Raw genomic sequence first — 55,116 nt, 5'->3', positions numbered from 1 at the left:
CTTAAGGGAGCGGAAGCGCTTCCCAGACCTCAACAGTGAGAAGAGTCCATTGTTGGGATGGGAGAGGTCCATCATAATCTTCCTAGCTTTGGACTTGCACCGCTTGGTGTAGATGGACAGCAGGTCAGGGAGCTCTGATTGAATGATGCGTTCTGCCGAGCGCACCACCCTTTGCAGATCTCGTCTGTCCTGCTTGGTGCTGTTCCCAAACCAGGTGCAGATGTTTGACGTCAGGACGCTCTCGATGGTGCAGGAGTAGAAGTTCTTGAGCACAAGATGGCAACATAGTCACAGATCATGAAAAAATCAATGAAGTGTTCAGGGATTTTTACTCACAGCTTTACACCTCAGAGTCCCAAACTGACTGTAATGCAATTAATGAGTTTTTAGCTAAACTTAACATTCCTGAAATTCCAACAGAACTTAAAACAAGGCTGGATGAACCCATCTCCCAGTTAGAAGTTTCCTTGGCTATAGCTTCGATGCATTCTGGTAAGTGTCCAGGTCCGGATGGCTTTCCGTCAGAATTTTTCAAACACTTCTCTTCATTACTGTCCACGCAGCTTAGTGCAACCCTCACAAGGATCTCTTCCTCGATCATTCTATGAAGCCTGTATTACACTTATTAAAAAGAAAGGAAAAGATCCGTTGGAATGTGCCTCCTATAGACCCATTTCTCTACTGAACACAGACGCTAAAATATTAGCCAAGATACTTGCCCATAGACTAGAAATAGTTCTTCCAAAAATTATTTCGAAAGACCAGACAGGCTTCATTAAAGGTCGTCATTCATATTTTAACATAAGGAGGCTATTTAACATAGTCTACTCCAGCTCTACAGACTCTGATGAATGTGTGGTCTCTCTTGACGCTGAAAAGGCCTTTGATCGAGTTGAGTTTGATTATCTCTTTGCAGTCCTTGATAGATTTGGCTTTGGAGCGAAATTTACTTCATGGATCAAATTACTCTATTCTCAACCATCTGCTACAATACGAACTAACCTCCAATTGTCAAAACCCTTCAAACTTCACAGAGGCACACGCCAGGGATGTCCTCTCAGCCCCCTGCTTTTTGATCTGGCCATAGAACCCCTTGCCATTGCATTCCGCAGTTGCAAAGAGGTACACGGCATTTGGAGAAACAATACAGAACATAAGGTCTCGCTCTATGCAGATGATCTCCTGCTCTTTATTTCTAAGCCCTTAGCCTCACTACCATCTGCATTGAATCTGCTTAGTCAATTTGGTCAGATTTCAGGGTATAAACTGAACCTTAATAAAAGTGAGCTCTTCCCGCTAAGTAGCAAAGCAAGTATGTTAGACTTCACCTGCTTGCCCTTCAGAGTTGAAAGGACAAAAATTACATATTTGGGAATCACAGTGACAAAAAAACATAAAAACCTTTTCACAGAAAATGTGAGTGCATTGCTGAACCAAGTGAAGCGGTCCCTTACCCACTGGACACCACTCTCTATGTCTCTGGTAGGACGTATCAATTCAATTAAAATGACCATTCTACCCAAATTTCTATACCTTTTCCAGGCCATACCCATTTTCATTCCCAACACTTTTTTCAATAAGCTGGACTCTGTCATCTCATCTTATCTATGGCAGGGTAAACGCCCAAGGCTCAATAAGATGCATCTTCAAAAATCTAAAATTGAGGGTGGGTTTGCACTTCCCAACTTTCGTTTTTATTATTGGGCTGCTAACATACGATGTTTGGTGTTTTGGTATTTTTACCATAATCGGAGTGGTTGTCCTGACTGGGTCACTATGGAATTGCATAGTGACAACAGTATATCCTTACTAGCTGCACTTTGTTCTCCACTCCCATCCTCTTCATTCAACTTCATTCCCAACCCTGTAGTGGTGCACTCATTAAAAATATGGGGCCAGTTTAGGAAATATTTTAAACTTTGTGACTTCTCCCTCCTCAGTCCCATTGCATCTAACCATTTCTTTAAACCTTCTACCCAGGACGGTGGGTTTGCGGAGTGGCACAGAAGTGGAATAACTTGCTTTAAGGACCTATTCATAGCCAACAAACTAGCATCATTTGAACAACTTGCTAATAAATATATTCTTCCACCATCACACTTTTTCAGATACTTGCAAGTCAGGCACTTTATTTGTTCCCAGATTTCAGGCTCAAGCCCTCCACCAGAGCCTACACTACTAGAAACTATTCTACAACTCAATCCAACCAATAGAGGGCTGATTTCCTTGCTTTACAATAAAATGTTAAATTTGACACATACCTCTTCATCCAAGCTCAAGACACTGTGGGAAGAAGACTTAAACATGACAACCTCTGATGAAACATGGGCCTCTATACTCAAACATGTCAACACTACATCACTATGTGCCCGCCATTGTTTAATCCAGTTCAAAGTGGTGCATAGAGCCCATTTCTCAAAATCCAGATTATCCCGTATCTACCCTGAAATCACTCCATACTGTGACAGATGCAAAACTGCTGAAGCCTCACTGGTCCACATGTACTGGTCTTGTCCCAATCTCACTCAGTTCTGGTCAGAGGTTTTTCGTACCCTGTCCAGAATTCTCAGTGTGACGCTGGCCCCCGGCCCCCTTCTTGCTCTGTTTGGCATCAGTGGGAATGAGGTGCTTCTACCGGCCTCTAAAAAACAGGCATTATCATTCTGTTCCCTGTTGGCCAGAAGGGCAATCCTACTGAGGTGGCGGGACGCTGCCCCTCCCACTCACAAACAGTGGTTATATGACCTCATGGCCTGTCTAAAACTGGAAAAGATAAGACACTCACTTCAGAACTCCACTGGGAAATTTCAAGACATGTGGGGACCCTTCCTTGATGCTTTTCAAAATCTATAAGAATTTTTCAGCGAACTCTCTTAAGTCAGGTGTGGAAATACAGTGTGCGGGTGCAGGCAGTGACCTGGGTGGGAATGAATGGGATTGTTTTGCAGGGATTATGTTACTTTGGGATATATTATACATTTGTTTATATTCTTTTTTTTTCTCTTTCTTTCCCTTTTTTCTTTTTCTTTTTTTTTCTTTTATTTCACAGCCGAAGATACATTTTTGGACTCATTTCACAGCTTAAATGTACTACTTAACCTTAATGTACAGACCACCTGGGTCTGGGTGCAGTTCCCCCCTCCAGGGGCAAGGGTACCTAGACCCGGTTCGTAGAGTACGCTTGGGGAGTGTGATCGTGTGTACAGCGTCTCTTTATGTCTGTCTCCACGTTGGTTGAGTGTGGAGTAAGTGCATATGAGAGCATGAGGGTGGGAATGGATGTTTGTGTCTATATGTCAGGTTGGGTATCAGACGCCACCTCTCTGGGGACATCTCAGGCCCTCCAAGGTTTGGAGGCCTATCTCCACCCACCACCACTTCCCCTGCCAGTGGCGGACTCCCTCAGGTGTCAGTGCGTTGGTGGTTCTTTGTGTCTGGGGGTGGGCGTCCGGGTACACACCGGCTCACTCCTTGGCGGCCGCTTATCGGGGCCTGGAGCCTGGGGCTCGCTCGGGCCACTTCGGAGGTGGGGTGCCCCCGGCCTCTCGGCCTGGGGCTCGGTCACTCAGGCACAGCTGGCTGCCGGCGGAGCTCACGGGCGCGTCACTGCAACTCCCCCTGGCTTCTGCTCCGTGGCTGCTGAGTGAGCCCTCATCTGGGACTCTCCTCAGCTCTTACTGGGACAGTGGCGCGGCTGCCCCTCTGTTGGTCTTCCTTGGTCTGTTGTGTTCTGGGGGCCTCTGGATGTCTGGAGTTTTGTTCTCCTCCATACCTGCTTCATGCCCTGGTGGACGGGGCTGTGGCCCCCCCACACCCTCTAGCAGATCATTACATGGAGAAACCTTTGGAATGCAAGCATGCTGATCCACACAGGTATGCACACAGGTGTACAAACGGATATTCACAGACGCGGACTACAGCTTTCTTGGCTGCTGCCTCAAAGCACATTGTGCGCTGTCTATCTTGCGTGCTGCACAATATCGTTTATTATTTAGTATCTACTGCTAGCTAGTTTATTGTGATGGTGCCTTTTTTTATTTTTGTTGCTCTTTGTTGTTTGCTTTCTCTTCTGGGTTTTTTCTCCATACAGGTGACCCAGGTGTTTTTTTGTTTTTTTTTTGTTTGTTTTTTTTCTTTCTTCCCCCCCTTCTCACCGTCTCTTCTCCCCTTTGGTTTTCTTTCTCTCCCTCTCTTTCTTTCATTCTTTCTCCCTGTCCTATCCCCCAGTCATGTCTGTCCCGTTTGTAGCAACTGTAAATAAAATAAATTCATAATTATAATAAAGGTCAATCAAATGGACCAATATCGCAAGGCCATGATGATCCACTTGGTAAAATAAATCCGCTTGGCATCTTTCTTGGCCTTAAGACAACAATTCTGATGGCTATAGATCCAAATGGGACACAAAAAAAAAAAAAAACCCTTAATGTACAGATCATCTGTAATCCTTCTCTTTTCTTTCTGTCTATATGTATAATATATATGTTGATGTTTATGTGTACAAAAGGAAACCTCTTAATAAAAAAGACATTGTTTAAAAAAAAAGTGGGATACTTAGATGTCGGTTAAGTGGAGCTTCCTGTTAAGCTGCGGGAAGCGCTTATAAATTAACATAAGACTTAGAAATCGGGCCGCTGTCCTGGACAGAGAACGGTCAATTGAACAGCAAGGTGGGCAAACCTGGGCTTAGAGGCTTTTAAATCTGTCGAAAAGGTAGGATGACCGATATCGGAGGCAGAGGAAGTGACGTTGAAAATGTTTGTTTTCTCTTTGATCTTTTAGTAGAATAAGCGGTTATAATGCACACTTTCTTACACATACTGAAAAAGTGCTCATGAAGAGATGATCTGTTGTGAAAGGTGACTTAGAGTGCAGTAAAAGGTCAATGCATGCACGCTTATGGTCACAGATATTACGTAGATTTATTTCTAGGGTAGAGGTGAAACATTTTGCTTTGTCTTTGCTTAGCAAGTAGTGATGCAGAAGGTGTTAAAGATATTCATGCCATGAATAAGTCGACAGGAAACATATGGAGAGTGAGACACCTACAGTGGGGCAAAAAAGTATTTAGTCAGCCACCGATTGTGCAAGTTCCCCCACCTAAAATGATGACAGAGGTCAGTAATTTGCACCAGAGGTACACTTCAACTGTGAGAGACAGAATGTGAAAAAAAAAATCCATGAATCCACATGGTAGGATTTGTAAAGAATTTATTCGTAAATCAGGGTGGAAAATAAGTATTTGGTCAATAACAAAAATACAACTCAATACTTTGTAACATAACCTTTGTTGGCAATAACAGAGGTCAAACGTTTACTATAGGTCTTTACCAGGTTTGCACACACAGTAGCTGGTATTTTGGCCCATTCCTCCATGCAGATCTTCTCGAGAGCAGTGATGTTTTGGGGCTGTCGCCGAGCAACACGGACTTTCAACTCCCGCCACAGATTTTCTATGGGGTTGAGGTCTGGAGACTGGCTAGGCCACTCCAGGACTTTCAAATGCTTCTTACGGAGCCACTCCTTTGTTGCCCGTGCGGTGTGTTTTGGATCATTGTCATGTTGGAAGACCCAGCCTCGTTTCATCTTCAAAGTTCTCACTGATGGAAGGAGGTTTTGGCTCAAAATCTCACGATACATGGCCCCATTCATTCTGTCCTTAACACGGATCAGTCGTCCTGTCCCCTTGGCAGAAAAACAGCCCCATAGCATGATGTTTCCACCCCCATGCTTCACAGTAGGTATGGTGTTCTTGGGATGCAACTCAGTATTCTTCTTCCTCCAAACACGACGAGTTGAGTTTATACCAAAAAGTTCTACTTTGGTTTCATCTGACCACATGACATTCTCCCAATCCTCTGCTGTATCATCCATGTGCTCTCTGGCAAACTTCAGACGGGCCTGGACATGCACTGGCTTCAGCAGCGGAACACGTCTGGCACTGCGGGATTTGATTCCCTGCCGTTGTAGTGTGTTACTGATGGTGACCTTTGTTACTTTGGTCCCAGCTCTCTGCAGGTCATTCACCAGGTCCCCCCGTGTGGTTCTGGGATCTTTGCTCACCGTTCTCATGATCATTTTGACCCCACGGGATGAGATCTTGCGTGGAGCCCCAGATCGAGGGAGATTATCAGTGGTCTTGTATGTCTTCCATTTTCTGATGATTGCTCCCACAGTTGATTTTTTCACACCAAGCTGCTTGCCTATTGTAGATTCACTCTTCCCAGTCTGGTGCAGGTCTACAATACTTTTCCTGGTGTCCTTCGAAAGCTCTTTGGTCTTGGCCATGGCGGAGTTTGGAGTCTGACTGTTTGAGGCTGTGGACAGGTGTCTTTTATACAGATGATGAGTTCAAACAGGTGCCATTCATACAGGTAACGAGTGGGGGACAGAAAAGCTTCTTACAGAAGACGTTACAGGTCTGTGAGAGCCAGAGATTTTCCATGTTTGAGGTGACCAAATACTTATTTTCCACCCTGATTTACGAATAAATTCTTTACAAATCCTACCATGTGGATTCATGGATTTTTTTTTCACATTCTGTCTCTCACAGTTGAAGTGTACCTCTGGTGCAAATTACTGACCTCTGTCATCATTTTAGGTGGGGGAACTTGCACAATCGGTGGCTGACTAAATACTTTTTTGCCCCACTGTATATAGGGCAAAATGTGGTTGAGCTTGTAACTGAATGTGTGCCTGCAAAAGTAACAGTGTTGTACAAGACGTGCTCGAGATGATCAGATAAGAGAAGAAGAGAGCGAGCAACAGGAAACAGCTGGAGGGAAGACGGTGAAAGCGGCTCTTTAAGTGTGTTAAAGGTTGTCAAAAATATCGCTTACACAAATAAATAAAATTGAAGATTAAATACATAAAGGATAGAACCCAGAACATGATAAGTTGAACCAACTTTGAATAATTAAGAGAACAATTGATGAATACATTAGATTACTGAGGCGTAGCAGGGGGAGGAGGTTTTTTTTATACTTTACAGCAGCGGTCCCCAACCTTTTTTGCGCCACGGACCGGTTTATGCCCAACAATATTTTCACGGACCGGCCTTTAAGGTGTTGCGGATAAATTCAACAAAATAAAACTAGTACCGATACCGAAAAAAAGAAGATTTATTCATAACACACGTGAAAAGACCCAGGAAAACCGAGTTAACGATAAAAACACTAACAAAATAACACTGAAAACCGATAAAAACCCTGAAAACCATACATTTCACACCTGAGCCTCAACTCTCGCGGCCCGGTACCAAACGACTCACGGACCGGTACCGGTCATGTTAAAAGAATGTTGGAAATTTGATCAGAATACGGTGAAAATGAGAGAAACAGACATTTTTCTCAGATCATTGTGTTAAATTGTCAAAATCCCCGTGTTCTCTTTAAGACTATCAGCTCTACTCTAAACAACCCTGAAAGCCTCTGCTGACACATGTCATCAGTTCCTTTCTTTCTTTGTAAACAAGGTCGAGTCTGTCAGGTCAGCAATAGTACTTCCTACAGATGACCCATCAGTGTTTATTCCATGACTGTAAACATGTTTCCATTCGTCACTTCAGTCTTTACTCTGAAATACAGGAAATGACATCATGGCTCAAAATCTTTGTCGTTCAAACAATTCTTTATTTAACATTTTTTTAACTTTATTTAACAAAATACATTCAATAAAAACTTCAACTGAAACTGATTTTTAATCCAACCACTGAAAAAAAAGGTAACGACTGAACACAAACACTACAGAAGAACAATTTATAAAGATTAACATTGAACTATAGGAACAGTTTGATTCACAGCCTCATTAGAACTTTAACTTAAACTTAAGGAGAGCCGACCTGAGCTCTGTGGAGCCTGATCTCCAGGGTTTTAAGTTGGACTCTGAAACCAGAAGAGGATGTTTCTCTCTCTTCAGATTCGCTGTCGTCCTGTGATGGGAACGGTTTCAGCCCTGCGTGATCGCGCTGATGTTTGCACAGAGCAGATGATGAAGTGAATGTTTTGGCACAGTGGTAACAGTGAAACAGTTTATTAGTAACGTGGGATCGTTTGTGTGCAGAGTATGAACTGAGATTACTGAAGCTCTTGTCACACTGCTCACAGCTGTAGTTTCCTTCCATGTGTGTACGTTCATGGTTGCTACGATGACCTGACTGTGAGAAGCTTTTGTCACAGTGTCTGCACTTGTATGGTTTCGCTCCTGTGTGGACTCGTTTGTGTGTTTTAAGCTGACCTGCAGTGGTGAAGGATGACCCACACTGATCACAGAGGTGCTTTTTGACCCCACTGTGAAAGAGTTCATGTTGTTTTAACTCAGCTGATGTGGGGAAGCTTCTCCCACATTCTTTGCAGTATTTCAGTTTGTCTCCAGTGTGTTTATGTTGATGTATTTTTAGGCTGGCTTGCTGACTGAAAGTTTTTCCACAGATGTCACAACGAAAGTCTTTCCCACCACCACAGCGATGACAGGGTTGAGAAGTGGATCCATCTGTGTCGCTCTGCTTCTAAACAAAGACACAAAGACCGTGTAAGTCAGTCCTTCAACACTTTTATCCTGAAAGTCGCCTGAAATAAAGAGCATCTCTGCAGACGTCCAATTACATTTTACTGTTTCGATTAACACACTCAGTTTACTGGGCTACAATAACTACAATACTACCACCATAATACTACAGCAATACTTATTTAATATTACAGTAACATCTGACTTACACTTAAATGAAATGAAAACCTGAATAATGGCTCAGAGCTACTCTTCGGTGCAGCAGAAGTGCTAACATGCTAACACAATTTAATGAGCAGACTTGTTCCAAACAGTCAGACTGAACTTACAAGAATAAAATAAAAATACAAACCTCACAGTAACTGCACTTGTAGAGTCTCTTTCTGGTGTGGATCTGTTGGTGTTCTCTCAGGTACTGTGGAGTTTTAAAAGTCTTCTCACACAGGTCACATTGATAAGGTCTCTCCTCAGTGTGGGTAAACATGTGGCGTTGTAACTGTGTGTCTGTTGTAAAGTATTTGCCACACTGATCACACCAGTACACATCTTCTCCGGTGTGAATGCGTAGGTGTATATTTCGGTACCCTAGCTGGCTGAACGTTTTTCCACAGATGTCACAGCTGTATGCCTTAATTCCAGAGTGGGTAACTAGATGTCTCTGTAAGTGGCTACTGTGAATAAAAGCTCTGCCACACTGATCACAGCTGTAAGCTTTAACTCCACTGTGGATGACTTGGTGTGTTTTCAGGGAATTCTTCCAGGAAAACGACTTTCCACACAAGTCACAGCTGAACGGTCTCTCTCCAGTGTGGATGAGCTGATGTTGTTTTAGTTTAAACTTCCAGGTAAAATCCTTCCCACACTCGTCACAGGTGTTTTTTTTCTCTCTCTTTCTTCTGTGAGGTTTGTCGGCCTCCTGAGAGCGCTGACTTCTCGGTCCACGTTGGTCCTGCAGTGACAGAGATACAAACAGAGGCAGTGAGTGAAATGCAGTCATTAAACAAACTGAAGCTTCAAACTCCCTCCATTAACACTAGTTTTAAACCTGAAGGTGGAGTGTGGCACCAAACACCTTAAAGGTCTCTTATCCCCACCTACTGGTAGTAGTAACACATTACATCCAACCTGCTGTTAAAGATAATTAATCATTGTTCAAACACTCTAAAATCATGCCCATCCCTCCTGCTTGTACACAAATATTAACGCTAACACACTCAGAATAGTAATAAATGTTTACCAGGTCTGTACTTTTTTATATTTCCTGTTTGTTTCCTATTATATATTTCTATAATTGTATAATTTATTCGATAATAATAAATCATATGTAACAGTTACTAGCTTGGTTCAGTGAAGGATGATGTCAGAGTCTGACTGTAACCTGACGTTTTTTTTTTACTTTTACTCGCTACATTTAAAAAAAAAAAAAAAATCTGTATTTTCTACTCCTTACATTTTCAACACAGGCTTGTTACTTTTGGTTTAAGTCATTTGAGGGGAGTTATTTCATCACTGCGGGCATCAAAGATCAAATTGATTTGAGCCTAAACAGTAACACATGAAATCCAATCCTGCATCATACACCAGGCTGTGTGGTAAAGTCCTATAAATGGAGCATGTAACGATCACTGTAACACAAACCGTAAATCTTATCTGAGTTTAAAGGTTTAAATCACCGTCAATTTCATCCTTCTATGATTCAGAGTTTGGTGACATCCTTATCATACAGAGTTCCGTTGGCTGAGTTGGGAAAAAGTTCTCAATAGAGTTTTTGAGCTCAGCAAAGAAATCTGTCAGTTCATGGTGTGAGATTATTATATTATCTTATGCCACGTTATACCCCTAATTAAAGATAGTGAAATTATTATGTAGTTTTAGTTTGCATTATTCTCCTGACTTTGAAGAAGGTGACAACTATTACAGTTATTAAACTGATTTGTATTACATTAGACTGCTGATTTATTGTGAATGAGTGATATTGTTTTATGATGCATTATACTGCTGAGGTATAAGAAATACTGTTTTCAGAGAGTCATGGCCTTATTTGTCTGATTAGAAGAGAACAGAGCATACCGGAGAGGTTTTCTGCCCCATCTCATCAGGAGGAGATAAAACAGGGAGCCAAGGCCGTCACTTAGGCGCCGTAAGAGAGAAAGAATGTGAATGTTTAGGTTTTATGACTAGGTGGAGGGGGGCTGAAGCTATAAGAATGTGAGAAACACTCAGACGCTTCGAGATCAGGCGGACACCCTCCCGCGCTCATCTCCCCTCCGGATGGTTTATGCTCAAAAGTGTTGAATTGTATGGAATAAAAGATTGTTGATTGAGCATTTATACACCGAGTATTGTCCTTCCTTCAGCCCAAAGATCAAAAGAATTGGGAGATTTAACAATGGACATGGCATGTATGATGCAGTGAAGGCATTTCAAGTGAAGCTGTCACAAATGCACCAGTGCAACCTGTCTCACTTTCCCTGTTGCCAAGTAATGTTGAACCAAGTCGGCGCACTTTGCTGATAAACTGAGCGCACTGAGTTCGCGGCGCTTTGGTGACTGTGAAGCACAAAAAGAGAATTTCAAGCTTCTTCTTTACGTGGAAACTGCACCTGTGCAGATTCAGATGGAGCTGCAGTGTAATGGTACACTCAAGGCAAAGTACGACACTGAATGGCCTGCACAGTTTATTAGTTCCATTCCTGCAGCAATGCCCCAGCTCCGTCTACATGCAGCTCCAACCTTGTGTATGTTTTCATTTATTTTTTCTGGGGTTTTTGCAGCATGTTCATATTTCTAACTTGCATAATTTTGACAGGATATATTTTTATGAAGATCAAAACATTTAAAGTTAAAGTTGATTTTTTAAGTTTATTTATTCTGGAATAAAATTCCTGTCTGTTTTTATTCATATTTCTGTTTAAAAAACATGGTTTTAGTGTGTTCAATAAATGTTTATCTTGTTTGGCACGCAACCTAAAGTGTGCCTTGAGTTTTGCTCCCTGTGCAGTTGAGTTTGACACCCCTGGTGTAGAGGATGGAAATCAGCCAGGACAACTCATGAAACATCTGCAGACATCTGGTTGAATTCAGTTGTGTACATCCACAGAGAGCAGCAGGTCAGCTGATCACAGCCTGTACATTAAGAACATCGACTGGAGCTCTCAATAGAAATGATTGTGAGCTGTGACTCTTTTCCCCACACTGAGCCACTACAGCTGATTTTAGGGTTGAATCCTGCTGAATCCCACTTTAACCTCTTCCCTGCCCATTTTCCTCTTTAGAGGCAAAGTCACCCTCTACAATGTAGGCATTGTATTATTACATGAATATTACATTACATTAATATAGCACAAGGTTCAGTTAGTTTTGCATAATATATATATCAGTACTTCATCTTTTACCCCTTTAAGACCTACCATAGAACCAAGAGCTTATGTTTATATTTTTACTAGAGATGGCACGATACCACTTTTTTATGTCCGATACCATAAATTTGGATATCTGCCGATACCTATATGAATCCGTATTTTTTAATCAACAGAACTGTTTTTTTTTTAATATCTTGCTGTTTTTGTATAAGTTCATACTCAAGTTAAAAAACAAAACACTAAAGCTATTCTGTTATACCTGTATGCAAAAAATACACAGCACCCAAATATTTCATAGTTCAGTAATAGTGATCAATCTAATACACTTAATCCTACTCCATCCTCCCTATTCTGGTATTTTAAGGAGTAAGTAACCTAAATAATAGGGCTCTAAAACTCCCAGCAAAAAAAAAAATAGATAGGGAATCACCCACCCTCCACTTCATGATGCTTAATCAACATAATCAACTTTAATTTGATGCAGTGTGAAAAAAGATTCACAGAAATCAATTATTTTTCAAGAATAATTAAATAGATTCAACATCTTTCTTCAACAGAATTGCAGACTGCACAGATGGTACCTTCCCAAAGGAAAAAGTAGTAAAGCTTACTAGGGTATATTAGGCTTAGTTACTATATACAGTCATGGACTTCTATACATTTTACATCAGATTAAAACTTTGGGTGTAAGATTCAGATAATTATTTATTAAAATCTAGACATTTTAAATGAGAATAAGAAAGAAAAGGATGTCTTTGTGCCCCCTTTTCCCTGTTAATGCCCTATCGGCCACCCTGGCTAAACTTTGCTAGATCCGCCCCTGCACAGTTACCAGCCGTCAGCTAGAAAAGGATCCTGGTGTAGAAAGTAATATTAAATAAATTCTAACAACAGCTTATCAAGGTTAAACGTGCTGCTGTTGTTCAGCTGCTGGTTTCCTCTTTCTGGCGCGAAGTGGGCAATAAACAAACAAGAGAGACGGACTCGCAACAGAAAAGCCGATCAGCTGATCATGATTTCATGACTGAAGTAGCAGCAGGAGAGGGAGGGGGAGAGAAGAGGCAGTCGCTCCATATATGTTCCATCGCAGGAATGCTTTACAAACATTCAGAGACGAACTTACACACTTGCTTTACTTCTCTCTGGGATAACTTCCTCGGAGATGAAATGCCGGATTGGTAGCGAGGCTACAAATACACACAGCCGCTCTATCACGTGAGCACACTGCTCCGACGTGCTACGGTTATGAGTCGAGTTACGCCATGTCGCAAGTTTTGTGAGGTGCTTTTTTGAAATTTAATGGATCGGATTACATTTTTTATTTCTCTCCGATATCAGATCCAGTAATTTACGTCAGTATCAAACCGATACCGATACGTGATATCGGATCGGTCCATCTCTAATTTTTACATGCCCTTAATGCAGGGCTCTAGAGTGCGACCAATTTGGTCGCAAATGCGACCAAATTTTTCAGTGGTGCGACTAAAAAATATATTTGCTTGCACCTGTGCGACCAAATGTTCGGGTAGCAAAAAAAAAAAAAAAAAAAAAAATCTGCAACCTTCCCTGTGGTCAACAACAGACACACATTATGCCCCTATCGTGGACTAAACCAATCAGAGATAGTAAGGGGCGGGACCTCTCTGATTGGCCGTGGTCCAGTTGAAAGTGCAGGTGGAAGTGGGAGGTGAGTAGCTTGAATAAAGCGATATCAATTCATTAAATCCTGAATCGACTTTTAACACTAGGAAGGCCCAGAGCCCAGCCATTTGGCTTTTCTACCTTTAAAACCCGGAGAGCAGCCAAATGGCTGGTAGGCTTTTAGCTAAGCTTTAGCTTCAGGCAAGTGGAAGCTAAATTGGCTAGTCATTCATATGTAAATTGGGTTGTTACCTGGGAATTCTGGAGGGAGGGGAGTGGGGGTGTGTGGATGAGGGGGGGGGGGAGCTGCTAAAAGCGGTGAGCTTCCTTTTGTTTCATCTTGATGCATTCTCAATCATCCAGGGAAACAAATCTCCAAAAGTCACCAACTTGGAGTGTTTCAGTTTGCCATCTTAGGGAGAAATCAACACACATGGGTGTATGTCCTTTGTTGCTGAGATTTATTGATAAAAACAGTACAAAAAATCAACCATTTGTACACATTTTTACAAATAATTATAAAAAGTGAGTGAGTACATTTCAACATTTTCAGCAATCACTCACAATCCTGGCACTGCCATGGTATCTGTAGTCTGCATTTACCACATGTGTATCTGTTGCAGTGAACACATCGCTGGCCAGTTGCCGTGTTTTATAACATGATTGACATGGCAGCACTGAATGCACATGTGCTGTATCAAGCATGCTCCGGGACGAAGGAAAGACGGGTGGACTTCCTGGTGGAGCTTGCAAGGGAGTTAGCTCACTCTCATGTAGCTGCGAAGAAGGCAAGAAAAGAACAGTTGCCTTTGACACAACCCTCCACACCGAGCCCTGGAAAAAGAGCCATGTGTCAGGTCAAACACAATTGCAAGAACAATCATGCCACTGTGCGATGTGTTCACTGCAACAGATACACATGTGGTAAATGCAGACTACAGATACCATGGCAGTGCCAGGATTGTGAGTGATTGCTGAAAATGTTGAAATGTACTCACTCACTTTTTATAATTATTTGTAAAAATGTGTACAAATGGTTGATTTTTTGTACTGTTTTTATCAATAAATCTCAGCAACAAAGGACATACACCCATGTGTGTTGATTTCTCCCTAAGATGGCAAACTGAAACACTCCAAGTTGGTGACTTTTGGAGATTTGTTTCCCTGGATGATTGAGAATGCATCAAGATGAAACAAAAGGAAGCTCACCGCTTTTAGCAGCTCCCCCACCCCCTCATCCACACACCCCCACTCCCCTCCCTCCAGAATTCCCAGGTAACAACCCAATTTACATATGAATGACTAGCCAATTTAGCTTCCACTTGCCTGAAGCTAAAGCTTAGCTAAAAGCCTACCAGCCATTTGGCTGGTGGCGGGTTTTAAAGGTAGAAAGGTAGAAGCCTGGGACTGCCAGTGTTAAATATAACTGTGTTTTGCCAGAAACGCCAGATTCTCAGATTAAAGCTCACAAAACCATTTCAACAACAACCAAACAGCAAATGAGAGCAGGTACACGGACTCCACACAAAGACGTAAACACAGAGCCAACGCATCAGAATCAGCTTTGTCTTTCTCGGCTTTCTCAGCTTAGCGATCCTGATGCGTCCGGTCCACGCTGTGATTACGTCTTTTTGCGCTGATTCTGAGCTGCAGGTTTTGTCTCTCTCCAACCAAAATTCACCGAGCCAGCAGCAAAAGAAGCAGCAAACTGCGCTTCACATTTGATCAATGTCGTAATGAATTTTGCTGTTTTGCTTCCACGACTATTAAAATCACACTTCATGCACAGCTAGCTCTCTCTCTCTCTCTCTGTACTTCAAGAACAGTTTCCCGTCTCCAATCTCTGTTTTCTGTATTATTCATTCGCTTATTACCCACCAGTCTACCGTTGTTTACAGCGCTGTCGGCTGCTGTCTTTTTCTATTCTTTTTTTCACTTAAATGACATCGGACAAGAAAGCCTATTTTTTCTGTTGTTCAATACTGAAGAAATTTAAACTTTATATGCAGAACATTGTAGAATATTTTGAAGGTTATCTGCTATAAAAAGCCAGACAAGGAAAATCTCCTTCATGTTTTTCTGTGTTTTATTCTCAGTTACTTTCACACAAAGGCATCTGCTGTGATGTTCACAATTCTGAAGAAGTCAGTACTGATAAATGATCAGAATTATAATATTTCTGACTGTCTGAGGCTAAGTTGAATCGAATCGGGACTTTGAAAACCGGAATCGAATGGATTATAGAAATCAGTGATGATACCCAGCCCTAGTGAGCAGCCTGGGCACGACAGAAGTGGATGTAGCTGTAATAGGAAAAGAACTATTGCTAACTTTTCTGTTAAGTTAAGGCCTGATCCTTCTGAAATTCATAGCCAGTGCTCTGACACGGTGTCATCAATCTTTGAATGCTGAAAAAGCACAGTGTATCCAGAAAAACACATTATATTATATAAATTATTATAAAATTTGTGTGCGCCTAACTTTTGTGCTGGTACACCTAACTTTTTAAAGTTAGGCGTACCGGCAAAAAGTTAGTCTAGAGCCCTGCCTTAATGCCATTTTGGGGAGCATTTCAAGTTGCTATACATCAATATGACCATTATATCCCAAATGTTAATAATATCTATGCATTAAGTCCATAGTAACTACATAAAGTGCAAAAAAACTGCAATAAAATACAAAAAAATTTAAATTGTTTTTGTTTTGTTTTTTACACATATTTGTAGTTAGAAAATTGTATCCCTCAAAACTGTAAATTTAAAAAAGTTGCACATTGTTTCCAACCACAGGAAATTTGTTTTTGAGCATTTTTGAGGAAAAACAAAAATAAATATTATAATGCAAATTTGCAAACAAACAGCATGTGCATCAAAATAAACTATTACCAACAGTGCAGTTTGAGTTCTAAGCATCCCAGAAACAATACAGAAAAGAATAAAGTCAAACATGACTTTTAAAAACACCAGTATAGGTGTCGCTGAAGGCAGGTTTTGGCAGGTAAAGTCGGACATGTGATAGTTCGCGCTGGCATCTATTCCAACATAGGAAGTGCTATGAACAGCAAAGCGTGTTTCTGGTATATTATGTTTTTTTGCTGCAAGTGCTTTTTATGCAATTTCTGCAAATACATATGTGGAAGGAAACGTGACCTAGGGCAAGCTGATGGCATAAGATGTAAGTACAACTATTCCTAAATAAAATAATTGTGTTAGCTTAAGTGCAGTTCTACCGGGATTTTAAAATTGTTACGCAAAACGGAGCATTCCTGCTCCAATAGGCCTTAAAGGGTTAATGGAGTATTTCTTAACACTAGTATCTGTCACCTTCTTTGTCGAACTCATTGTTTTCTCTGCAGTGGCTGAGCTGAGTCCAAGTAGCGTAAATGTTCCCCTGCTGCTCCGTCAGACTCTTCTCCTCCTGCTGATCAGCTGGGACACAAAACAGAACTTTGTTAGGCTCCACACTGCACTGAAGAGTCAAAGTGTCTCATATGTTCATCTGAGAGCACAAACAACAAATTTTAGCTTCCCTGGGTGAGCAACTTGTTTAAAACATACACAAAAGGTTTGAGCACCGATACCAAATTCAGCAGTATGGCACACCAGTACCAGGAGAGCAATTCCTCTTTAAAAAAAGCCCTGGCAAAGAACAAAAACAGAACAATCGATGGACCTGCATAAACGAGTACAGTGTTTCCCAACCACTGTGCCGCGGCATATATACGTGTGCCGTGAGAACTGATCAGGTGTGCCGTGGAAGATTATCCTATTTGAGTGGGTGTAGAAATCTGAGCCATGATCTGAGTAACCCTCATCACTCAGTCACACTCCGATTCTCTACTTATATCAAGTCCATTGCACTACTTTCAAGCATTCTGCAACCTGTCCTCTAATTTATTCTTACTGTCTTACTATTTATATTGTTTTCCATGCACAGTTGGTGTGGAGCACCCACAATTTAGTTGAATATGTACAAAGACAATAAAAGACTATTCTATTCTATTTTAAAAAACTCTGCAGTACTTTTAAAACACAGATCCCCTCTTGGGGTTCGAGGCTGTATTTGTTTTAAAAATGAATCTCTGGTATCTCTGGCCTATCATTATTATTTTGCTAACAGTTAATCAGGCTCATTTACTGAATACTGATCAGAATTTATCAAATTATCTTTGAAATGATTCTAACAACAGGCCTCTCAGAGTGAGGCCAGTTTTTACAATCACATGCCCTGTGGGCTGACACAACTTTGCTGATAAGACAAAGGCAGCTGTGTTTTAGTCTGGAATACATTTATTTTTTACCTTTCTTTTAAATTGATTTCATTATAGCACTTTTACCGCCAACATATTTGGATTTTTTGGCGCTGGAATTGACCTTATATTGATGATGGCTGGCGTTAGCTAGCTAGCTAGCTAGCTTGGATAGCACGCTGCATTCAAAAACTATGCAGGTGCCACACAGTGACAGAGATGCTAACTAGCGCTTAGTAACAGACTAATAAAATAATAGAAACTCTGATTACACTTAGCTAATTTAAAAGCTTTCTTCTAATAATAACACTGTTTTCTTCTCTGTGTTTCATTAGCATTTGTTAATATTTTCTTGTAAATTAGTTTATAGCAGCTTGACTTGATGTAGAGGTTTTTTCTTTCAACTGGTTCACAAATAACTGACAACAGAGACCGAGGAGAGCAACAGAAAACTTCACTCAGGAGCTAAATTCAAGATTGACTGAACTCAGATCAAAGTTACCTTAGTGCTTCACTTTAGATGAGGAAGAAAAATAAACTAAAACACAAACGCAATGAAGCGGGAACTTCGCGGCTTCTTCTTCTTTGGGGTTTTTCTTTGGCGGTTAGAGCTTTAAGGTGCATTACCGCCACCTGCTGGACTAGATGGTTCTTAAACTAAAACTAGACATTTAAAAGTATTTTAATAAACAATAAAAACAAAGACAAAATGTTTCAGTGTGTTATATTCATGAACATAAACATCAGATGGCTTCAGCTTACGCTTACCCCCATTTATTTAAGAGATTTTGCTCTCTGCAGGCGAGGATTTTTTGTTTAGAGGATCTTTGTAAGCCTGTATTTACTTTAAAAGAAGGGAAGCACTTCTTCATTCTACAGAAAAGGTGACACATTACAGATGAGTTCATAAAAAGTGTCTCTGTCACTCTTTCAAGGCTCTGTCATATGGAAGAAATATAGTATCATCAGAATTCAAGTATTTTTAGACATTGAATTTATGACACTGAATTTTTATCCTCCAAATTTCCCTGCAAAAATATTCACCTGCAAAAATTCACCTGCAAAAATTCACCTGAAAAAAATTCACCTGCAAAAATTCACCTGAAAAAAATTCACCTGAAAAAATTCACCTGCAAAAATTCAACTGCAAAAGTGATGAACTTTAATGACCCAAGCCAGAGCAATCAGCACCAGATCGAGTCGAGTGGCTCTCAGCCAATTAAATTACGCTGTTTGATCACACGACACCGTTAGCCAGCAGTGTGTCTCCTAAAAGAGAGCTGTTTAAAGGTGAGTGATTAAGTTTTTCTCCTAAATAGAGATCATTACAGAACGCCTAGTCCTACTTAAAATCCCATTTATTATTATTATTTTTTTTTATCATCTACTCGAACTAAGGAAAACGTTTGACTAACTCAAAGACAATTTCCACGCCTCCCCTGCCTGACTGCAGAGGCAGTTTTGAATTTAGGAGCGCCAAGATGGCAGCGGCAAACCCTGGCGGCTCTCCGGTGAGTATATATATATTTTTTTTATCTTCAAGTTTGTCTTTTGAAACCTTAATTTTATTTAAATCCGTTGCTCACGTATAAAGTACACAGACGGGGTCTTTGCTCAACTCGTCTGAGGCGTGTCTCACTAAGCGCTACATGCTAGCATCCTGCTAACCGAGCTACCCTTTACATGCTGTGCTTTAGAAAATAGGATACTCGTTAAAAAAAATACTCCGCAGATATTGATAGATAGACGAACACTGCAAATATAATGTTGGAAACGAGAACGGCCTTTAGTGAAGGGGTAAAATACACCATGAATAAAGCCATAGAGTGAATGGCTGCCATGGTTGCAGAACAGCCTGATTTAATGACAAGAATGGGGAAGAGTGAGGTGAAGTGAACCACAGCCACAAAACACGGTCAGACAAGGCGGCAAAAGGGCAGTGATCTGTCCGTCAGTATGAAGTTGGTGTCTGCTTTGGTGAACAAAAACTCCAGACTGGTAGCAGGAAGATGGGAGACTCGTGTTTCACTGGAATAGTGGTGAATTAAAACATCCTTTGTTGGGGACATTTCGGTGTAAATGCATCCATACAGGCAAGACAGAGGCAGACCAGACAGTGAAGAAAACAAGGCAAACATTAGAAATATAAAAACGGAAATATAGGATGAGTCGGGGATGAGTTCCTGCCCCAAGTGGAGGAGTTCAAGTATCTCGGGGTCTTGTTCGCGAGTGATGGGAGAAGGGAGCCGGAGATCGACAGACGGATTGGGGCTGCAGCTGCAGTAATGCGGACGCTGCACCGGTCCGTCGTGGTGAAGAGGGAGCTGAGTGTAAAAGCGAAGCTCTCAATTTACCGGTCGATCTACGTCCCTACCCTCACCTATGGCCTTTACATGACTAACGTCCCCTCTTCTCCCTACCTCACATTAGCCCCCATCTTTCTTCCAGGTGGAAAAGACCCGTCATCTTCTGGGAGTGGCGGCTCCCGTGGGAACAGCTCCCACCACCAAGTCCCTGAGTGAGTCTCTGTCCCCCAGCGTGAGCTCCAGCACTCTGTCCACATCCACCTCCGTCTCCTCGCAGATCTCCAGCACCACCTTTGAAAGCGTGAGAAGGAGCTGGCCACCAAGGTGAGAAAAACGTGGGCTTAGTGGGCGTTCTTGTTGCTGCCTTCTTCCTTCTCTGCTCGGTCTTGTTCCTGTTGTGTTGTAGTGCCTGCGCCTTCTGACACACACCTTCAATACTGAATACAACCAGCTGGTGAACAGCATCAGTGACTGCAAGGTGAGAAATAATACAAAGAAATAAAAAAATAGCCTTTCTGTGTCACATCAGGGAGTTCCTATATTGACGTCTACCTCATCCTGCTGTTGTTTCACTTCAGCTTTCTCTCATCTCACCGATCGGACGTGATCCATCCGTGACGAGCTTCAGCAGTGCCACCCTCACCCCTTCCTCTACCTGCCCCTCTCTCGGACTCCCGCTGTGGCTCCATGGGCCAGAAGTAAACATATTTTTAGGAACATTGACCTCGATCTGCAAACGGTTATTGACAGGTTATCCATTTGATTCTAACTTGGTGTGATTTGTGTTAAAGGACCCCTGAGAACAGCTCACGTGCCTCCAGTCCCTCCTGCTCAGACTGTGAAAACTTCCCGATGGTTCCCACTCTGGAGACCTCCTACCTTGCGCGGGCTGCAAAGAACGAGTTCCTGAACTTGGTGCCTGATATTGAAGAAATGCGACCAGGGTGAGTAATGCCATATTAACCCAAATACTGTCACTATGACATGTGTCTCACAGACCAAATGTAAGTCGACACTCATGTTCTCTAGTTCAAGCAGAAATGATGTGGATCGATTCAAATTCCTGAGCCTGGATGATTTCAGCTGGAAACAAACCAACTCTGCTTCTTCCTCAGATAATTCAATTCAATTTTATTTATATAGCGCCAAATCACAACAAAAGTCGCCTCAAGGCGCTTCATAGATACAGAGAAAAACCCAACAATCATATGACCCCCTATGAGCAAGCACTTTGGCGACAGTGGGAAGGAAAAACTCCCTTTTAACTGGAAGAAACCTCCAGCAGAACCAGGCTCAGGGAGGGGCGGGACCATCTTCTGCGACCGGTTGGGGTGAGAGAAGGAAGATGGGATAAAGACATGCTGTGGAAGAGAGACAGAGGTTAATAACAGATATGATTCAATGCAGAGAGGTCTATTAATACATAGTGAGTGACTGGAAAGGAAAAACTCAATGCATCATGGGAATCCCCGGCAGCCTACGTCTATTGCAGCATAACTAAGGGAGGATTCAGGGTCACCTGGTCCAGCCCTAACTATATGCTTTAGCAAAAAGGAAAGTTTTAAGCCTAATCTTAAAAGTAGAGATAGTGTCTGTCTCCTGAATCTAAACTGGAAGCTGGTTCCACAGAAGAGGGGCCTGAAAACTGAAGGCTCTGCCTCCCATTCTACTTTTAAATACTCTAGGAACAACAAGTAGGCCTGCAGAGCGAGAGTGAAGTGCTCTAATAGGGTGATATGGTACTACAAGGTCATTAAGATAAGATGGGGCCTGATTATTTAAGACCTTGTATGTGAGGAGCAGGATTTTGAATTCAATTCTGGATTTAACAGGAGAAATCTGCTCTCTCTTTCTAGTCCCTGTCAGGACTCTTGCTGCAGCATTTTGGATTAGCTGAAGGCTTTTCAGTGAGTTTTTTGGACATCCTGATAATAATGAATTACAGTCGTCCAGCCTGGAAGTAATAAATGGTAAATGCCCTGTATTTATATAGCGCTTTACTAGTCCCTAAGGACCCCAAAGCGCTTTACATATCCAGTCATCCACCCATTCACACACACATTCACACAATAAATGCATGAACTAGTTTTTCAGCGTCACTCTGAGACAGGATATTTCTAATTTTAGAGATGTTGCGCAAATGGAAGAACGCAGTCTTACATATTTGTTTAATATGTGCGTTGAAGGACATGTCCTGGTCAAAAATGACTCCAAGGTTCCTCACAGCGTTACTGGAGGCCAAGGTAATGCCATCCAGAGTAAGAATCTGGTTAGATACCATATTTCTAAACTTTTCAGGGCCGAGTACAATAACCTCAGTTTGATCTGAATTAAGAAGCAGAAAGTTAGCGGCCATCCAGGTCTTTAAGTCTTTAAGACATTCCTGCAGTTTAACTAATTGGTGTGTGTTATCTGGCTTCATGGACAGATAGAGCTGGGTGTCATCTGCATAGCAGCGAAAATTTATGCTATGTCTTCTAATGATGCTGCCTAGGGGAAACATGTATAATGTAAACAGAATTGGTCCCAGCACTGAACCCTGTGGAACTCCATAATTAACCTCAGTGTGTGAAGAGGACTCTCCATTTACATGCACAAATTGGAGTCTATTAGATAGATATGTCACAAACCAAACTGTACACTGGTAAACTGTTACAATAAAAAAGACCGTAATTTTCTTTACTCTTCTTTATTTATGTAACTTTAGTTTTCACTGGCAATTTAGTGTTAGGTTAGGACAAAAAACAAATTAGGAAGGTTAAAGACAGAACATTACTAGATTGTGGTTTTAATTAAAATGTAGCCTTTGACAATGCTGAACACATGAGAAGCTACTTTAAGGCATATCACCCAATTTGTAATATTGCTAAACATTTCTTAAGGCAGACGAGTCATGCTGGCTGGGTCAGTGTCATTTTTGTTGTAATTGATGTCTGGTTTGTTCTGTTCCCTAGTGATGGGTAGGGATGGGTACCAGTATCCGGTGTTCTGACATAATCCTTGAAATAGTAATAACACAGTATCCTCAGCAAAGATGAATTAAACAAGTTTTATTTTAATGGAAGTTTACTTCAAGTCTTCAGATTTTTACTGTCTTTTATTTGATTACTTTAAAGTATATGATTACATTAGAGTAATTAAATAAAGACAGTTTTGATGGAGCTCCTGAGCCAGCCCAAGCTCTCTATGAAGACGAGGAAAAACTCCCCTGGGGGGGCCAGACTGACGGGAAGAAACCTCGGGAAAGCCCATTCAAAGAGAGATCCCCTTTCCTGGGATGGCTGGGGGGGGGTTACAGGAATTCCAAAACACTGAAATTTAAAGTGGGCCAATTAAAAAAAATTATTTCCTGAAAAAAAGAAAGGTAATTCATACATCACACATAAATGATAACGTCTGAATTGTGTGTGTTTGTGTGTGTGTGTGATAGGCTTATCTCAGCCAAGTGTGATGCTGTAGCTCCTCCAGCGTCGGCCGCGTCTCCGGGACTTTGGTTAAACACGCGTCCAAGAAATCCCGGCAGTCTGGAAAGAAAGGAAAGAGAAAAAACATGAAGATGATAGTTCCAGTGGTCCAAGCCATCAGTCAGTCTTGAAGTGTGACGTTTTCTTACTTTTGGACAGATGTCTTTTGAATTTCAGGCGCTTTTTGAGGAAGCTCGTGGTGTTAAAGTCCCCGGCATGAAGCGCTTCGTACAGAACCACTCCCATTTGCCATACCGTGGTGGGTCCACACCTGTAGCAACTGCGCCCGTACCACTCGGGAGGGGAGTAAATTTCTGTACCTAATAAACAGACACAATTGCAATTTCTTCTAAAACAAAAGGCGAAAATTGTGACATCTGTGAAGAGCAAGAGCAGAATATGTTACCATAGAAGACGCGGTACTGCGACTGCTCCTTAACAAAGCAGCTCAGTCCAAAGTCGATGATACGAACACGCGGTACATCTGAGCCGGTCTCAATTAGAATGTTCTCACTCTTGATGTCCCGGTGAAAGATGTGTTTATCCTCCAGGTGCTTCGCAGCATCAACCAGCTGCTTCAGAATGACCTGGAAATAGAGCAGGGCGATATGACCAAAAATATTTATCACGATATACATTTGAAAAGTTGTGATAACGATATAACTGACGATATAACTGACACTAGACAAAATACTTTACAACTCCACAACTTTATTAGTGCAAAAAACCCCATAAATGTATTTTCACTTAAACAAGCAGCTGTTTTTTTATGTGCATTAAAGTTATATAAAAATGTAACAGTGCAAATGCAAATTCCTCGCTGACAGTTTAACCAAAAGGCATTTCCAGTGGAAATTGGCCGACATATCCTCAGCATAACCATGTAAAATATCCACAAAGCTTAAAAAGAGGTTATACACACACAATACGGTAATATCACGTTGAGGTGCAGTACGTATCACTCCGCGAGGCGCCTGCCTACGATAGCCGTAATGCTCCGACAATCCATCGAGCGGTGCGGCTTTGTAGCTTAGCAAAGTCGCCGTGTACATAAAATCGTTTCGAGGTCAGTAAACACAACCAGAATTCATACATAAGGCACACGGGATTATAAGGGGCACTGTCGAGTTTCAGAAAAATCAAAGGATTGATTTTAAGTGTGCCGTATTTTCCAAACAACACGGTAATAACGACGGCCCGCTAGCATGCGCTACCAAAAATCGTGCTTTGTTGTGTATCTGACGGACGAAAGCTAAACCAGTTCCACACCACTAAAGTTGCAGCATTTTTACAAACCAGTTCTGGTTCATCCGTTTCATTCAACGATCCACTTTTGCTCTTCTCTTTCTGCGTCACCGCCATCTGCGTATGTAAACATAGGCACTGCGCATGCGCGTTTTACCTATTCTAGCGCGATATTTCATTTTCCTATCGTTGCCCAAAATTACACCGGTATTACCGTGAATGGTATGATATAGCCCAGCCCTACCTGGAAACGATGAAAAAGACAATAATCAATCAATGGGTTAATGTTTCTCTAATACTCTGTGCTTTGATTGAATGATGTACAGTCTAAGACTCTTCTAAGGCAAGTCAACTTGCCTTGGCCTTGTCCTCTGGCAAAAATCCTCCATTTTCTTCTATGTATTTATCCAGGTCCACAGCGGGGACAGGTCTCTCCATCACCAGGATCAGCTCTCTGCCAAAGTCAAACCACTCCAACAGAGACACTGGGGCTGATGTTTCCACTGATCCATCTGCTTCAGCTGCAAGCTTCAGCATGATGGCAACTTCCACTGACACATTCTTCCCGTTATCATCCTGAAATATTTCAACAAAGTGGATGATGAGGCACAGACGTTCCACAGGTGAACGCTGCATGCAATCCACTAATGTAAAAACAATTCAAGTCTTGCACATTTACCTTCACTTTGCAGTACACTTTCCCCTTTGGGATGTGTTTGATGGCCACCTAAAAGACACAGGGCATTGATGAGCATTTCCTCAGTATGACATCATTAAAGGTGTAAAACAGCATACATCTCAGCTTACGATATTATCCCTTATCTGCATTACTGCCTGTCTTACTACCACCATCTGAACACTTACTGGTAAATGATCCTTTATGCGGTAGCCAGCAAACACTGCTCCACAGCCTCCTTCTCCAAGCCGGTGCTCCTCCACGTATCTTGCTTGGAAGTCACCTAAACAGACAAACACAAATTGGGTTTTACTACAGCTGTCACACAAATTACTCTCTGCTGTACCCTAAATGTTCATTTTGCTCTTCACCTGAATATAAAAGCTAAGCTGCTTGCTACTTACGTTTCTGTTCAGCCACTGACTTTTTGGCAACGGTTTTGGTTTTGTCCTGGTCCACGTTCTTTTTCTTAGGTGGGTCCCTGGTGTCTCCCGCAGCTTTCCTTTTGCCAGCCTTTTTGTTTTTACTGCAGCTCTCTGAAATCTCTATGCTGCAGTCTGCAGATGTAGAAAACACCAAAAGCACATCAGCTTATTAGATAATAGACACAAATATCTCCCAAACACTAATATCTTCAAACTAGCAACCAGATGTACACTTAATCTACCCCTCACTCAACTAATTAGCCTACCTTTACCAGTGTCCAACCAGGAAGATGCCTGCCCCTTGTCACCGCTCACATGCTCAAGAAGTTTACGCTTTTTTGCTGTATTGGTTGTCCCCGCTTCATCTTGTTGGACCTTTCGCTTGACTCCCCCGACCACATGAGCATCTGAGCTGGTGGAAGGACCAGCCTGCTCAGTGACCCTCCTTCTTTTTATGGGGGTCGTTTTTTCAGGACTGGCCTTTCTTTTAGCCATCCTGCTCTTACAATCTATAAACAACAACAACACATTAGTGAAAAAGAGCGCTCGACATCAGGACTAGAAGGATTTTGATGTCATTGAATTTTAAATTAGTATTGCTTACAATATAATAACAAGTTTATCCTTTTGATAAAAAACACACCAAAACGAGTCCATACTAGGTCTACTAAGTCTAGATACTGATGACACTTGTTGCTCTGTTTTCACTGCTCAGTCCAAGAATAAACTTGTCACATTATTTTACCAAAAGACAAAGTGCCCCAGTAACCTTTCTTTGATTAGACATGTTGCACTCAGGTTAGTTTCAATCAAAACCAGGATTTAAATCCTCTAAAAATGAATCATTTTATACACAGAGCCTCAACATTGTTAGAAATGTACATTCTGTTATTTAGGGGATTTTATTTTTTACTTACTTTGATCTCCTGGATCTTTCTTATCTGCCTCAGTCGTAACTTTTCTTGTTTCCTTTTTCATCTTAATTTTTAAAATAGAAAATGTCACCTTAATGAGTGAATAGTCCTTCAAATGTCTGGATGCTTGACTTTTCTAACTAAGCTGTATAAGTCAGTTCTGTAAGTGAGCTTTAAAAGTAAACTCCGGAGTCTATGGCAACACAACATTAGAACCTTGCCTTTTAGTGATGTCACTAAAAGGCAAGTAGTTTAAAGAAAAACACTCTGGCATTTCATATAATTCAGTAATTTCACATTAAACTTTCTTTCATTATCCTTTCATTATTTGTTTAAAGACTTGATGTGTGGATGCTACTATGAAGACTTCTAGTTGAGCAAACACTAATAAACACTGACTAGTTTATCTGAGATAAAATATAACACTTTTTTATTAAGTCAGTGTTAACTCTGTTTTTTTCTGTTAGGATCATTCAATAGTATCAGAAGAGAAAAGAAAAGTATGTTTTGTTTTGTTTTTTTTCTTCAAGATCTGTTCACATGTACTTAGCAAGAGTGAGTACACAGCGTTAAAAAATGGTACTTAGTGTAGTGAGGAAGGCGAAAAGCAAAGAGAGCATATGAAGGTAATATTGAAGAAGGCGCAGTTTTGAAGTGGTGAAAGGCAAAGGCATGAGTGCAAGCGTAATAAAAGGTAATAGGAGAGATGTCGAGCAGGCGGAGGACTTGGCTGGAGCAGGAAAAGGCAAAAGGGGAAACGCGAGTGCACGTCTGAAACTTCTTCACTGTCAGTGAATCCTAATTCTTAAGACTAACTAAGAAGAATAAATCTATGTATGAATGTCGTTTTGAGCACATCTCCTCTTTCTACTGATCAATTCTTCCACCTAGTGGATAGATGATAGTATTGCAGCTTGTCTCGTCACCTGTTGTGTGTTTTGTGTGCTCCAGAACCTGCGTCCTGTTGGAGTACTGTACGTAAAACACACAAACACTGGAGTGAACACAGCTGCTGAACATCTCTATATTCATAACTTCTTCCTGTTATCTCATATCTGTCTCCCTTCATCTGTGTAGGAACGGTGTACAGATGTATGAGTATGTCACTCCTGCTCCTCCACCTAACACCTCCACTCCAAACTAAGTTTGCTCTGCTGCTTTGGTTCACTGATCTGCAAGTATCTGTCATTTGTTTGCAGATGTCTGCAGGAATTATTGTAATGATCCATTAATGGTGCCTGATTTCATTCAGTTTTACAGCTTGTCTCGTGTTTTTGAACTGCTTCCCTCACAGTTGTACACAGTGCTAACATGTGCTCTTACTCTGTGTTTTATTCCTGAAGAAAAAGAAAGTGCCCAGCCCAGCAGGATGAAGATGGGCCATACGTCAAGAAGCCTCCAAATGCCTTCATGCTCTATCTCAAAGAGCAGAGGCCAAAGGTCATTGCTGAACTCAACATCCCTGAAAATGCAGCCGTAAATGCAGTGGTGGGACAGAGAGTAAGTGTGTAACTCTGCATACATTTATGCATCTGTTAATGTTGTCTGCTCATGTTTTTGCATGTGTCCCAGCTGTCCTGTAGTTATGTGTAGTAGCAGTGCTCACAGTGTGTTCTTATGATCTTCTGTCCACAGTGGAAGTCGCTTTCAAACGACCAGAAAGCCAGATATTTCAAGCAGGCTGAAACAGAAAGACAGAATCATGCCAAAGAGCATCCAGCCTGGTCGACCAAAGAAAACTATGTATGTCCAACAATAATTTCATTATAGACGATTGGACCGATTTCAATTGAATTAAACTGTTACTCCTGTTATTTCAACATCTGTCTTTGTGTAAATAAATGAAAAAACAAACAAAAGATGCTTCTGTCATAAGTTACAGCAGGATGAAACAACCTTCATGTAGTTCTTGTTTTTAACACTGCAAACCTTCTTTAGTTCTTTTGTTTCCTTTCATATTCAGCACACATCTGTCAGTGTCCACTAACTGTCAGGGAAAAGCCAGATAAAAACACTGTGGGGTCTTTTGGGACACGTGCTCGTTGGGTTTACTCATAGATATCAGAAATGATCTGTTCTGTATTCAAAGGATACACGAAGGACGTTTGTATTAAATGCAATATAGCGACTGATCATATGCTGCTTTCTTTGGGGGCTTTTCACCACCATGTTACACAAATCCAGTTTCTAACTGAAAAGAAAATCCTTCACCATTTTCTAATCAAATTCCCTGGTTTCCCATGTCAGAGATGTCATGGCTGAAAGGATCATCGCATATTGAGCTCAAAGCTAAACTCTTGTGTAGGGCCTCTTTCCATGTTGTACCATTCATTTTAAAAAGTCCTGGTAACAAGAGACAGAGGTGACTTGATGTATTACAGTTACTTCCCAATTTACAGAAATGATGTGACTTCTGACATTTTCCTAGCAGGAAATGTGCTACTGTGGGACACTGAAAGAATAAACAGCAAGGCACGTTTTGTTTTAATAACTTTTCTTTACTTCATTTGTATGAACTAGGTTTACCTTACAAAATCTTATACTGTATATAATGTTTTATGTTTAATTCATGTCAATGTCAGCTCGTGTTTACTCGGGTGAGCAGTACCGGCCCACAAAGAGAATGCTCTTGGTGGGTTTATGTCGGATGAAGAAGATGAAGTGATGGTCGGCAACAAACTCAGCGGGAATCGTTATAGAGCGGACTTCCATGTCAACCCCAGTGGCAGCAGCAGCCTCAGTTCCTTCTTCATTTACATCCACGAAAGCCTTGTGGACAACTTTGGACACTATCAGGTCATTTGCTGGAGACATTCCTAGTAGATGAAGAGCCCAGAAATCAGTTGTGTTTTATTCTTTACCAGATGATGTTTTGCAGTTTTTGTGCTCTCAATATAACTGTATAATTGATTCAGTGTGTCTCATTGGTGCAATATTTCTCACCAGAGAAGTCTCTCTTGTAGATGTCAAAAGCGTTCTCCATTCCCATGTTGGTCAGGATTTTCTCCAAGTCATACTTCTCCTCCATCTTAAATCGAGGGAGCTTGACATCAACCTCGTTGGGGCTCATCATGTCTGGGCGAGTCCAGTCCACAAAGTTCTGATAGGTCAGCTCCTTCTCCAGCTGTGTGGATACAGTGTCACTAGCTTGTCTGATTGAAACTGGACATTAAAGTACTGGTAAGTGCATCTTACCTTTTCCAAGCCTGTGGTATCATCTTCTATGTCATTAGGCAGGAATATGAGCATGCTGAGGTCATTTCCTTTATACGGCATCTCAAGAATCTGTCCAGAAACATTGTTTTTATTTATTACTCCATCAAAGATGATCTGACTTCCTAATCTAGAAATTTAGGCTGATATTTGTAAAAGACAAGTTTTAGATCATGCTGGTGAAATCCTGTAATAAGCTGAAAGTGATGGATGTTACCTTGCAGTTGGCCTCAGGAATGGTCGCAAAAGGAAATTTACTTTTCTGCTGCATCATCTTCACCGGCTTAGTGTCGTTCTGAAAAATAGGGGAGACAAGAGAAATGTTTTTTGTGTTTAGTCTCAAAATGATCTCAAAAAGTTCTGTCATGGTTTTATTCCAGCCATTGAGTGGATTTGGATGTAGAGCACACGTCACAACACAATTTGTTCTTGTTAGCCGAAGTTTGTGTTGTGCTGTTGTTTGAGATTTATTTGAGAACTTATTGGATATTACATGAATAATAAACTGCATTGCATAACTGCATAAAGTTGGAAAGTGATCGTCCTAAAAGCACGATTTTATCCCCTCAGAGCTCCAGGCTTTATGTTCTCATTCAGCAAAGTCCACAGCTCGTTTGTAGTATGACAGATCAAAGTATAACTGCACCATCCTATGCTGCCTTTCTGCACTGTTACCTTGTTCAGTCGAAAATGCACATCAGCAGTCTTCTCCTCCTTAAACTGCGTGTTCCAGCTGCCCTTGAAGTAAATGGCATTCACGAGAACCAGCTTCGTCAGGCTACCCACTGCATCCTGGCTTAGCAAGTCCTTGATTTTATCTGGTAAAAAGAATTTATGAAAACTATTAACTATTACCAAAGATGCACTAGTTACTGTACAACATCTTCAGCTATAAAATCAGAAAACAGGGCAACAGCAAGATGGTTTTTATTTTAAAAAAAGGTGAAAAAGCTTTATGATCAGTATAACAGGGAACAAAAAACAAAAATTCAAGCGTAGGCTTGAAGCCACTGAGGTGGTTGTTAGCGGGGGTGACGCGATGCTTCTGGTATGCATGAATTAATTAAACAGTCCAATAACTCCAGCAGTACTTATCTTGTCCTTTTTGGTCTTTGTTCCAAACATTTTAAGATAAAAGCGCAGCGGTCACAAACGTTTTGCCTTCTTATGATTAACAACACACCTGACGCTGATTACGTGCGTCCACCTTAAATACCTTACATAAACCTACCATACAGGAACTTAAAAAGGTGGAATCCTCAGTGGTGCTTGGTGCCACACCCTCAGGGACTTTAATGTTATATAAAAACACTGACAGCTCAATATCTGCCTCAGTCACTCTCCCCGATCCAGCTGAGTCACCAATAGGAAAAATCTGCTTTTCACAGGAACTTGGTAACAGCAATAAGAGAATACGTAGTTTATTCCAAGAAGATATCGTCTCTCTCCCATATATAACATCTTATTGGAACCGATATGTTCCAGATATCAAGTGGAAGACAGTCTGGATGGTCCCCCATAAATATTTGATTGTAAATAAGGTGAAAGAAGTCTCATTTAAAATTCTACATAAATGTTATCCAGCCAGTCACTACATGGTCAAATTTAAAAGGGACATAAATACTAATTGTACTTTCTGTGGGGATCATCCAGAAACTGTGACGCATCTTTTTTGGTACTGTTCTTTTACACAGAGATTCTGGAAGGAATTTAGCAGGTTTGTTATTGTCCATATTTTAAGGGAGTTTTCTTTACGATGGGAAAATGTTTTATTCTGTTTGTTTAAGTTCCCCAAGAAGTATGAGAAATGTTTTTTATGATGAATTTGTTCATACTTTTAGCTACATTTTTTATCCATAAATGTAAGTTTACTAACAAAACACCATATTTCTGTCATTATTTTAAGGATGTGGAAATGTACATACAATCAATATCAGACTCCACCAACACAAAGGCTCTCAAAACAATACATGTATGTGTATTCTTATAATTGTTACCTTTTTCTTTTACTCTTGGCTTTTTGTGTTCATGTTCTGTTGTTTTGTATACTTCATCTGTTCGTATGTTGTATACTCATTGTTTGTTAAATAAAGTTTAAAAAAAAAAGAAAAAACTTAAAAAGGTTACCTCTAGCGGCAACATGAGGTATCAACCCAAAAATGGCTCCTACAAAAATAATGGGATTAAGATTGTCTCATTTCCAGCAGGTGGCACCACAGTCCTATAACCCTCATAGAAAGTCCTTGTATCCTATTATTATAGATGGTAGATTTATAAATGGCCTGTATTTGTATCGCGCTTTTATAAAAACAATGAATGAATTTCCTGCTGCACTTAAGATAATATAAAGATATAGAATCAATAGCAGCCAATCCTAAATGGGCCTGAAAAATAAAAATATGTTAAAGACACAAGTGATCAAAGTAGAAGTACCCATCACATAATATAATAAGAATAGAAGAATTGGCCTGCTATTTACAGCAACATACTGCTGTGATGGTTTTATTAATAGCATGAAACCAAACAGTAAAACCCAGAGATAATGCTGCTTAATACTGAATAGAAATTAGACTGGAAGAACTGGAAACAGAAAATAATGTGGACGGTGGACAATCCGGTAATAATGTCTCAACTGAACACAACACAACTGATCCCCAAGGATTTACAGTGGAGATCATTTAAAGTTACATTATGCTTACCTTGTGTCTGCTTCTCCACCCAGCTGTTGATGTGGACCCTGGCCTCCTCTGCATTTCCTTTGAAGTCCACAGACTCGAGCTCAGCGTTGTAATGCTTTTTGGTGCCTTTTAAAAATTCCTGGAATTGTGAAAATAAGTCACTCGAAACAGATTCAACAAACTACGGAGACTTCAATCAAGTTCAGTCACTGTGTTAAAACATTTTCAGTCCTTTGGATGCAGTTGAAGCTTGAACTAACCAGTCAGCCTTTGTCTAATAAAAGATTAAAGCAAATAGCTTGTTGGATGCCAATTTAAGTAGCCAGCATAGAAAAATACACAGATTGTGGGTAAGCTGGTTTGTAACGTTTCGGTTCAGATGGCAGCAGTTTTTGCTGACAAATGTAAGTTTTAGTATTTCTAAGTATTAATAAATTACTGTTTTACTTCTTTATATATTTCTTTATACTATTTGCAAATATTTTAAAAGTTTAATCTGCTGTGATGACTGGAACACAAAGGAGAGAAATGGTGCCTTGTCTCTTGTTATGAACTGTAAATAGCTAAGTGCTTAGAGCAGCTGGTCCTAGCACACTTCAAATCCTGTCTCCCCCCCACCCTGGACCCCCACCAATTTGCATACCGCCAGAACAGGAGCACAGAGGATGCAGTCTCCATCGCACTGCACTCTGTCCTCTCACACCTGGACAACAACAACACCTACGCCAGAATGCTGTTTATAGACTTCAGTTCAGCATTCAATACAATCCACCCCTCACAACTCATCAGGAAACTGACAGACCTGGGCATCAGTTCCCTCATCTGCAAATGGTTACTGGACTTCCTGATCAACCGCCCCCAACATGTCCGGCTGGATAACCGCTGCTCATCTACCATCACAATGAACACCGGTGTACCACAAGGTTGTGTGATGAGCCCTTTCCTCTACTCCCTCTTCACCCACGACTGCAGACCTGCTGATGGTTCCAACACCATCATTAAGTTTGCAGATGACACCACGGTGATTGGCCTCATCAGTGACAACGATGAGGCCGCCTACAGGGAGGAGGTGGATCGTCTGGCTGAGTGGTGCGACACAAACAACCTGCTGCTTAACACCGAGAAGACCAAGGAGCTCATCGTGGACTACAGGAGGAATGCTGACCCACATCCACCCATCCACATTAAGGGGACGGCTGTGGAGCGTGTGAGCAGCTTCAAGTTCCTGGGAGTCCACATCTCCGAGGATCTCACCTGGACGACCAACTGCTCCAAGCTGGTCAAGAAGGCTCACCAGCGCCTCTTCTTCTTGAGGACTCTGAGGAAGAACCACCTGTCCTCAGACATCCTGGTGAACTTCTATCGCTGCACCATCGAGAGCATCCTGACCAACTGTATAACAGTCTGGTACGGGAACTGCTCTGCCTCGGACCGGAAGGCGTTGCAGAGGGTCGTGAAAACTGCCCAGCGCATCGCCGGAGCACCACTTCCTGCCATAAAGGACATCTACAGGAAGCGGTGTCTGAAAAGGGCTGGGAAAATCATCAAAGACCCCAGTCACCCATCACATGGACTCTTCACCCTCCTGCCCTCTGGGAGGCGCCACAGGAGCCTCCGGACTAAGACCACCAGGTACCGGAACAGCTACTTCCCCACAGCTGTCAGACTCCTGAACTCTGCCTCCTGACATCTGACCCACGTTAAACTCATGCACTGAACATACACACACCCCACAATGGACAACTGTACCCTCAAACACACAATAATAACATGGAGTGAACCACCACTCACAACCACTAGCACTTTATATAGCCTCTGTAGAAACTATCTACACCCTCACTTATCTTAACTGCACTACTGTATAGCTCTGTGTAAATAATCATTCTGTACATTCAATAATCTTTAATCCTACAACTGTTTACAACTTGCATAGTTGCCGGGGATTCCCATGATGCATTGAGTTTTTCCTTTCCAGTCACCTTTCTCACTCACTATGTATTAATAGACCTCTCTGCATTGAATCATATCTGTTATTAACCTCTGTCTCTCTTCCACAGCATGTCTTTATCCTGTTTTCCTTCTCTCACCCCAACTGGTCGCAGCAGATGGTCCCGCCCCTCCCTGAGCCTGGTTCTGCTGGAGGTTTCTTCCTGTTAAAGGGGAGTTTTTACTTCCCACTGTCGCCAAAGTGCTTGCTCATAGGGGGTCATATGATTGTTGGGTTTTTCTCTGTATCTATGAAGCGCCTTGAGGTGACTTTTGTTGTGATTTGGCGCTATATAAATAAAATTGAATTGAATTGAATTATCTGAGGAAGAAGCAGAGTTGGTTTGTTTCCAGCTGAAATCATCCAGGCTCAGGAATTTGAATCGATCCACATCATTTCTGCTTGAACTAGAGAACATGAGTGTCGACTTACATTTGGTCTGTGAGACACATGTCATAGTGACAGTATTTGGGTTAATATGGCATTACTCACCCTGGTCGCATTTCTTCAATATCAGGCACCAAGTTCAGGAACTCGTTCTTTTGCAGCCCGCGCAAGGTAGGAGGTCTCCAGAGTGGGAACCATCGGGAAGTTTTCACAGTCTGAGCAGGAGGGACTGGAGGCACGTGAGCTGTTCTCAGGGGTCCTTTAACACAAATCACACCAAGTTAGAATCAAATAGATAACCTGTCAATAACCGTTTGCAGATCGAGGTCAATGTTCCTAAAAATATGTTTACTTCTGGCCCATGGAGCCACAGCGCGAGTCCGAGAGAGAGGGGCAGGTAGAGGAAGGGGTGAGGGTGGCACTGCTGAAGCTCGTCACGGATGGATCACGTCCGATCGGTGAGATGAGAGAAAGCTGAAGTGAAACAACAGCAGGATGAGGTAGACGTCAATATAGGAACTCCCTGATGTGACACAGAAAGGCTATTTTTTTATTTCTTTGTATTATTTCTCACCTTGCAGTCACTGATGCTGTTCAACAGCATCAGTGACTGTATTGAAGGTGTGTGTCAGAAGGCGCAGGCACTACAACACAACAGGAACAAGACCGATCAGCTCCGAGCAGAGAAGGAAGAAGGCAGCAACAAGAACGCCCACTAAGCCCACGTTTTTCTCACCTTGGTGGCCAGCTCCTTCTCACGCTTTCAAAGGTGGTGCTGGAGATCTGCGAGGAGGCGGAGGTGGATGTGGACAGAGTGCCGGAGCTCACGCTGGGGGACAGAGACTCACTTAGGGACTTGGTGGTGGGAGCTGTTCCCACGGGAGCCGCCTCTCCCAGAAGGTGACGGGTCTTTTCCACCTGGACGAAAGATGGGGGCGAATGTGAGGTGGAGAGAAGAGGGGACGTTAGTCATGTAAAGTCTGTACTCTAAGAAAAAACTTTTTAGAATAGCACTTTGGTCTTTGAGCTGAAAAGTCATTTTTCCCTCTACGATATTAAACAGATTTATTTCTTTATGAATCTTTTAAGGCCCCACCTCCTGCAGCTGCTCCATCTTCTCCAGCTCCCACTGGTGCTCTAGGATGAGGCTATCTCCTCTGGGCCTCCAGCCGGCCAGGTTCTCCTCTCCACGCACATAAGCCACTGATGTGTCCAGGACCTTCCTCCTCCTCCTCTGCATCCCTGCTCAGGACATGAGCCCTCATTAGGATGAAGCTCTCCACAGAATTATGATAAAACAGCTGCCGTTCTTTAAACATGTTTCATGGCCGCTCACCTGGGCTTCCAGTGTCAGACATCTTACACAAGCTCAGCTCGTAGATCCCAGTCACTCGGTTGCTATAATGAAGCAGAAGTTTTGAACAAGGAAACTTTGTAACGAAATGCCAACGACCGCCTGTCTGTTTTCAGGGCTGTATTTGAAGCCATGCTCCAATCAGGCAAAGTTTTAAGTGTTGCACATTTCGATGGGTTTCTTTCAGCTGACATAGTTTCCATTTGGGTCATGTGGTGTTAGATACCCCAGCGTGTGGTCATAGGGTGAAGAGCCCGGACGATTAGTGGGATTTTAGGTGTGGTGTAAAAATGACGCTGCAACTTTAAAAACGTTGTTGCTTTAAGGATTAACGTACAACCATACTTGGGCTGAGTTTGACACTGGTTCTCTTCAGTAATTAAAATAGCTTTAACACATGATAAGATCAAATGTCAGCTACACTGTGACAGTCGAGGGGCCACACTCAGATATATTTATTCGCTTGTTCTCTTTGTGTGATAAGAGTTTCCATCTGAATTTAACCCCTGTGTGGGGCTGATCTTTCATTTCATTTTATTTCAAGCTCAGATTCTTTGCCTTTGGCACATTTTCTGTGACGAGACTTCAAACCATTCCCACCGTCCTTATTAATCAACATGGTGAAGTGATTCTTCGCAAGGTGATGGGATAGGAAGAGTTTCAGAAAATGAGGCCTTTTGTCTTTATTGGAGAGGTCAGTGCAGACAGGACGGATGGGGGGAAGGCGAGGGGGGAATGACACAGGAAACGGTGTTGGTCAGACCCAAAGACAGGCGTGGGCAGTGAGGACTCTCACCTTCAGACTCACTGTCTAATCAGTCTGACAGTGAGTCTGAAGACAGAGCAACCCAACACACGTTACTATGTTCATCATCATCATCATTGTTTATTTATATAGCACTTTAAAAACACACAAGGCTGACCAAACTGCTGAACAATAGAAACATAATAGATACCATAAGAATAATAAATATAGCGAAAAACAATAAAATACAAGTCAGTCAACCACTGAGTCAAAAGCCAGTGAATAAAAATGCGTTTTCAATCTGGATTTAAAAACCAGCACTGATGTCGATTGCCTAATGTGAAGAGGAAGATTATTCCAAAGCTTAGGAGCCACGATAGAGAACGCTCGGTCTCCTCTCAGTTTCAGCCGTGATTTGGGGACTGAGAGCAACAGCTGCTCAGCTGACCGGAGCGAACGAGTGGGGACATAGGGCTTCAGCAGGTGCCAGACCATTTAAAGATTTAAAAACCAATAAAAGAACTTGAAAATGAATCCTAAATTCAATTGGAAGCCAGTGCAGGGAGGCCAAGAGTGATGTTATCACTAAGCAGGACATTAAATCAAATTAATGAGACACCAAAACAAGAGCTGGAGCCCAAGACAGCCATGAAGTCACAGTGTACACAAATACACAAGAAACACAGAAACCAGCTGGGTGGATGTGGCTCGGGAACCTTCTGTTACCTTGAACGTCGGTGTTTTGAACGCTGGCTGCTCCAGTCTGCTTGTATTTGTCCAAGATTTCCCCTCATATCTTGGTTATGGTTATTTTTTCTTTTATTAAACTGATCACACTCCTGTTCATGAATAGAAAAAAACCCCATCAGTGTATTTTCACTTAAACAAGCAGCTGTTTTTTTGCATTAAAGTTATATAAAAATGTAACAGTGCAAATTCCTCGCTGACAGTTTAACCAAAAGGCATTTCCAGTGGAAAGTAGCCGACATATCCTCAGCATAACCATGTATAATATCCACAAAACCTGAGAAGGTTGGAGAGAAGGTAGGTGAACTCTGCTGGGATCTGCGTTTAACAAAGTGTCTAAAGACGAAACAAAGAAATCTTTCTGTAAATGTTCAGATGCACAGACTGGACTGAAAAAGAGTGAAAAAGCAGCTAACGTCCAAAAATAAGAAAACTTTGAAAGAACTCCAAAAAAACCTGGAGAACTTTTGCTCAAAAAACAGTTTTGTTTTTTTTAAATTACAAGGCAATCTGACAAAATGTCATCAAATGAGACTCAAGACTTCTGCAGGTCTCTGCCATGACTCAATTTTTTTTTCTTAACGGCAGAAACAATTGTTCCTTTTTTACTTTGTTTCTATTTTCTCTTCTTGTTTTTATCTGTTGAACAACAAACAACATTCATGCTGATTCACATAATATCCTGTCTCTAATCTCTGGGATTTCCTCGTAGCTCTTTGATGCAAAGAACATCCATCAAACGCTCCAGCTTGTGCTCAACATCATCGTGAACGGTGATGGTACTCTGACGAGAAAATACTCAGTCGACCTTTTGGTTGATTTGTTAAAGAACCCCAAAATAGCTGATTACCTAACAAGGTATGCAGATAATTCACAGCTCTTTTCCTGAATAGCTGCTTTAAAACTCTGCTGAAAGCCTTTGTCCATTTCCAGGTATCCCCACTTCTCGGCATGTGTGTCTCAAGTGTTAGGACTGCTGCATTGGAAAGACCCAGACCCTGCAGCCAAGGTGAGAGACGACAAATATGATAACCCACACCAGCTGTGCTTAACTCTGTAAGTTCCCAGTATTCCCTGAAACCATCACGTGTGACACAGTTTACATCAGACGTGATGCAGCTGACGTCAACACTGACCTTCTTGTGGTAACAGAGACTTAAAAAAATAATAATAAAGCAACAAAGTGGGTCGCTCTTTGACAGTAAATTCCAGTGCGGTCCGCTCCAATCTCCTCAGGCGGACTCTCTTCTAGGCTCTCCTGACTGTTCCCTTTACATGTTGATGATGTGTCTTGTAAATCTGGATCCCTTTCCAGCAGGACGCTCCTCTTTTTCAGACAGTACCTGAGCTGCTCTCTCTCCTGACAGTCAGCTGTCCACCTCTGCATGGCCAGTCGAGCCAGCGCCGGCATTTGAGGCAGAGCTCGGAGCAGAGCGGGCAGCCAGGCTGAGCACAGAGCAGAGGTTGAAGGTCGCAAACTGACATCCACGTCTTCCAGAGAGCCCAGACCTCCTGCTGCAAACAGACTGCACCAACCGTTGTCTCCCACCAAGCTGTTGTAGGACAGATCCAGTGCACGGAGTGAGGAGAGACAGCCCCGTCTGCACACGGCAGCTGCACAGAGGAAGAGGACCCATTGATAACTGATCACTTTATGCCTGTTCACTTTACTGTTTTGTTCACAATGTTTCTGATGGAGACAAAAATAACACCGAATAGTTTCATTGTTTTGTTTTATACGACAGCTACAGATGCTGGCAGCATGAAATAAATGAAAGAAATATCAATTTCCTTCAGGCTTTACTTGTCTTAATATACATTTATGCAGCCTAATGATCCACTACAGACCAAAAAAGAAAAAGTATAATGTCATTGTGTGTTAGTTACCCAGATGTTGCATGTCATCAGTGGTGAGCTCGCAGCTGCAAAGACGGAGCTCGCTGACGACTGATGGCTGCAGAGCATCCAGCAGGAGCGCCAAGTGACCGCCAACCACTTTACACCAGGAAATATCCACCGTGCGCAGATAGGACACCGCCAGGGCTGATGCATAAACACAAAGTTTTCACCATTTCAGGTTAGAGGGTGGAAGAGGTATTCAGGGAGAATGACTTGAAGGAAAACTTCTATAAATAAACAAGTGTGTGTGTGTGTGTGTGTGTGTGTGTGTGTGTGTGTGTGTGTGTGTGTGTGTGTGTGTGTGTGTGTTACCCAGAGCAGTGAAGGACTCGTTGCTCATGTAGCAGCTGTTGAATGGCAGCCTCCTCATTTGTGTCGCAGGGAGGGCGGAGACCAGCAGGTGGACCACACCTCCCACTTCCTTATTGGATGACACATCAAGCTCGGTCAGTGCAGTGAGAGAGGGCAGCACCTGGACTGAAAAACAACGAGTCACATGACTGCTGCAGCGAGCATGCGATTAGTGTCCGGCGTGTGAGATTGGTAGCAACTGACTCAGAGCCTCTAGATCATCTCGCGTGAGGCAACACAGGTGGAGGTCGAGTCTCTCCAGGTGTGTGACGTGAGCCAGGTGAAAGGTGAGGCGGCTCAGTCCACCAGCTAGAAGCAGCTTTACAGTATATTAATCAGAACAATGCTGCTCTCTAATGTATCTTGGTAAAGCGCAGAAAAATCTAATGTTTTATATGATACAGTGTGATTTCAGTAACATATCATAATCTACACTGGAATGTTTTTATATATGAGAATCACCATGTTAAGCATTTAACTTATATAGTTGAGCACCTGTTGATGCATACTGCTTGTTGTACGATTTAACAATTAGCATTAATGTGCAAATTTTGACCGTTTTGTGACCTATTGTGATAAAGCAAAGCAAAGGGTTAATCCAGAGCTTCCCAAAGTGTGGGGCCCGCCCCCTAGGGGGGGGCGCAGAGCCATTGCAGGGGGGGCGTGGTATGAAAAGGGAAAAAAAAACAAAAACGCTTGGACACTGCTAGCACAGGGCGCCCACAAAAACGCAAAGCAGGAGATGCAGCAACTTCATTCTAAGCCAAAGACTAGGAAATATGGTGAAGCATATCTTCCCTTTGGCTTCACCTGCACAAGTACCAAGGTAGGTCTCCCCTGCAGAATTGGTTTTCCCTGCGTCAGGAGCACGCGCTGGGCAAAAAAAACAACTGCACGTAGATAATTACACTGTGACGCCTCTGCTTTTCTTGCTTTGTTTGGACCCGGAAAATGCTGGCAAACAGAGTCTGGATTGAACAGTCAGATTTCGCCCATCCCTTTCTTTAAATGTGAAGTGGTGTCGGAATTTCCAAGTAAGAAATGCATTCCTGCCCGTGCACTGCTGGGTCTGTTGTGCTGGTTCCGGGTCCATTGTGCAACTGACCCCACCAACATTAATAGGATGCCTACATTAGAGCCTCTTATTTTGTTTGGGTTTCCAGCAATGCGTGAAATTACCTAAATTAGAGAGGGGATAGCCTAACATATGAAGCAGAAAATGACCGCTGTGTAATCCATTAATTTCAAGAAAGTAACTTTATTCTAATTATCACATATTTAAGTGTTAACTGTAAAGGAATACAGTTACTCATATTTTGTATTTTAAATGCATAACGCCGGTACCTGTATTCAGTTACTCCCCGGCACTGCCTATAAGAGATGGGTCGGAGGGGCCACCGGGGCTCTTCTCTGTCTCTGTGTGGCTCTGCTGTCTGTGCTTAAGGCTCTACACTCCAGGGTTTGCTTTGTTTGCTCTGCTATGGGTTTTCTTGCTGTTCTGTGTATGAACTATCTTGCTGTTCATATGTATTAAACTCTGTTCCAAGAATTCTACTGTTTTCCCGAGGATCTTTTTGAGTGAACTGATTTAATTGGATCTTAAAAAAAACTGGATCTCCACATCGTTGGTGGGATAAGGTTATCATATTGGCTTTAAAATTTACAATCCAACACTTTCAGTGTGATTTGTCTTCTGCTTAATTGAAAAGGGACCAACAGTGCCACCTAGAAAACCAGAAAATGTTAAATGAGCAGGTGATTCAAATGCTGTAAGGTGAACCAGAGGCACTGCTTAGAATTTTATTTTATTTTTTTGCCTGTCCCATTTGGTTCTTTTGCCATCAGAATTGTTGTCTGAAGGCCAAGAAAGATGCCATTACATTACAAAAAATACATATATATATATCACACTGATTCTTGAGATAAGGGACAAAACATGTCCGGCAGATAAAACCCAATTTTGTGGTTAAAAATATGCATACAAGTGTTAATCCAACTGCCTAAAAGACAAACCAAGGCAATGTTTTTACAACAAAAGCATGATTTTGCATTTTTTATACACATATATTTATTTTAAATGGTACAGTACATTACCAGTACCTTAAAAATCCATTGTCCTGAAGCAGGTGTGATAATATTAAAATACAGAAAAAAATTAAAAGTAATGTAAAATTAAACATCATGGCTCTCGTCACTAAGTATTTAAGTCAATACCTGTGTCCAGAGTTTTTGTCAACACCATCAGATTTTTTTTAAAGTACAAAAAAATCAGGAATTATTGTGGGCGGCTTACACTCTGAGGACCCCTTTACCACTTCCTGTTTGATACACATGCCATGAGGTCACTGCTGTGATAACTTTTTTTATTTTTATTTCATTTATTGCACACCTTTCTGATAAAACTGTGTCACAACCACAGTGCGTCAACACCAAAGTCGATGTAATCAAAAAAATTTTTTGTAAAAAGAGCTTAATTTAGGTAGATTGTAGAGGCCATAAGCAACTGATGAAAAACAAGATGGCTTCTGTCAGAAAAACATGTAATTATGAGAGAAAGTAGGGTATTTTGTCAACACCATCAGATGTCAACACCATCAGGATTTTTGTCTGACGGTGCTGACCCTTTTTCTAATGGTGTTGACAAATGCCACAAAAGTGTCCTATTAATCAATTCTATTAAGCTATTTTTATTAATATTTCAGTCATATTACTTCCTGTGTATTTTACTGATATTTCTGCTTTACAGATGTGTCAAATTGTCACAGGTTGCCGGGGCAAGCCATGTGTGAATTATTAACGGACCCAAGATGCAGACTGTGTAGTTGTGAGCGAGCTTTATTAACAAAAGGTGAAACAAACAGGAGCAAAGTGGACGAAAACCAAAACCTAAGAGTAACCTAAACTGGGAAAAACTAAGCAAAAACAAACCTGAAACCTTGAGACGTGAAACAGAGCTGCGGGGAGATTACACAGAAAAATGGAGGGGAACGACACAGACAAACCAGCAGCTACTACGACAGAAGACACGACTAAAATACACTCAGAGAAACACAGGGAGATCACACACAGGTGGGGGACACAGCTGGGAGTGATTAACGTGAGGAGACCAGGGAGGCAAACTGAAAACACTCACATAAGACGCAGACCTTCACAATAAAACAGGAAACACATACACGTAATGACACAACACACAAACTTAACACTGACTGGGGGACACAGAACATAGGAACATGGGAACATAGGAACATGAAACGTGAAAAAGGAGCGTACAAGAAACCCAGAATAAACAAAACCACAGAATAATAATAAACTAAAACATAAACACAGAGTCACAGACTCCGGACCATGACACAAATATTATCAAATTTGCCTTATCTTGAATCTCATTGTTTATGTATACATTATTAATCCTGTAGGAAAATGCTTAGTCCTCTGCATTTAACCCATTCACTCAGTGATGCAGTGGGCAGCTACCAATCCAGGATAGCCGCTGTTTGTTGGATTTGAACGCCCAACCTTTCGATCATGGGGCATCTACTGAGCTAGCTGTGCCCCGAGAGCTGTTCTTTAAGTGATGATGTATGAATCCTGTTTCTGGGCCTAAACTACTCTGTGTTTATTAAGCCTGTTGTGCTGTTAAAATGTTTTAATGCTTTTTATCGTATTCTATTACATCTGAACAAGCCCCTAAAAACAGCCAGTGATCACTGTCAGCCTAACCATCGGGAACCCTCACGTTAACTTTTATCAAGTGGAAAAAAAGTTAGCATTCATCCTCCAGCTTCACTGTGTTTATATTATGCTAACATAGCTGTGTCGCTAGCGATCATGTAGCACATCACTATATACCAGCTAACCCAACTTCAGTAACTCTACAGAAGTCACTGCTGTTTAGTTTTCTGTCTTCATTTATGTTGGAAGTGGTAGCAGAGCTGGTATGTTTAGGTGGAAACAAGCAATCTAACTTTAACTCTGTTAAATTTCATATATTCTGTTTTCATGGATGCCTGGATGTTACACCTGGTAGAGCCACACTGATCATTTTATTAAAGATGAAAGAATTTAGACAGTTTGTAACTCTCAGTGATGCCGCAGAGTTCCTTTGGCTTTGGGACCTGCAGCGGAGTTTGGACCTGGAAATGGCTAATGACATCAAACTTAATGGCAGGATAGCATTTCTATTTCTTATTGCATAATTGTGTTGTGAATATTCATCCTTAATCTGTGAAAAAGCATAAGGTTCAGAAAAATTATAGTAATTACAAAATGGTACATTTCAGGCTAAAATAGCAAAGGGGAACCTGTCAGTAGAGGAACGAAAGAGAAGGAACAGGAATGATCGAAAAAGAAGGAGAGAAAAATTAACAGCCAGCCTGAGTTGAAGAAAGAGTTTCTCATAAAGGGAAGGGAAAGATGGAGAAATAGAGTGAAAGAGGGAAAAATAAAGAACACCAGTGATCTGAAAGAAAGAGAAAAAAGGCAAAAGAGAAGGTTTTGGAAGAAAGCACAGAGAGACAAAAGGAGAGAAAGTCCAGCAGGGTCTAAACACACAACCACAGAGAACTTTAGGAATCAAGGAGTAGTAGGCAGCTACTTGCTGGTGAACTATTAAGATGTAGAACCTGAAATGTGCAAAAACAGAATTGTTATGATGTGTCTTGTGATATTACATAAGGTGTTAAGGTTAAATGGTCATTTTGAAAGAAATAATATCTTGTTTTCTACTAGTGCGTCACCACCGTCAGACTTGCGTCACCACCGTTAGCACCTTGTCAACTCCATAATATGGAGTTTTGGTTTATTTTTCTCTTTTGGAGAACCATATAGTTTCCTCCCTCATGATCTTCCAATAAAAATATGTAATTTTCTCAATAAATTTGTAATTTGCATGCTGCTAAATATGAATGTTTCTTATAGAGATTAAATACAAGCTTCTGAAAATATGTATGACTGTAACTTTAATAATAAAAAGCCAAAACAATCTTACTTTTAAATGTGGTATAATTACTTTGAAAACATATGTGCATAAACAATTGAACAGAGAAGCTGCTAATAGTCAAAATAGCTGAAACAACTTAATTTAAAATATAAATTTTTGCATTTCTTTGTGTCTGACGGTGTTGATAAAAACCTTGCACTTCTCCAGCAAAAACTTTGTGTAACAATTATATGTAAATATGTTTTTGAAAAATCAAAAAATATATTTTAGAAAATTAAAACCTGTTTTGTCCCTAATCTCAGGAATCACTGCTCAATCACCTGGATCACCTGTTGAGAGAAAAAAAAGAGAAAACAAGAAAAAAAGAGAGCAATATAATAAACAAGATCATCACGATAACCTATGTGAATATAACAGTAAATAGAGCCCACAGCGTAGCACTCGTCGCATGTCACTGGAGAGTGGCATTAGTCGAACGTCCCTTTGGCGGATATTAGCTACTCACAAATGGCACCCTTACAAACTCCAGCTACTGCAGCATCTCAACGAGGACGACCCAGATCGGTGCACAGAATTTGCAGAATGGGCAAAACAAAAATTGGAACAGGACCCTCAGTTCACGCAGAAGATTTTGTTCAGTGATGAGGCAAACTTTTATGTGAATGGTGAAGTTAACAAACAAAACCACCGCTGACACTAACCCACATTGGATGGATCCCTCCAAGACTGTTGGAACAACAAAAGTGATGGTTTGGTGTGGTATGTGGGGTACAACGATAGTGGGTCCATTCTTCATCAATGGAAACCTCAAGGCCACTTGATATTTGAAATTGCTACATGATGATGTGTTTCCCTCTTTATGCACTGAAGCTGGCACGTTCCCTGAGTTTTCCAGCAAGATGGTGCACCACCACATTATGGGTGCCAGGTCCGAGCATTCCTAGATGAACAGTTTCCTGGAAAGTGGATTGGTCGTTGTTGGCCAACTGAATACCCCCCAAGGTCTCCCGATCTGACCCCCTTAGACTTTTATCTTTGGGGTCATCTGAAGGCAATTGTCTATGGTGTGAAAATACGAGATGTGCAGCACCTGAAACTACGGATACTGGATGCCTGTGCTGGCATTTCTCCTGCTGTGTTGCTATCAGTGTGTGAAGAGTGGGAGAAGAGGGTTAGAAGAGGGTTGCATTGACAATCCAACACAATGGGCAGCACATTGAACACATTTTATAAGTGGTCAGAAATCCCTATCTCCGCCAGGTCAGAGGATGTTTGGACTTATTGGCCAATTTGCATGAAGCCCGGGAGGCGGCGCAAGCTCGGAAAATAACGGACAGACAATGGCCACCCCGGAGCAGCCGCGTCAGCCTCACTTGCCGGATGTGGTTTTGCCCGGCTCATCTGAGCCATCTGCGGGGAGGAAACCAACCATTCCCATTTTATTACGGTGTATCCATATAAATGGCCCACCCTGTAGTTTGTGTCTGTGAGCACCCGTGTGTACACCTGTGAGCATGAGCGCGCTTCATGTAACAATCTGCTAGAGGGTGTGGGGAGCCATAGCCCCGCCCCCCAGGGCATGAGGCAGGTATGGAGGAGATCCAGGCTCTAGACATCCAGAGACCCCCAGAGTGCAAGAGTCCAACGAAAACCAACTGCGGGGCAACCGTGCCACTCTCTCGGAAAGAGCTGAGGAGAGCCCCAGATGAAGGGTCACCCAGCAGCTGCGGAGCTGAATCCAGAGCGCCGGACACCAAGAACCACCAATGCACCGATGTCTGACGGCGTCAGCCACTGGCAGGGGGAGTGGTGGGGGGAGATAGGCCTCCATACCTTGGGGGGCCTGAGATGTCCCTAGAGAAGTGACGTCTGATACCCAACCTGACATATAGACACAGACAAACAGGCACACACAGATACAAACATCCATTCCCACCCTCATGCTCTCATATCAAAGTCAAGTCAAAGTCAAAGTCAACTTTATTTGTCAATTCTGCCACATGTACAGGACATACAGAGAATAATTTCGTTACTCTCAAACCCTAGATGAAATAGCAAATGAACATTTAAATATAAGAGAGTGATTAAAAAATGCAAATAAAATAATTAAAAAGTAAAAATTTTAATAAATACAATACAATTTAACAAGAAAGCTATGCAATATACACTATACAATATTCAGGTAAGGGTAAATGACATTGAGTGTAAACCAGACAGAGTAGTGCAAATAGGCAAATAGTGCAAATGGAGATTTAGTAATATACGGTAAGAGATAGTATAACAACAAAGTCTTATGAGATAATGGCAGTCCAATGCTCCAATGGCAGTCCAATTTGCTATGCAAATACTCAGCACTCACCCAACGTGAAGACAGAGATAAATAGACACTGTACACACAATCACACTCCCCAAACGTACTCTATGCCCCAGGTCTAGGTACCTTTGCCCCTAGAGGGGGAAACTGCACCCAGACCCATGTCATTATAGAGCTTGCTTTGAAAAACTGGTGCGCAGTCATGTTGGAACAGAAAGGAACCATCCTCAAACTGTTCCCACACAGTTGGGGGCATGAAATTGCCCAAAATGTCATGGTAAACTGAAGCATTTACAGTTCCTTTCACTGGAACTAAGGGCTCACACTATAACCCCCCCCCCCCAACCAAACTTTACGCATGCAACAGTGCAGTCAGACATGTACTGTTCTCCTGTCAACAACCAAAACCAGACTCGTGGGTTTTTTGTCAGTGGATTACATCTTTAACAGAAAATTTGAAAAACATGACAAAAGAACCCACAAAATCTGTTAAAAGACTGTGATGTGGTCATTTTCTGTGCTATAGAATAAAAATAAAGATGAGCTAAAGTTAATCTTAACCAGGTCAAAGTAAACAAAGTGGTTGTTTTGCATCAATCCTAGATTACCAGAAGAAGAACAGGAAAAGATGGTGGAACGGGCTATTTGTCCTTATGACTTTCTGCTCAAAGCGTTAGAAAGACTAAGAAAGGTAAAGGTTGGAAGAAAAGACTAAAGTGGACTCTAGTAATCCATTAAAAATACTCTCTGCTACAATTTAATGTACATATGTGCATAAAATTAAGTTTAGGGATATTGTGCTCACAAAATAGTTTTGGACGTTAAATCCTTTTGCACATCTGATGGAAAATCCAGTTCTTCCCTTCTCTGTTTTAAGTTGACCTACCTAAGTGAATGGCTCCATAGACTCATGTTTGTCTTTATCTCTATTGACTTTTTCTATTTAATCCTCTATTAAAAGATATTTAATGCAGTTTACCAAATGCCAATGGACACTTCTCCCATTCTTGTCTTTCTTCTTACACCTTTCCCCCTCTCCGAGTGAAGCTATCTCACAGTCTTTTCTTTGTGAAATGAAACACACCAGTAGGCTTTTAGCCAGCAGCAGACTGTGTGGCCAACATACAAACAGTTTATATGTTTGCTGATGTTTGCTGAGCTGATAGAAACGCTGTATTTGTTCCTGCCACTTTATGCAACATTTAATCACGACCAACCGCAGCATCGCACACAGTGCAAGAGTGATGACTTCAGCACTTGTGATGCAGTTTGCTTTATCCTCATCTTCCATGTCACCAGCTGCACCATACAGTGGTTGTGGTTTCAGTTTTAATTGCCTCCCCTGCATTTCTCAGCTTTTGTTACAAGCAAACCTCAGAGCGACTGCAGATTTCCCCCAGCCTTGCAAACCGTAACATTTCCATTACAATCTCTCTATAAAATTTGTAATGTGAGTAATAACTTTATGGTTTGAAACTGTTTTGTGTAACACATCTTTAACTTCATTGACTCTATGTGTCATGGTCCGGAGTCTGTGACTCCGTGTTTATGTTTAGTTTATTATTATTCTGTGGTTTTGTTTATCTTGGGTTTTTGTACTCTTCTGTTTCACGTTTCATGTGCCGATATAGGTGTCCTCCAGTCTGTGTTCAGTCGGTGTGTTTCCTGTTTTACTTTGAAGGTCTCTGTCTGATGTCAGTGTGTTCTGTTTACGTTTCCCCTGCCTCGTCAGCTGTTATGTCTCCCAGGTGTGTTTCCCTCCTGTTTCCCATCCCCTGATTACTGGTGAGTGTATTTATAGTGTGTGTTCCCCCGTCCTCGTTGCTGGTTCGTCTGTGTTGTTCCCCTCCATCTTCCTGCGTATCCATCTCTGTCCATCTCTGGGTTTGGTTTGTTAGCTGTTCCAGTTTCGTTTCTTCTCGCCATGCCGTTTCTGTTTGTATGTCATCCTCCTTACTAAATAAAGTTCACTCTCATCACAAGCCGCATCTTGGGTCCTTATCTACAACTCCACACGTCTGCCACGCTAGACGTGACACTATGGCTTTTTTCATTTTTGATACATTACTTATCTTAAAAATACAAATGTAGGGTGGAGGAGAGAGACTTTGTAACACCCAGCAAGTAAGTGCTGGCAGAGGCTCCAGTACCCCTGCCAATAGATAAGAAATTGCATGAGTGGATAGAAATGAAAGTATAAGTCAGACCAAAGTATAAATGTTTATGTGGAAACTCGTTTTTATTTAAAGAAAATTGATTTTTTTGATGTTTAACTTTCACAGGGCATATAAGAAGAAATAAATAATGGTATAAAGAAATGTGACTCAGACAGAGTTTAGAAACACTTCCTCTTCAGCAACAGAGATGACTCCATACACATACACATAGCTGTTTGCTATGTACCAGAAGTGAAAGTACAAGATACAAGCTTTTGTTCTTTACATCAAAGCAAAGCACTGCAACATCAAGACAACATCGCCAAGATGATTGACAACGACATCGTACTTGAAGCACTGGGGGTGATCTGCAATGCTAAGATAACTTCTGTTCAACAAAAACAAGGAGAAGTTGGCATCGGTTCTGGTCTTCTCGAAGCTTTCAAAAATTTGTTTTTCACAGCTCCTGCTACGCAGCTGCCTGTTACGCAGCTCATTTCTACAGTTGTGGATGGAGATCAAACTTGGTAAATGTTATACTAAACCTCTGATAACAACTACTTTAAATGTCATTACTGAAACAGGATTGTAGGTTTTTAAAAGGATTAGGCTTTAGAATAGAATTACTGGTGCAAAAAATGTTTCAAAAATAATTTAGATGACACTAGTAAAACTGTGACTGTGCCGAGACTCAAAGTCAGGTTGTAGTTTCGAAAACCCAAAGAAGTTTAATCGTTTCACAACAGGATAGAAAAATATGTGTGCTCATTTTTACCTGCATTTCACTTTATATAGTGTAAAAAAAAAGTCCAATTAAAATCCACCATTTTCATTTTCAACAGCTAAAATTTCAGATTGTTCAGACTTCTGAGACATAACTCATTAACTTTTGTAAAACAGCATGACCTATAAGCCATGCATAATCTGATTTAAAATATATTTAAGTCGATGACATGAAAAGACAGCTGATCTGCTTTGGAACTTTATGCTTACAGCTCGGTGTCACAAAGCAGTTTGATGAGGATTGATGGGCACGTGTCTTCTGGATTGCCCGGGAATATAGGTATTAAAGGTTTTCCAGCAAATAAACATGTATCAAAATTTGAAATAGAGGAAAGAAATGGAAGGCGTTTCATCATCAACGAGGAAGAATTCTTTGACCCCAGATTTCACTACGACTTTACTGGAATGAAAGACACAGATACCTTTTACAGAGGTGACGAAGAGTACTGGCGTCCCTATGGTTGGCAGCGTTTTGCTATCAAGGTAAGTATCCCTTTGAAGCAGCCATGTTATTCATGTTCAGCATTTAAACTGCTATAACTGGTCCTTAAACACTATCAAGCACTGGATGATACTGATACTCACTGAAAAAGACGCATTATGAATTCAATGATACCACCGTAAAAGTTACTTATAAAAAATGAAGTGTATAATGAAATGAAGCATATAGTATATGAAATATATAGTAGAATAAAATCAAAAGATGGTTCACAATGTTATTAATAGATCATTTAGAAGCATTACAATGACATTGATATCAAAATATAGAGTTGGTTTTGTTTTCTGTTGCTGGCTTTATTAGAAACTTTCAACTAGCGGCTGTGATGAACAAATAAAATGCAGACTTTTTTCTCTTGGTAGATACAGTGGAAGGAGGGCTGTGACTTCAATAGATTGTCAAAAGAATTTATATTATATTTCACGGGAAATCAGAATAATGACAATAATAATTTTACTTTTACTTTTATTTGACTTTTTAAAATTTGTGTGTAAAACACGTGTTTAACTTTTGCAAAGATAATCTATGGACTGTCTGAAACAAACAAAAGCAGTTTTGATGACCTCAGACCGACAGACTGCGTCTTCGTACTCGAGCTGCGCCCTCTAGATAGCATCCTCTGCTCTTATGTCCCACTGCCCCATCCATTCCAGCCTCTAGATACAAAACAAACAAACAGATGCAGAAATAACTACAGATAAAGAGATAACTTTTGGCTCTTTGACCTATCAAAAGCGATAGTTTTTTTGTTGTTGTTGTTTTTTTTGACTGTGTTCTGCTATGAGTTGTGCCCCTCAGCTTACGTAACTCTATGAAGCTATCATCTGTTATAACATCATAACAGATTTTCTTGCATGAAAACATTTGATCACAGGTCCTGGATAAGTATGATGGAAATGAATGGCTCGGCACAGCAGGCTATCGCACTCGGTCAGTGTCAGGGGAGTGGCCTGTGTCCTACCATGGGACATCTTATGACTCTGCTTGTGACATCATCAAAGGACGTTTCAAGGTTTGATTACATCATCTCTGGTACTGCAGTATTTTAACCAGTGAAAATATGATACGATGCTTTAATATGGCAATACTTTTTTACATGCCTAGTAAGCCTCCTCTGTCAGGAAGTCTGTGTCTCCATCATCTCCATGATGACTTCCCATGATGCAATGAGCATTTCATCTCCACTCCAATTGCTGTATAGTTATTTGACACAATATCTTAAAATATTTCATGAATGTTTATCTTCTGTCTGTCTGTGTTTTTGTCCTCTTGTTGTTTGTTGGTCTTTCTCTGCTTCTCTTTCCCTCAGCCCCTGATCAGTATCTACTGAAATTTCAATAGATTTCATCTTCAGTAGAAGCAGAACATAACAGAAAAACACAATACGTGTTAACAAAGACTGTGATGTGCTCATTCCCTATGCTGTAGAATAGAAACGTGATCTACTGTTAGTTATTGTACATCTTTAACTAAATAAATAAATAAAATGGTTAAAAATGACTTAAAGTTTATCTTATTCAGGTCAAAGTAAATAAACTGTAACATTCTCTAAATTATCTAAATCTCTAAATTAATTTCTAATTCCTCTCACTTTATTTAACAGCCAGGTCACCGTGACGTCTATGGTAGAGGGGTTTATTCTACACCTGACATCGAAGTGGCCCTCAAATACTGTAAAGATTTCAAGTCCAAAAAAAACGGCAAGACGTACAAAGTGATTCTGCAGAATCGGATCAACCCCAGATACAGAGAGAAACACCACAATGATAAGTACTGGCTGGTTCCCATCAATGATAGAGTATCAAAAGAAGAAGAGGAAAAGATGGTGGCGCGTGCCATTCGTCCCTATGGCCTTCTGTTGAAAGAGTTCTAAAAGACCAAAACGGTCACTAGAGGTCGCAGAAAAGCCAAATAAAGACTAAAGCAGACTCTAGTAATGCTCTGTGCTGCAATGTAATGTGTAGTAAACCCTAAAAAAATTTATTTACCCGCATGCATAAAAATGTTTGTGGAAAGAGAAGTGAAGTTAAGGGGTTATTATTATGCTCACAAAACTGTTCTCACTAAGAAATTCAGGTAGACGTTCAATCCTTCTTTGTTCTTATGAGCTCTGAAGAACTGGTGGATGATTTGTAATTCCTTGATGAGATCTATTACCAGTGTTAGTCAAGTTACTTGAAAAAAGTAATTAGTAACTAATTACTGATTAATACTCCATAAAAGTAATCCATGATACACAACCTGAATAAATAATAAAGCAACAGACCTTTCAGCCCAATTCTACTTTTTCTGCATAATCCATCAAATAAAATTGAATCTTTTAAAAACTTGTTTTATCAGTTTTAATCTTTTAATTTTATGCACATTGCATTAAGCAAAAATGAAATTATATTCAACAGTCTTTGACTTGAAGAAATTTGTTTAACATTTAAACCTATTTTCTGCATATTCCCACATATAAAATAAAATAATTTTTTGTGTTTACACTCACTCTTTCAAATAGATGCAAGTAAAACACGGCAAAAAATAAATAGAATCAACGCTCAGAGTCACTAAGTCCTGTCGTTCTTAAATCTATCTTCACCTGTTAAGCAGGAGTGGGGCGGGTGGAGGTTTTCCCGGTGCCACAGTAGTCATGTCAGTGGGGGTATCCGGGGGTTTCTCTGTGAATTTCACATTCCTGTGGCAGCGTGCTCGGTGCTTGCTCAGATTTCAAGTTAAATTTTTCGCTGTAGAAAGACATTTTCTTCCCACGCAGAGTGTACAGCGGATGCTCATATTTTAGTCACTTTTTACCGACTAAAGTAATGTAAGTACGTCCAAGCTTTAAATGCTGCATAGTCGTACTCTGTCCTGCACTCCATACTATCCATTGTTGATCTACACAAGTCTGTTGCTGCCACAGGTGTCGCACGTGCTTATGTCATTGTCATGAGACACTCTCACAAACAAAATCACGGTTTAGTAACGCAGTAAAGCGGCGTGCTTACTGGAAAGTAACAGTAATCTATTTACTTTTTTTGCGATAGTAATCCCTTATATTACTCATTACTTGAAAAAAGTAATCGGATTACAGTAACACATTACTGCTGTTAATTCCAGTTCTTTGAATTCTTAGGGCCAAGAAAGACACGGCTCAAAAGTGGTCCTTTTACTTTAAAAATGATCTTTAATTAACATATCCTGGATATGGAGACCTGAACACACGGACACACAAGCTCAGGTCTGAAGCACAAAACAGGAAGCCTAGTCATTTATATACTTGCTCTCTACATCATACCACACTTTAAGTTTCAATCAAACAGCCTAGTTGGTTTCACTTTCACTTCATTCTAGCTGCAAAAGCAGGCTTCTGCAAAAGCATGTAATTTCCTGTCAGTCCTGTCGGCACAAACTGTACTAAGAGTTGGGCCTCTCTTATCCAGAAAAAATATAATAGCAGATAAGCCGATTATATTTTTAAATTCCAACACTGCCCATCTCTGTCTATAATAGCTCTTAATTGCACATGATCACACATTTTTACCAAAATATGTATATATCTAGTTGACCTGCTCCTTTTTTCTCATTTCTCATTTTCACAATTTAAATGCATTAAAAATGAAAAAAACTCCCCATCATTTATAATATTGCACTTTGATTCATGCTAATTTTATAAATAATGTGTTCCTTTGCTTTACTCTTTTTGAAGTGTGAAAAAAAGCATCTCCAGAAATTATTGTTTGTACTTTTTGCTGCAAAAGTGTTTCTTTGATGCTTGTTGTTCTTGCATGAGGGGAGAGAAAATCTAAAGTGTAAAAATTGTTTAAGATGAAATTATGTACGTTTAAATGAAATGCAAGCTTAGAGCAGAAAATTGTAAAAGGTTTGATATTTGTGCAATTTTACTTCTCAGATTTTGAAGATTTTAGATGTTTGTCACTAGTAAATATGCTTTTAACTATGTATATTGAGTTCCTTTAAATGTCCCAACATTCTAATCAGTCTAATTTGTAAGTGGGAAGTTACTGAGCTCTTTTTTGTCACAATATCTATATAAATATCCAGTAAGCAGGAGTTCACTGGGTAAAAACAGCTTGAGCTAGAGGTCAGAGAAGAATTGCCAAACTGCTTCATGATGATAGGAAGGTCATAGTCCCAAGTGAGAGTGTGTCAGGAAGCGTGTCCTGTGTGATATCTTAAGTAAGTCAAACATGTAGATCATCGAGAAGAACATTTCGATAACGGATTAGTCAGATCTGTGGACAACACCAACAACCTCTGATGCTGTTGAAAGG

At 41.1% G+C, this 55,116-nt stretch overlaps 6 protein-coding genes and 1 long non-coding RNA gene across 12 annotated transcripts; 3 read left to right on the top strand and 4 right to left on the bottom strand.

Moving 5' to 3' along the window:
* Nucleotides 1-7,369: 7,369 nt before the first annotated feature.
* LOC113010608 (zinc finger protein 271-like) lies at nt 7,370-16,899 on the bottom strand. The gene is made up of 3 exons (XM_026149768.1): nt 16,832-16,899; nt 8,858-9,454; nt 7,370-8,506 (listed from the first exon to the last, which is right to left on the bottom strand). Exons 1-3 carry the CDS (start codon nt 16,847-16,849, stop codon nt 7,826-7,828), a joined length of 1,296 nt encoding a protein of 431 aa, XP_026005553.1. The 5' UTR covers nt 16,850-16,899; the 3' UTR covers nt 7,370-7,825.
* Nucleotides 16,900-18,886: 1,987 nt separating this feature from the next.
* Nucleotides 18,887-25,244, top strand: LOC113010675 (uncharacterized). Of its 4 annotated transcripts, XR_003270373.1 has the most exons (7): nt 18,887-19,047; nt 19,211-19,268; nt 20,206-20,387; nt 20,470-20,541; nt 20,642-20,761; nt 20,855-21,007; nt 25,184-25,244. It is a non-coding gene; the product is annotated as an uncharacterized LOC113010675 (long non-coding RNA). The 4 variants fall into 4 exon arrangements; XR_003270372.1 differs by having other exon boundaries at nt 20,206-20,541; XR_003270374.1 differs by having other exon boundaries at nt 19,156-19,268; nt 20,206-20,541.
* Nucleotides 23,094-27,032, bottom strand: LOC113010611 (serine/threonine-protein kinase pim-1-like). Its single transcript, XM_026149774.1, has 9 exons — nt 26,791-27,032; nt 26,140-26,382; nt 25,853-26,005; nt 25,637-25,731; nt 25,452-25,499; nt 25,130-25,348; nt 23,934-24,114; nt 23,677-23,847; nt 23,094-23,587 (listed from the first exon to the last, which is right to left on the bottom strand). The coding sequence occupies exons 1-9, from the start codon at nt 26,849-26,851 to the stop codon at nt 23,496-23,498; spliced, it is 1,263 nt and encodes a 420-aa protein (XP_026005559.1). The 5' UTR covers nt 26,852-27,032; the 3' UTR covers nt 23,094-23,495.
* On the top strand, nt 25,324-28,646 carry LOC113010668 (transcription factor 7-like 1-B). Of its 3 annotated transcripts, none has more exons than XM_026149851.1 (4): nt 25,324-25,395; nt 27,865-27,927; nt 28,131-28,287; nt 28,423-28,646. In XM_026149851.1, exons 2-4 carry the CDS (start codon nt 27,878-27,880, stop codon nt 28,555-28,557), a joined length of 342 nt encoding a protein of 113 aa, XP_026005636.1. In that variant the 5' UTR covers nt 25,324-25,395; nt 27,865-27,877; the 3' UTR covers nt 28,558-28,646. The 3 variants fall into 3 exon arrangements, 2 of the variants coding, with proteins under 2 accessions (XP_026005636.1, XP_026005635.1); XM_026149850.1 differs by having other exon boundaries at nt 27,865-27,961; XR_003270371.1 differs by lacking the exon at nt 27,865-27,927.
* Nucleotides 28,647-29,264: 618 nt separating this feature from the next.
* LOC113010633 (leukocyte elastase inhibitor-like) lies at nt 29,265-39,101 on the bottom strand. The gene is made up of 16 exons (XM_026149806.1): nt 39,035-39,101; nt 38,749-38,896; nt 37,878-37,990; nt 36,389-36,450; nt 36,149-36,294; nt 35,789-35,970; nt 35,627-35,696; nt 35,405-35,526; nt 35,158-35,311; nt 34,987-35,072; nt 32,700-32,817; nt 30,676-30,818; nt 30,218-30,295; nt 29,983-30,072; nt 29,731-29,911; nt 29,265-29,603 (listed from the first exon to the last, which is right to left on the bottom strand). Exons 10-16 carry the CDS (start codon nt 35,026-35,028, stop codon nt 29,377-29,379), a joined length of 879 nt encoding a protein of 292 aa, XP_026005591.1. The 5' UTR covers nt 35,029-35,072; nt 35,158-35,311; nt 35,405-35,526; nt 35,627-35,696; nt 35,789-35,970; nt 36,149-36,294; nt 36,389-36,450; nt 37,878-37,990; nt 38,749-38,896; nt 39,035-39,101; the 3' UTR covers nt 29,265-29,376.
* Nucleotides 39,041-40,568, bottom strand: LOC113010651 (leucine-rich repeat-containing protein 31-like). The gene is made up of 3 exons (XM_026149830.1): nt 40,110-40,568; nt 39,786-39,941; nt 39,041-39,512 (listed from the first exon to the last, which is right to left on the bottom strand). Exons 1-3 carry the CDS (start codon nt 40,165-40,167, stop codon nt 39,055-39,057), a joined length of 672 nt encoding a protein of 223 aa, XP_026005615.1. The 5' UTR covers nt 40,168-40,568; the 3' UTR covers nt 39,041-39,054.
* A 9,380-nt stretch (nt 40,569-49,948) lies between these two features.
* On the top strand, nt 49,949-52,816 carry LOC113010653 (uncharacterized). Its single transcript, XM_026149832.1, has 4 exons — nt 49,949-50,084; nt 50,553-50,823; nt 51,714-51,851; nt 52,443-52,816. Exons 2-4 carry the CDS (start codon nt 50,575-50,577, stop codon nt 52,710-52,712), a joined length of 657 nt encoding a protein of 218 aa, XP_026005617.1. The 5' UTR covers nt 49,949-50,084; nt 50,553-50,574; the 3' UTR covers nt 52,713-52,816.
* The last annotated feature ends 2,300 nt before the right edge of the window (nt 52,817-55,116 follow it).

This window comes from Astatotilapia calliptera, chromosome 18 (assembly GCF_900246225.1).
Source record: "Astatotilapia calliptera chromosome 18, fAstCal1.2, whole genome shotgun sequence".
NCBI lineage: Eukaryota > Metazoa > Chordata > Actinopteri > Cichliformes > Cichlidae > Astatotilapia > Astatotilapia calliptera.
This window is presented reverse-complemented; position numbering and strand designations above follow the sequence as displayed.

Excerpts from the sequence above, each read along its gene's own strand:
- LOC113010651 (XM_026149830.1), bottom strand. The coding sequence starts at position 40,167 with ATGAGGAGGCTGCCATTCAACAGCTGCTACATGAGCAACGAGTCCTTC. Across the intron at positions 39,942-40,109 it reads CGAGTCCTTCACTGCTCTGG|CCCTGGCGGTGTCCTATCTG; the intron begins GTAACACACACA and ends TTTATGCATCAG. Across the intron at positions 39,513-39,785 it reads TGATGACATGCAACATCTGG|CTGCCGTGTGCAGACGGGGC; the intron begins GTAACTAACACA and ends TCCTCTGTGCAG.
- LOC113010668 (XM_026149850.1), top strand. The coding sequence starts at position 25,371 with ATGATGAGGCACAGACGTTCCACAG. Across the intron at positions 27,962-28,130 it reads CTGCTTTGGTTCACTGATCT|AAAAAGAAAGTGCCCAGCCC; the intron begins GCAAGTATCTGT and ends TTATTCCTGAAG. Across the intron at positions 28,288-28,422 it reads ATGCAGTGGTGGGACAGAGA|TGGAAGTCGCTTTCAAACGA; the intron begins GTAAGTGTGTAA and ends TTCTGTCCACAG.
- LOC113010608 (XM_026149768.1), bottom strand. Across the intron at positions 8,507-8,857 it reads ACAAGTGCAGTTACTGTGAG|AAGCAGAGCGACACAGATGG; the intron begins GTTTGTATTTTT and ends GTCTTTGTTTAG.
- LOC113010633 (XM_026149806.1), bottom strand. The coding sequence starts at position 35,028 with ATGATTTCAGCTGGAAACAAACCAACTCTGCTTCTTCCTCAG. Across the intron at positions 30,296-30,675 it reads TGCATTTTCGACTGAACAAG|AACGACACTAAGCCGGTGAA; the intron begins GTAACAGTGCAG and ends CCTATTTTTCAG. Across the intron at positions 30,073-30,217 it reads TTCCTGAGGCCAACTGCAAG|ATTCTTGAGATGCCGTATAA; the intron begins GTAACATCCATC and ends GTTTCTGGACAG.
- LOC113010611 (XM_026149774.1), bottom strand. The coding sequence starts at position 26,851 with ATGAAAAAGGAAACAAGAAAAGTTACGACTGAGGCAGATAAGAAAGAT. Across the intron at positions 25,500-25,636 it reads GCATAAAGGATCATTTACCA|GTGGCCATCAAACACATCCC; the intron begins GTAAGTGTTCAG and ends TGTGTCTTTTAG. Across the intron at positions 23,848-23,933 it reads GCAGTACCGCGTCTTCTATG|GTACAGAAATTTACTCCCCT; the intron begins GTAACATATTCT and ends TCTGTTTATTAG.
- LOC113010653 (XM_026149832.1), top strand. The coding sequence starts at position 50,575 with ATGAGGATTGATGGGCACGTGTCTTCTGGATTGCCCGGGAATATAGGT. Across the intron at positions 50,824-51,713 it reads GGCAGCGTTTTGCTATCAAG|GTCCTGGATAAGTATGATGG; the intron begins GTAAGTATCCCT and ends ATTTGATCACAG. Across the intron at positions 51,852-52,442 it reads TCATCAAAGGACGTTTCAAG|CCAGGTCACCGTGACGTCTA; the intron begins GTTTGATTACAT and ends TTTATTTAACAG.